Genomic DNA, 70,826 nt, shown 5'->3' on the forward strand with positions numbered 1-70,826 from the left:
TATTGATGTGGCTGCATTTAAATCTGCCATCCTCTGTTTTCTAGTTTTCCAAAGTGTTCCTTGTTCCCTTTTTTCCTTTTCTGCTGTCTTTTGGGGTGAGTTTGTAACATTCTATTTCCTTCTTCTTTTGTGGGATTATTAGCAAAGCTCTTTGTTGTGCCATTTCAGTGGCTGCTTTGCGCTGTAGCATGCACCTGCCTCTGCCACAGTCCTCATTCAGGTGACGTCACACCGCTGCACGCAGACTGTGGGGACTCTACCCCAAAGACTCTCCTGGCCTTTGCACTGTTGTTAAAAATTTTACTTCTACGCCCTACGAACCCAAGAATGATGAGCAACTTTGACTCAGGCATTCAATCTTCTACTAACGTGGTTTAAATAATCAGAAAAAGTGCTTATATTTGCCCATCTGCTTACCATTTCTGGTCCTCCTCGTTCCTGCGTAGATCCAGGTATCAACGCACTATCATTTCCCCACTGCTTTACGGACGTATTTCAACATCCCTTGCAGTCAGGGTCTGCTGGTGATGAATTCTCTCTGCTTTCACATGTCCAATTATGTGTCCAAAATGGCTTCCCTTCTCTGTTTAGAAAGGCATGTTTGCTGAGTAAAGAATTCTAAGTTGGCAATTGTCTTTTTCTTTTCCAGTTTTGTAGATGTGGCTTCACTGTCTTGCAGATGGTTTTATTTCTGAGGAGAAACCTGCTTTCCTGTGTATTTTTGTTCCTCGTATGCAGTGTGTCTTTCTTCCCTGGCTGACTTTCTTCCCTGGCTTAAGCTTTGATGACATGACAATGTGCCTGGTGTGGTTTCCAACACGGACCCTGTGTTTGGAGCTCACTGAGCTCCTTGGATCTGCGGGCTCACAGTGTATATCAAGTTTAAAAAAGCACTTCTCTAAACATGTTTTCTGTTTGCCCCTTTCCTTGGGGAAAGTTCCATGATTCACCGGTGGTCAGTTCAACTTTTTGTCTTCTTTGTGTTGTTCTGGATAGTTGGACTGCCGCGTCTTCTGTGAGGGCAGATCCGCCCCTGCTCTCATGTGCTTTGCGTTTCCAACACTAGTTCTCACGCTAGATTCATAGTATCTCATAAAAGATCTCTCCTGTCTCTACTGAACACAGTCAATCTTGTCTGCCACTGGCTTTCTGAACAAAGTAATACAGTTATATTGTAAAACAAATGAATCTCACTGACTAAATTCTAGTACCTGAGTCATTTCTGGGTCTGTTTTTTGAAAAAGATTTTGTTTATTTAATTTTAGAGTGAAAAGGAAAGGAGAAAGAGAGGGAGAAAAACACCAATGTGTGGATGCCTCTGGTGCACCCCATACTGGGGACCTGGACCACAACCCAGGCATATGCCCTGATTGGGAATCAATCAGTGACCCTTTGGTTTGCAGGCCAGCATTCAATCCACTGAGCCACACCAACCAGGGCTCGGTGTCTGTTTTTTTTAAATCAATTATAGTTCATCTTTCTTGCTCTTTTGCATTGAGGTGATTTCTGACTAGATGTCAGACATTATAATTTCTACTTTGTCGGGTGCTGGATAATTCTGCATTCCTGGGAATATTCTGGAACTTTGTTTGGGGCTGCAGGTAACTTACTTATAAACAGTCTGGCCATTCTTTCAGCTCTGGCTTTTAAGCTTTGTTCAACTGGACCACAGAAGTGTTTTATTTCCTCACTACTGAGAAAAAAACCTGCCTGAGTTTTTCACCAAGAGCGAGTGTGGGGCCAGTCTCTCTTCCTCCATTTTGACCAGAAGCAAAATTTTGGGCTCTTTTAAAAAAATTCCATTTGAAAGAATTTATCAGAACCTCACGGGCTCCTGACAGTGTCATGCGGCAGAGATCAGCCCCGCCAGCAGCACCAACACGTCTGCCATCCTCCCCGGTGGGCGTTAGTGGGAGGGCTGTGCGGCTCAGTCCCACCCCTGGAACAGGGCAGACTCCTTCATTTAGCTTCACTTTCACGAGGGAACATACTCTGCATGATTTAAATATTTTGAAATGTATTGGGATTCACTCTTTAACCAAACACGTAGTCTATTTTGTCAACTGCTTCGTGTGCACTTGAAATGGCAATTAAGTCTGTTTGGTAAATGGCATTGTTCAAATGTTCTACATAATTATGTTTCCCTGGTGGTTCTATCGATTACTGAGAAGACTGTGTTAAAATCTCCAACTAGGTTCGATTTGTTTATTTCTGCTACGCTCTGCTGTTCTGTACAGACACCTGTAGGGTCACTGGGTCTTCCAGCGGAACTGAACCCTTTATTGTCAGGCCACATTTGCCTTCAACTCAGGTGCTTCTCCTGGCCCGAAAGGCCACTTAGTGGGATGTTCTTTTTGCCGCATCAACTCTCTTACATTACGCTTGCACGTTACATATGTTTCCCAATTCTTTCACTTTCACTATGTGTTTGAGCCGGTGTTTTTTGTCCATTTGGTCTAGCAACGGCTATTTTGGAGTTTTTAGTCTAAATTTAATGCCATTATTAGTGTGGTTGAATTTAAGTTTACCACTTGCTATTTGTTTTCTATTTGTGTCATCTGTATCTTGTTCTTTTTTCCTTAAGTTTCCTGATTAGTTTGGATAAAATAATTACTTGAGAATATCCTGTCTTATGTGCACTACTGGCTTGTTAGTTACACCTCTGTGTTTTCTTTGGGGAATTTAGGACACAGGCTTTTAAATGATCTCCGTCCACCTTCAAACAGCCCTGACCCTCTGGGCAGAGCCAATTGCTGCGTGCACGCCACTCTCACCTCAGTTCTGTGGTTTCTTCTTTTCTGGCTGCTTTTAAGATTTTCTTTTTTATCATGGCTTTCAGAATTTTATAGTGTGTCTTCCTGTATTTTTGTAATATTTATTCTGCTTGTGGTTTATTGAGCTCCTTGGATGTTTGAGTTTATAATTCTGGCCATTATTTGTCAAGTCATTTTTGACTGCCCCCCTTTTTCTGGGACTCCAATCACATGTGATAAAACACCTTATTTTCTTTGGTCAGCTTTTTTGGCCTGTGCTTCACTGGGACCCACATGAGTCACTCACTGATAGATTCTTTCTCCGTGGCCCTGCCCAGGGCCAGGCACACATGATGGACAGCCTGCCGCTTTCCAAGTGTGCACTCACTGGACCCCACAATAAGGGCACTGGAGGGACTGAGATGACGCACGATCAACAAGAGATCAGCAAGAACAGCCTCAGCCGATGTGGCTGTCACTGGATTCCCGCCTTGTCAGAAGATGGTCCAGGGCTGACCCCTAGGTGGTACTATTTTCTGGGGGTCCTGTTGATTTCATACTGAACGTTCCCATTGTTGAGAGAACAAGCTTGTCCTCGTTTTAATGCCCTTATCCTGATAAGGATTTGTCTTTGTTGCCCTTGGAATTTCTTCCGCACCACCTGTGGGCTGAGTGGCTCACTCACCATCGCCCGTCTTGTATTAAATTGCTAAGGAATTCATTTTACTGCAAAGGAAACATGGCCGCAGGCACACACTTGAACTTCCAGCTCCTCCCAAGTTCCCCCTACCCAGAACAGCTGGCCCGACAGAATGGAAGGTGATCTGTGTTACATTTTGTGTTCGTATTTTCCTTCCCTGCCTTGCAGCGCCCACCTGTACAGGAGCGCATTTCCTGCGCATGGAGTTATACTGCAGCCACATGATTCACTTGGGACATAGAAGACTCAGCACCCAGCATGTGGTTTGCCACTTCTGTCCCCTGTGCTGTTCCCCTGGCACAGTCTGAGGAAAGGGGTGGTGCTGCCAGACTGGGACCCAGTGAAGACGCTGGTCAGAGCTGCAAGTGGCCTGAGAAAAGGTGAGAGTGATGTACCTGCTGACCCTTCAATCCCAAGCCCTTGTTATCACAGCAGACAAGTCACGCTGACTGGCCAGCCTGTTCACCTTTCTCTTCTTTTCTCTGCACATTTGGGCTCTCCTGCCTGAAAGGGACTTATTTCCAAGGATGGATGTTCCCACTTGGGGACACAATGAAGCCATCACACTTATTCAGATGCTCATCAGCTATGTGCGGCTATTCTGGTGACTGAACCGATAGGATGGCAGAGTGGCCCCAACACTAACCACAGACAGGAAGTGGGGTGTGGTTACTGCCCAGCTGGGCTTCATGACTCCCACGGCGACAAATAAATGCAACACAGGCACTTCGGGATAAAAATTTGAATCCCTTCACCAGGTAAAGAATCCTAACCTTAGATACTTAGGCACTGGTGGGACACAGGCAAACACGGACCACGGACTGGAGGGTGGGGTGGGGTAGGAGACTTAAGTACAACTGCTGCAACCTCTTCTCTGGCTGCAGAAACAGTGACAATGCAGACTGTCTTCCTGGCCCGGTGTGTGTGCCCGTGTGCCTGTGTGAGACGGCACGCACACCAGTTTAACTACTACTCACTTCCCCCACTTCTTGGTGTCTACTACTATTTTATAGAGGGAAGATGAATGGTGGTGAATGAACCTGTTTTTTTCAGGGTTGAACTTTGTAACTAAGGTTTCATGTTAGAGTGTACCCAGGCAGGCATGTGACTATGCTGGAATTGACGTCTCCTAGAGGACTCGAGGAGTCGTATTTTGGGGAGAAGGCCAAAGCATCTGTTTGGAGGCATGGTCGTCGTATCACGTCAGGGGGAAACACAGTGGCTGTGCCACACATAGTGGGTGTACCTCATAGTTGGTGTACCACACATAGTGGGTGTACCTCACATAGTGGGGCATGCCACACACAGTGGGTGCGCCACATAGTGGGTGTACTTCACACATGAGAAGGGTGAGAATGAAGGCTGGGTAGCTGTGGGACGAACAGTGCTGGTCATTCGTCAAGAGCTCCTGGTTGGGTCAGCAGATATTGGGGAGGGACTGGGACATTGGTAGTGAAAACTGGCAGGGTGGCAGAGGAGAGGGCAGAGACTTTCTTCTTTTCTGGATTCTGACGGAGCCTCCAGCAGCAGCCGTTCCCATCAGAATGTAGGAGAGCTGAACACACACAGGAGGAGGCAGGTCCCAGGCAAGTCCACGGCAGGCGCACACCCATCGCCACGGGCAGCATACTGCCCTGTCTCTGTTCCACGGCTGCTGTGACTTCTTCGACCAGAAACCTGGGTCCATCTTTGGATGTAAAATATCCAGATTCTGTCTTTGCTTTATCCTTTCCCTTTACTTAAAGAAGTTAAATAAATTTAACCCAAAAGGCAAAACACATTTATGTTGAAGTGGGCCCACAAGCACAAAGTAGCAAATAAAAAGGGCTGCCGCACGAACAATGGCACTGTGGTGTGTCCTCCTGTCACGCCTGCCAGTGGCTCCCGACTTGTTTCTGTGAACAAACCACGTCTCTGAGGGTCACCTGAGCCCTGAAGCCAGGGGCTCCACAACCTCGATGCTTTCGTACACAGCATTCGGGACTGTAATACAACAGTTCTATTTGGTTCACTTCTATTTCTACATCCTTTACGGATTTAATAGGAGGACTGGAAAGTTTATTTAAGGTGTGTGTGCTTAATATAGAGAAATGACTCAAATCAATTCAGCAGGGCGGCAGCCACGTGAGCCTGACTTCTGTGAAATGTCAGCCTTTGTCCACGAGACACTGAAACACGCCAGACCCTCGCTTCGCTGCTTCTGCAGAATTTCAGTTGTTTCCCAAACATGCTAGAAATCTCATCTTGACTGGCTCTCCCATCACGGCCTAAGCAATGTTTGTGTTGTCTATCTAATAAAAAAACAACACACGTAACAAAGAGCATCTTCAAGTACATAGGACTTTGTTTTATTCATTCCACTGAAAATCCAAAGTTCTTTACATGACACCCTTTCCAGCAGGGCCCCACAGGCGGCAGGGCCAGGGCTGCACTCGCTGCTCTGTCCTCGCCTCACACTGAAGGGATTACGTTCTGACTCTATGTACACTCACAGTTCTGAAGGCCATTCCGTCACTACGGCACAGAAAGTGGATCAGGAGGCACAAACATCCATTCAAAGTCTGCTTCTCAGAGATTTTTTTCCTGAAAATGCCCAGCGGCATTTCATTCCAAAAGCCCTTCATCCACAGACACGAAGGACGGAGGCCGCAGGCTCGGGCCCCTTCCCTCAGAATATCTTAGTTTATTCGCCTCCTTCATTGGTCGTGGGTAGGTTTTCCTCTTTTAAAAATGAACCTTTATGCATTTTATGATTATAGAATTAATTACCGTCAGCTACCATGGCTGCATCTGAGATGTCTGACAAGCCGAGCGCCCGGAACGGGCCTCAGCCCACCCCGGCCCTATGTGCGTCCTGGCTGGCAGTGAGCAGCTGGAACAAGGTGGAGGCGACGCTGACTGGAGGCCAGGGGTGTCCTGACGTCTAGCGGCAGACACGCATGTCGTGCCGCAGGAAGTTAGTAAACATTTTCCCTGTGCTTCTGGCCCTGGTGGTCACTTTCAAGCCCCTAATGTAACATTCATTTTAGAAATTAAAACAAAAAATGATTTCCCCAAAGGAACCCGGAGGCTTTGCTTCAGGGCACAGACTGGAGTCTGTGGTCATGACTGTGCTTTAAGGACAGGTCCCAGCCGTGGCCTAGGGAGAGGAATCACAGCTATTTCGGGAAGAGCAGAGGCAACACTGTTGCGTCCCCCTTCCTGTGCCAGGAAGCACCTCTCCTCCCCTCACCCAAGTTCTGAGGGGCCTGAGTTCTTCTCCGTCAGAGCCAATGCCACCCTTGTCACCGTGACAGGAGGGACATCTGCCGGCTGTCACCTGCTCCCGCTACCCTCCACACTGTTTCTGTCCATACAGTTCATCTGCCTGCAGGGCGGCTCCTTCACCCTACTCACCACGGAGCCAGAGCAAAGGGGAGATGGTCACTCCCAGCAGGGCCCGCGCGTCTGCCCCAGGGCTGCCATCTGCCCCAGGTGCACAGCCCTGCAACAGACGACGGGACCAGTCCTCTGTCCTCACTCGCGCCACCCACATTCAATGCTTCCACTGTGGTTGATGCTACGATGAAGTAGATGACCTCATATTAAAACAGAAATACCAAGCTGGTAACATTTATAAAAAAAAAGAGGGGGATTAAAAAGGATTAAGGATCGGAAATAGCAGTTCTGGGCTGGTGCTTGCTCGTGGTGGCCCAAACAGGAGAGAAACTGACCTGGTCGAGAGAGGCCAGAGAGAAAGCGACGTCAAAGACACAAACAGCCTCAGATTCTATCAAAAAAGGCCTATAAATAAATATCCTCTGACCCTCAAAAGAAAATGAAGTAGAAAAACAATTTTTCTTTAAAAAAATGCTGTGTCTCCTGAAGTATCTAAATGAAGTTTATAAAATACTCATGAACTCCCACAAATATAGAAATGTTTAAAAACCAGATGGCGGGTTGGCCACACTGTGACCCCAGAGGTCGGCAGAGGGTTTGTGCTGGAACCGAAACGTGCCACACGTCCCACCTTCCAAGTGTGTGTGGAGGCCGCCTGCCTGTGTGTGCTGCCTCCAGCTGACCACAGGGGCAGTGTGGAAAGAGGGAGATGGAAACCCCAAACCAGGGCACCGTGGGTGAAAACAAGCCATGCCTGGTTTCCACCCAGCCCCCCGGGGACCTGCCTGATGCACAGGAAGACACCTGGAACCGGGCCACGACGCACAGGGCACGCCCCATGCAGTCTTGCTGTGAGGAGACCAGGCGCTACGGGCATGAGGTTTTCTGTCCAGGTGCCCCACAGGCGCCCCACAGGCTAGTGCCTCACAGAGAAGCAGCGTGAAAACAAACCCAGCCTCTGGAAGGCGGGCCTGCGGACAGTAAACGTGCAGCCTATGTGGAGAGTAGAACCTGGAGGTGGTCACAGCGAATGGGCTTGTGGCCACGTGGAGGCGGGGTAGTGACCGCCAGGGAGCAGCCTCATCTCTTCAGCACCTTCTGTCCTAGTCCAGTTTCTTATGCCCGGGCTTCTTCCCAGCATCCAAGTTCTCAGGGCTGAAGTCAGCACAGAAGCCGTTGGGGGTAGGAGCAGGGGGCGTCTGTGCACAGCTCTCGAATGGTGGCTGGTTGGGGTACAGATACTCCTCTGCAAAGTCTGGATCCATTTCCGCAAACCTGTTGAAGTCGGCTGGAAAGACAAGGATACCATGGTTGCTGGGGCCTTGGGGGTAGACGTCTAGAGTGTGGAGCTCTTTCCTGGGCCTATGACGTGCCTGCTGCTCCTGCTGCAGGGCTGGGGTCTATGCTGACGGTCTTGGACATGAGGACAGGACAGGAACCGCACTCAGGTTTTCTCTGCTGTGAACACAACCACAGCAGAAGCGAAGAGGCAGCCACTTGCCCTCTCAGCTACTCCTGCTCTGGGGAGGCCCCAGACAACTGCACGCCCCTGAATTCAGTGGGTCCTCAGGACACTGAGCACGTGTGAAGAAGGCACTGCTCACCACAGGGGCTGGGTCAGGGATGGGACAGATTCCTGCACTCAGGCACCCCGAGAGCAAGTGAAGCTCAGAGGCCTGCAGGTAGGACCCTGCAGGCTCCAAGGACACACACGTTATCCCCTTGAGTGAGAAGCCCAGAATGGCTTTTACTGGAAACGTCTGCAGCAGGTCAGGCTCACTACGAACCTCATCGGCAGCCCCCAGTCACCAGAAGCACGGCCTACCTTAATGCAGATGCACGACTGTGTGTGCACGCACGGCCAACAACCCCCACCCGTGTCTGACATTTGGATGCAATTTTAAAACATGTCCAAACAAGACGTGCACGCTGACCTTTCCTGAGCAAATGTCTGCCTGTTTTCTAGCAAGAACACATGCTCATTTCTAAATGTGCACGCTGGCCGGTGTGCAGAGCAGGCTACCTTCCAAGATCCTGTTGCCTGGCTGCCCTCCCCACCCCACAGGAGGGTTTCAGATTCTGGTGCCTTAAAGATTCTGACCATCCTGCTTTGTGCAGCCACAGATAATGAAGCCAAACCTTCCCAGAGAGGAGCTGCCCAACAGTCGGTCCTTGCAGGCAGGTGGACTCGCTCCTGCACTGGGACCCTGACTGTGGATGCCCTGCCCTGGCACACACACCCACAGCCCCCAGGACAGCATCTGTCCTAGGTCCGAGCTCTCTACATCCGAGCTTTTGGAATCTGATTCTATTCATCACCTGAAGAAATCAGATTCGAAAGCTCCCACCACCCATCATGGCCAGGTTTCAGGGAAGGGCCTTCCTCTTGAGAATTTCCAAGTTATAGGAGACACAGGGTGCCTGGTGATCACAGGTGGGCAGGGGCTCCAGGTGTGTCCCCCACTTTCTGTACAAGTGGGCCATCCTCCCTGCCCCCAGTGCCTCTCACCAAATGTGATCCTCCCCTTCTCCTCCTGGTCGATTGCCCGGAAGAGGTCGGTCACAGTGAGCTCCGCCACCCCTAAGGCCGTCTTGAGGATGCTGGACAGGGCGTCCTCGTCTATGCTACCGTCCTCCTGAGACCCGTACATCTGTAAGGCAAGCCTGGCGTTACCCCGAGGTCCCCCTCCTTTGTCCTCGGCCCTGCCAGCCCCAACCTCCTGTCCAGAGTGGCCCGGTTTTCTCCCTCGATGTTGCACCTCTCCGGTAGGCTCCCACCCCACAAGGCAGCATGGCCAGAGCCGGTCTGTCAGTGTAGGGACTACGAAGATGCATCACAGGTCTGACATGCTCCATGTCTCACTGTCCCCACAAATTAAACTTGCATGCTGCACTTGCCTTGAACGCCAGCTGCATGGTGTCCAGGGTTTGGGCCGGCCGGCAGACAACGGACAAGGCGACCACGTACTCCCTGGGGTCCATCTCGCCGCCCCCGCTCTGTGAAAGGGAGATGCCCTCAGGGGCCGCTCAGCCACCTCCCTTGGGAGAGCTGGGTTCAACAGCGGCCGCTGCGTGTTAACTAAAGGTTAGCTCCACGAAAACTTGAGAGTGTTTGTCTACATGAAAAGAGCACTTGGAAGGACGTTCATAACCACTGACTTTTCCAAGGTAACCCTACCTTTTTAGGCCATTACAACTGATTGTCAGTATGTGAGGCATGATGCCTGTTGCCTGCAAAACCTTTCCTTTTAGAAAAAGACCTGCCAACAACAGGGGCCACATTCGGGCCCTGAGAACCTCGCCTGCGGGAACCACACAGTGCGCATGCAGAATAAAGGTGAGTCCCCACTGGGTGCGGACACACGGCACCAGGCCAGCCACAGGTACCAAGCAGGCCGAGTTCACGCCAGGTCGCAAGCCCATGCGTGCCCGGCTCTGGGAAGGTGTTTAGCCTCCAGTCTGAGGCTCTCTGAGGCTTCTACCTGTGAGACCACTGTGCCCTCGAAACACTCAACAATGAAAATGAACAACCCACCTGCTGTGGTGAGATGTCTGGTGTTTGACGGAGGCTCACTGCTGACACATCATCAGTGTCACCAGCTGGGACCGCGCTCACTCTCCTATTTCAAACCTGACACTGTTGTCAAAGAGCCAAGTGAAATTCAGCCACAGCTGGGGCTCTGACAGGAACAGAAACCCACAGCCTCAACTCAGGGAAAGCCGTCTAGTCGGGGGGACCCCCGGGGTGGGCCCACCCGCTCAGCGCCGCATGGTGGTGCTTCACGACGACCTGCAGACGCACGAGGTCTCCTGCGACCACATCGGCCACCCCACTCTCCTCGCTCTGCCATGCCAGGCCATGCTGGGCCTTGTGGCCATGAAGAACACGCACCACTGTCACACGGAACATGGTACATTATACACACATGAAACTGTGTTCACACGGAAGACGCTCTGTTGTTCACATGCAGCGTTCATGACTGAAGGAGCCCCTTGGCACACATCGCATGACTGGAGGTCTGGCTGAGCTGGGTCAGCGGGGCCTCTGGGACAGGAGGGCAGGGGCCGCCGGCCTGCATCGCCGTGTGACCTGATTTAAGGAAACCTAAACTATGGACATGTTCATCAGCAACATGGATTTAAATGTTGAATTTTTTGTGCATTTAAAAACACGGGAGAAAATACCCTATGAGACAGGTGGGCTGTTAGGATGGGGCCCTTTAGGGGTGGTTTTCCCTTTTCTACTTCCCTTTCTACCAAAATTGACTAAAGAATGTTCTTATTACAAGAAAAACAATTTATATTTTGAGAAGTTGAAGGTTTGGCAGCCCCTCCCCACCCCCCGCCCCTCACCAGGTGACAGGGCTACCTCATCAAACAGGGAAAACATATCGGCCAGCGTGTCCGAGACAGGGACCTCCAGGTATGCCGCAAACTCGGAGACGTCGATCTTCCCTCCCCTCTTCATTCGGGCACTTTCTGCGTATCTGCCCAGATCTTTTTCAAGTTTTTCTGGTTTCAGGCTAAACAAAAAAGAGAAAAAGGATTGTTTCACTAAGATCACAGAATGCCCAAAACAGGAAGTTTACTGTTTTAAGACCTACCACAATATCAAAATTATGTATCGGTTGAGCAGCTAGTTTTCAAGAAGAGGCTTCTAATAACTCGAAGGCATGCAGCGAGTTTGGTCTAAGTGTCTGCAGAAGCGCTTGCACCCCGGGCCGGGCGCACACCAGGACGCCCCGGGGGCGGCTCCAGGGGGAGCGGGCATCGACCAGGAGGGGGTTTGAGGTGCTCGCTGCTGTGTGGACTGAAGTAAAAAACAGTAACAAACCACCAGAATAAGCACTCCGACTCTCTCCTCGATTCCCTGTCCCGACAGGGAGACGTCAGGCTGTGCTCGGGTGCCACTGGGACCTTCAGCTCGGGCACCGACACCTGCAGGGTGGAGGCCCCTGTGAGGTTCTGCCAGAAGCTTCCGGTCCCGTACAAAGCTTTTCTCTCACTGTTGCCGAATACAACACACCTGCCTTGTCACACGCTGCAGCCCCGGTGCTTGTCACAGATTTCAAGTGAGCATCCTAACTGTTCAAGAGTAAACAAAACAAAACAAAACAAGGCACTCACCCCAGTCCCCTCACCAGCCTGGCAAATTCTAGAAGACAGGTGTCTGCAGGGAGTCGGAGCTGTCCTTCCGCCAGGGCCAGCTGGCAGTCCTCGAAGGTGTAGTCAGTTACGGAGACGCCCAGGGCCCTACGGCAGAGAGGAGGGGCCCTATCATGAGCAAGGCAGCCGCTTCCCTGGGGTCTATCCTGAGTCGGCTCTCCTGGCAGAAACCCTGGCAGTGGCAATGCCGGCCCGCACACCCTACATCCTGCTCTGAGCCCCCATGGTACCCTCACCACGCGGTGATTTTTACTGAGGGGAAGACTCAGAATATCAAGAGGCACAGACGGGAGACGAGGAAAAGTCCATGTTTAGCACTAAACATAAGTGCCTGATAGCTGACTGTGACTTTCAATTACTTGGAACCTGGGGCCACCCCAAGCTTTGCTGTTAGCTCAGAATTATCCCGGTTTGCGCCCCATTAGACGACAAGTGTGCATTGGGCCTTAATGATAACACTGTTCAGGGGAGTGTTTGATGGGAAGCTCAACTCTTCACAGGTCACCAGGGGTCGCTTTTATCAGAGCTGGCACTGCTCTGAATTTGGGGAGGGAGTCAGAACTCAGCCCCTCTCAGAATGTGTCAGAGTCCATATGAAAACCTCTCCTGACTATTAAACATTCAGGGGAGGAAATTTACCCAGTATAGAAGACCAAACGGCCCCCCACCCTAATAACGGAATGAGTTCCAATCACTAGAATAAAAGTTCCTGCTGCCATGACGACAGTGTGCAACGATGTGAGAAAGAAACAGCGGCTCCGACGCTCTCCTCGTCCAGCTCAGGCGTAACCCTTCGGGGACGGGAGTCAGAATCCTATCAGCAGTGTCTCGGGCTATTCCACAGGAAGGCAGGGTAAGGCCAGCCCAGGGGCTGCCCACAGAGCCCTCGGGGATCCTGCCCTGCCCAGGTGCATTCAAAGGTGAGACTAAGACGAGAGAGGGGACAGCCCACTGAAATTCTGCGGTGACAAGAGGGTGCCCATGGGTTCCTTGTCCTTTCCCATGGAATCTATCGACATTCCCCACTATCAATGTGGACAGTTTCTTTAGGATACACATCTTTAAAATCGTTAATAGTTAATTTCAATGTATACTAAGAATATTTACATCTAACCTGTTGAGCCTGCCATTTCATGGGTGGATGTTATTTTTTATCAAGAGGTTGAACAAGGATGTCACTGAGCCCTGGCTTCCCCAAAGTTGAGGGTTAAGTGCATCCTGGTGTCTGGTGTGTGCTTGAGAGAGAGGGAGGAGGAGTTTCAGGGATGGTGGGAGGGGCAGTGCACTCTGTCCCTAGCACCCAGCTTTCTGAGGAGCCCACGGACAAAGACCGAACATGCTGCTGAGTTCTAATTCATGCATGTGGAGATGACATGCACGATTTTGCCCAATACAGCCTCACAGAATGCAGTAAAGTGAGGATGCAATGTGTGCACTGAGATATTTACTTTAGACGGTTAAGTCACACAGGTCAGCAAGAGCAACTGTTAAAACCTCCTATGCAGCTGTGTGGACCGCATGCACGTGACACTCACTGTCAGAGCCACTGAACTGCTGAGCAGCCCCCAGGCACCGAGGCAGGCAAAGTCAGGGGCAGCCCCTGCTGCCCTGGAATAGGAATGAGGAGATGGGGAGAGGATGGGACAGGAGGGACGAGGACAATTGGAGTGGGAGGGATGTGAGCTGACACCACCACTGCCTGGAACAAGCTGGGAACAGTGGGCAAGAGGAGGTGGGCAAGGTCCTGACTGTGGCATGGGTGCGGTACCAGTGGGACGAGTCACTGCACAAGCCTAGGTGTGCAGCGACCACACTGAACTTGGTGCGGTGGAGCAGGAGCATTAACAAACTGTATGCGTAGGCGGGCAGCGAGGCTTCAAGGATGCTGCTGCCCAGACCCCGAAGTCTACACAGATCAGCGCCCTCACCGGGGGCTCTGCTGCTGGTCACTACGGGGGCGCCCACACACACAGCACCTGGGGGCACTGATGGATGTGGGCACATTCGATGTTCGTGAAATTGAGTGATGATTAAGCTTCTTCCGAAATGCTGAGCAACAGAATGCCACTGGACAAAAGCCAGAGGTGCACAGTGTGTGCCCCCAAGGCACAGTCTGTGCTTGTTCACTCGGTTGTCAGGAGCCTGTTTTCCACGTGCTATTGGCTTCCTTATTTTTAGCAGTGCTAAGGAGGAAAACAGCAGGTGAACGAGAGTCCTGAGTGTCTCTGACCCCAGGACTTCCCTGGGGGTCAGAGAGTCTGGGGGAGGAGGAAGGCACACTCACTCGGCCATGACGCGGCGCACATTGCTGGCATACAGGGCGGGGTCCTTCTTCTCCTCCTCCGAAGGGCTGTACACTGGGAGGAACTGAGCACACGGAGAAGGCCACGTCACTTCCACAGTGTCACGAGACACCCACCTTACCTATGCCGACCTTAAGTGACAATCGTGAGACTGACAAAATTGAGATCTGCCAAAGCACTTCCCATTAGAATCATGTCCGAAGTGGTCGTGTGTGCACATACACACACGCACACGTGTGTGGAAAGCTCCCAGCTTGCCACTGCTCCCTAGGAGTGCACGCTCTCCTGACACCAAAGCTTTGGCCCGTGTACCGTATTTATAACTTCATACAGGGGCTTGGTCTTTAGACACAAAAGAGTTATGTACATGTGTATTTTCATTTCTGAAGTTCTCAGTTTTGTGCTGAGGATAACAAAACAAACTATTTCTATCTAGGAGACAGTGATTAGCTCTTTGACATTGACTGTATTTGGAGACTACAGTAAGTTGTCCCACGAATGTGTCTTTGAGTGAGCAACACTCACAAGGCCCTTTAAGTAAGTCCTACCATGCAGAAGAGGCAAACAAGCACGAACCCTTTTTGTTTAATACGAGTACTTAAGAATTCAGGAACATCCTGAAATCCTATTAATTCTCATCATAGAACTCTGTTCGCTGACGACTACATGGAAAAGAACCACGTAAACTGCAGCAGCGCCTCCCACTAGCATCAGCGTCCTGGAGGGGCGACACCAGGAGGAAATACATTTAGAGGGATTTCATGAGCCATGCAGCTTCTTTCTGATGCTTACGATTAGAAGCCAGGTCTGAAATAGAGCTGTTTCCACCGGCAGGTGAGCCACATAAAATATCTTAAGCAGAGGCCCTGCCACACTTGGACTTGGGCCGAGGCCCTTCCGGCTCAGTCCTGAGTGTTAAGTGGCATACATTCTACTGAAGGGGAAAACCTGGCGGAAAGCCGGCTCATCTACAGTCAGTATTACTCTGCAAAATTTACCGGAAGGTAGTAAACTGTTTCATTAAATATTTAAGTTGCCTATAACTCATCTTTAATTTTCAGGTATAAGAGTAGCCTGTTAATTCCCTTTTTAAGAAAATGAACTCTATTCCTCATTCACTCAGATAACATTTACAAGCCAAACAAATATAATTTATTTCAGCTGACAGGATGGGCATTGCAACTTTGTCTGAGACATTCCACGGGATGCAAACTGAAAGGCAGGCTACATGACCTGACCAAGTGTCAGAGAGAGGATGACAGACAGCATGACACATTTAGCGGTAGGAATTTAGCAGTATTAGTATCAGATAAAAACTAGAACATTATTCACCGCATATGTGTCAATTTTATATGTCCCTAAGCTGTACTAAGCATAATAAAAGAATGATGGATTTGTAGACTTAAAAAATCTTATCTGAATGTATTCAAAATCATCAAAGAGACACAAACTAACTGATGCAGAATTACTGGGAAGCACCTCTGAGGAGCCAGTGAGAAATGAGAGGAGTCCAGAGACAGATGATGTAACACTGTGTCTATACAGACCCCACACAACACAATGCAACGCTGTATCTATGTAGATGCCTACGTAGCATTGTATCCACACAGACAACATAACACTGTATAGCATTATGTTTGTACAGACACTGATATAATACTAAATCTACAAAAGACCTCGATAGAATGTGTCTACAACCCCGATATAACATTGTGTAACGCTCTATCTATACAAACCTCAATTTCAATTCGATTGTGAAGCTGACACAGGGTGAGCCACAGGATTTCCAACCTTAAAAACAAGTAGATTTATAGCACTGGTTAAAAAAATTCCATTGAGTTAAACTACTTCCAAATCTGGAGCAAAACTCCAGATCCCTTGCCCTGCAGAGGGCAGCACTGGACAGCTAATTCTCCTTCAGGAGATGGGTGCTGAGCCTTCCTCAGCCTAAATCCGAACCTTGAAACACAGCGTGAGAGACAAGGCTACTTTTATTACATAGCAGTCTTCCCTATTCTTCTTAAACACACCTGTACCTGCAACTTTAGTTTGCACTGCAAGCCACTATTTCCCAAGCTTGTCTTCCAGCTCAGGAATCTCGTTCACCTGTCCTGGCCCTGGAGATGTCTTGGCAGCCCAGGCTGAACAGGCCCTAGGCCATGCCATCCCCAAGCCTGGCTCCCAGAGTTCCTGACCTCAGAATGAGTGTCTCCACACTTTTATTTGCATGAGTGGAGATGTGGAGCCATCTAGAATCCTGTCCCTGAGCCTTTGCTCACTACCCCCTTGATACACAGTCCCCCTCTCAACTCTTACACACCCCACTTCTGCCTTATCACTGACAGCTCCAAGCCCAGTCCACCAAACCCCAAAGGAGCCCCTTACCAACCCTCCTCCCAGCTTACACCTCGCTTCTCACCACCCACTGTCCACATTCCAGACTCAGAAATGCAAAGGCCACCACTCAAGGTGACATGCCGCACCTCATGGCACCTCCCCAGAGTCCCAATCCAAACACCTTGGCGAGGCCTGGGGGCCCTGGGAGGGTTCTGGCCTAGCCTCAGCACCCACCCCTCCTTTTCCAAATACCAGCTCAAACAGCAGCACCCTGGAGGCCCGATGTGCCTGGAACCCCTGTGCCTTTCCCCCCATAGCTGAGCAAGAGGGGGGCAGCCACCTGGAGGTCTGCTGCCTCTTCCAGGGATAGGATGGTAATTGCTGAGCTGACAGACACAGGGCAGGAAAAGAAGACTTACAATTATTTTCTCAATGGGGCTGAGGGAGGGCACTTAATTTAAGCCCTGGAACCCAAGGTGTGAAGACGGCCTGATTTTTACATTTAGTTTTCGCAACAGGCTGAGTCTCACTGCTATCAAACAGCAGCGGGTCCCGTATTCAGGTCTCACTTTTGCTAAAAGTAACTGGGGCACTTCTTGGCGGAACAGGACAAACAAGACAGCACAATGTCTGACTTACGCTCCGGGTCCTTGCCATGTCCACGTGATGGTGTCCTGGGGGCAAGAAATGAGTGGATGAAGCAGGGCTAGGAGTCAGGCCCCAGGAATTCCTGTGGAGGCCACATGGGCTCCTCCCTCCGCAGACATGCCCATCCCCGTCTCTGCCCTCATCCTAGCCTTCCACTGACCCCAGCAATGCTGGTCTCCCCATCTTTCTAAGTCCACTCTGTGGCAAAGGAGAAGCTGGGTGCTCACCACCTCTAGGTCCCTGGACCTCCTCCCAGATACACTCATCTCTCTTCCCACAAATCCAAGGTCACCATTGCCAACCTCCACCTAAGACCCGGCCCCAGATCCCCTGTCTGCCCTCCCCCTTTCGAGGTGTCCCTGGCAACTCCAGTCTGCAATGAGCAGTCCACCTTGTCCATCTGCTCTCTCGGGCATGCTCACGCAGGCCTGGTAAGCAGGGCCTACGGCACCCGCCTGCCTGTCACCATCCCAGCCACATTCCACCCCAACACCCACCTGCACCCCCACTCCTGTGGGTCAGCCCCAGGCTTGGGAAGCGGTAGAACAGGCCACTGTGGGGCTGTGTCTCCTGCACCCCCATGCCAGCCTAGGGCCCCACGGGGGCATTTCATACCCTCTCCATCCTCAGCCTCGGCAGCCACACCCGGCACCGAGGTGAGGACACTGGATAACAGGTGCCTGTTTCTACCCTGATGCCGGTCACCCACGTGAGCTTTTGCCTTCTACAGTCCTGACACCCGCTGCACGCCATCTCAGAGGGCCGTGCGAACCCATGGCACAGAGTTCCCCGTCCCCCACGTTGCCCCCTTGGCATGGGTCTGTGCTCAAACCCGCCAGCAGTGGGGCTGCTCCTTTGGGGATGCAGCTGAGCATGGGACCCCGGCCCTCGGCACAGGGCAAAGCACATGCTACGCTTCTCTGACTCCTGAGCCGAATGCTGCCAGAACCCAGTGAGGAACCCTGCTTAAAATACACTCACGATAGAACAAACATAAAGAACGGGAAATCCAGCATTCTACACACCGATGTCAGATTCTCCAGAGAAGAGTGAATAAATACACCTCTTCAGTTTCAGGTGTGCTGTGAGAATAATGTTACCTGTCCATCTGAGTGGCGACCGGTTCTGACTGACATTTACTGGCCGCTCAGAGAGCCTTGACCGTGCCTGCCCACACCTGCAGGCATAGGGTCTGGTGTGCAGAAGCTGCTTGTGTCCACAGACGCCGCGTGTAATTCTGCCACCATCTAACACCAGGGACTCCAGAGCCCACTGTGCCTGGACCCGAGTCCCTTCCTTTGCTGTCATAAAGACACACTGTGGCGGAGAGAAAGCCCTGTGTTACGAGCAGATGCACCTCACGGCCCGCCCTGGGGACCACGCCGGTGCCTCTGGTGCCCAGAGAGCCCGAGACATGAGTGTGTGTGGACCACTCTCTACTTCAAGAGGCTTTTAGCTCATGGAGGCCAGAGGATGTCCACCGAATGGGGCTACAGCCCAGGTGAGACACAGCTGGCAGGGAAAGCAAGCCACAGGGCGCCGAGAGGAGGGGATGGTGTGGCGGCTTCCCAGAGGTGGACACAGAGGCCAGTGAGGCCTCGGCCAGAACCTGCTCTGAGGACACGGGCAGGCTCTGCCCCTGAGCTGGGGGTCCCTCAAGATTGTTCAGGAGCTCTGAAGCCAAAATATCCCTTTTGTCCTCTTAAACAAACCAAACCTCGACACCCAACCAAGGCAAGATAAAGGCACACAAACCACAAAGTCCCCTGAATCCTGTCTCCCTGCTGCCCCAGCCTTTCAGAACTGAAGTATTCCTTGACATTTCCTGGGGCGTGAACTGGGCAGTGAGAGCTGCTGACAACATGGGGGGTGGTGTTTGATGTGCAATGTCAGGACTGACCCCGTGAGAGAAAGACCACCTCCTCCTGACCTGTGGAGGCAGGACTCCGTGCGGAATTTTGGGGAACGTTCTGGAATACCGGGGCGAATCGGATATCGGTGCATCCGAACACCTCCCAGCTCTCATGCCCAGGCCATTCACTTCGACGCGGATCCTCAGGAGAGCAGACTCACCAGTTGGTTTGGGTACCGCAGAACCACGGGCTGGACAGGGACTCCCGGGATAAAGGCACCTGCGGGAAAAGGGACGAAGGAACACCATCTCACTGCTGTGGCAGCAGGGCCGGCGCCTGCACATCTCGTGCTGGCCGCGGGATAAAACGGGCTTCCCGCCAGGCCTTCCTGGTCACCCGAGATCCAGAGCCTACAAGGTTCCCTCCATATCTGTGCTGGTGGGAAATACTCGGTGAACTCTGGGGTTGAGGCCCTGCCGGCAGGAAGCAGACGGGAGCGCCTGCAGGCTGACCTGCCCTTTGGTGGGACAGCTGAGAGGCTTGGTGGGAGCGAGGGTCTTCCCTACTTTCTCGAAAAGAAAACAACATAATTAAGAAAGCTACATACCAGGTTTGAAGGTAATTAGGCAGGTCCTGTTGGTACAAGTTCCCTCTGGAAAAATCATGATCTTGAAATTAAAAAAAAAAAAGAGTTCAGCAATAAAGAGACATAATTCCGAGTTCACAGGTGCCAATTTTCACAATCTAATTCCCGACTGCTAACATAATTTAGATACCTTAATCGTTTTCAGTTGAACAAGTTGAAATGCATTATGGAAGCTCACACTGATTTCCTCTCTAACTATATGGGATTTAGGTGTCTCTAGATGCAGTGCAAACAGTCAACAGCAGCCTTCTCAGACCAGGGGCTGCAGATGGGTAACCATGGTCCCACCCCCCAGCTGCAGCAAGGACCAGGCACAACTGCACAGAGTGAATGTTCGTGAGGAGCAGGCGTCCCACAGGCAGAGCAGGACATGGGCGCACAGATGACAGACAGCCCTCGCCTAAAGGACTTGGGAGTCAGGACAGCCCTGAAGGAAGTGGGGGTGCCGGCCCAGTAAGTGGAAACATGAACAGAATCTGCTCTGAAGCAACACCTGCCCCACTGGACTTCCAGTCGCTGACTTGTGCTGACTTCTGGCAGAGGAACGTGAACTTTCCCCACTGCAGAAAAACAGAGCCCAGGTGGGTGCTTTCAATTCGGGCTCTTGAAGAGAAGACCATCTCCAGGTGGCACTGAGCCAGCAGGAGTCCAACCCAGCCGTGCCCAAGGGTCCGGCAAGCAAGCTGAAGGAGGAAGGGGAATGACTTGTACTTGTAGGGGTGGCAACCCAGGGGACCACTCCGAGTGGCTGCCCATGGGCACAGGTGCTGAGACCCGGGCCCCCCAACCTCAGTGTTTCCAGAGAAGCCAGGACCCAGACTCCTGTGGGGTTCCCAGCTTCTCAATGTTGGCTCAGTTGGGGAAAAAAACACAGCATGGGCCAAACACACCCACGACTACCACCATACGAGGCCAACGCCTCACAGCCTGGGTTGGGAGGCAGACCCATGACAGGCAGTGTGACCCAGGCTGCCCAGGAGCAGTGCTTGCTCCTACTTAGTGGGCGAATGCACCTCTCGGACACGCGGCCACACTGACTACGGGCAGGTTAGCAGCTCTTTCCAACTTAGAGCTTATAAAAAGGTTTATTGCTAATAATGATGATGGAGGGTAGGGGACTTGAGATACAGATCTGAATGGGTTCTCCTTATTTCTTTAAATTTAAAAATTCCAGAACCAAAAGTACCTATTTAGCAGATTCTTAGATTTGCACACTCATCAAGACTAAAGGAACTAAATACTTCTGGCCCCCAGGGAAGGCAACTTCTGGCCTTTTGGTTTCTCCCCACCCCCCTAACCCATCTTTAAGGAACCTTTTGGAATAAGCCTGCTCTCATGTGAGCAGGGCTGCGTCACCTGCGGCCACTTGCCCTTCGACTGCGCCCGTCTCCTGATCTCCTCCACGGTCCTTCTGCGGGAGTCCTGGTCAGACCGGGACACAAAGACTGGCCGTATGTACTTTATCAGAGCTGAAAGAGAGGGCGAGGCGTCGTGTCGAGGTGCACTGCCTCCGCCCCAGCAGGCTGGACGAGAGGCGGGACCCTCAGGTGTCCCAAGGGCTACACTCCAGGGTGGGCAAGAATGCACCTGACCACAAGGCACGGACTCCTGACTGCTGAAAACCAGTGAGAAAGGGAGGGGTGGCAACACTGCTCCCTGCAACCCACAGGAGGGTCCTCTCCAGTCCAGACCAGACCCTGGGCTTGAACATGCAGCCTGCAGAACGGTGAGAAATGAATGCCTGTTGTTTAAGAGCCGCCCTGTTGTGACCCTTTGTGACCATGGCCTGGAGAGATGCCCCCTGGCCCACATCTAATCAAGTCAATATTGAAAGCTCCCATTTTGCCAACAGCAGCCAGTGATATACCGGACCTTCCCTCAAAATGTCCATCTTATCAAAATAAAATCCACACAACAGTCTTCAGTATAACTGTCAAAGGAACACTAATGTGTTAGGTGCCATGTGGGAACTCAGCAGGTGGATGAAGCAGGGATGTGGGGCCAGTGGATGCCCCTGTTCCCACAGCCCTTGCCCCAGCATGGCCTGCCTCTGCCTGGACCAGCCCTGCTCCGGAACCCAAGTGAACTGTAAAGGCAGAGAGGCTGGTAGGCGAGGACGAGAGCAGAGGCAGGGGTAGGGCAGCTGGAGGAAGACCCAGGCATTTGAGACGGGGCACAGGCTGGCCGGCCCTCCGGGGCACCACGGACAGCGCTCCAGCTGGACTGGGCTGGGCCAGGCCGGGCATGTTTTCACCTGTGAAGTGAGTTACCGTCATTGTGGGAACTGTAAGTAACTTGCCCCAGGTTACTTACAGTTCCCACAATGACGGTGACTGCTCAGTGGTGACCCCAAAAAGACATGTCCACGTCCTAACCCCCAGAACATTTTAAAGAAAAGGTCTTTGCAGATGTCATTAGGTGAGGATCTTGAAGTGAGATCGCCCTGGATTACCCAGTGACAAGTGTCTTTATAAGACACACAGACACACAGACACAGGGAGGGGCCATGGGACAACAGAGACAGATGCTGGAGTGACTCAGCCACAAGCCTGGGGACGCCTGGAGCCCGAGGAGCTGGGAGAGGCAGGAAGGACTCTCCCCATCCTGGCGTCCCCCAGGGAGCTCAGCCCTGAGACACCTCGATGAGGAAGTTTCTGGCTCCAGAGAGAGCGCCCATATTTCTGTTGTTTTAAGCCACCAGTTTCCATAATCTGTCACGCAGCGTAAGGATGCTCACATGCCTGGGTTTAGGGCACAGCGACTAGGGCACCGGGCTGGAGCTACTGAGCTGTTCCCACACTTCTAGATGGAATCCTCTGTGATAGAACTTGAAGATGTACTTCAATGAGTTATAGCTGAGGGCAATAGTGTGCTAACAAAAAATAAAAACCACAACAATTACTATTACAGAGGAGATCACAAAGAAGGAAAAAAGGGGGAACGCAAGACCCAGTGCCTATTCCCTGTGGGAGTGACCAGCACCAACCAGCAGGTGGGGGGCTCCTCCCTCCAGTGGGTGGGGAGGGGTCTTACTCACTTCCCCATATGGGAATGTCTCTGCTCTCAGCCTTCATCACAATGGAGGACATGGTCATGGTGACAGGAATGGCGTCGAAGTAGGAGGAGTGTGGTGCCAGGGTGAGGATGGCCGCCTCGGTGGGCAGGGCCTGCTGCCCCTTCACGGCCACCCAGTGGAAGCCGCCAATGAACCACATGGTACGCATGATGGCCTTGAGCAGGAAGTCCACGACCCTGTGAGAGAATGCGCAAGTCAAATGAGGCCAAGCGGTGGGCCCCAGCCCCACCCACCTCGTTAGGCACACGCCAGTCACAAGGGGCCAGTCACACGGTGACCAGCCCTGGGGGCTCAGTGCTGACCTGGCTCAGCCATCCAGGGCCAATTCATACTTGCAACAACTGTTACTGAAATGTCCTCTACAGGGGAAAGGTACTGTTCCCTTTGTTCAAATGTGCAGTGGGGGTCTTCTTCATTCATTTATTCAGGAAAATCAAGGGCCAGCTCTCTTGCATCCCTCAGCAACTTTAAGATAACACAGGACCCAGGAATATATAACAGGGGCCGAATTATACATACTGATACCTTAAAGGTTAGAAAAATATTTACTAGCATTCTAAGTATGTAAATACATTTTAAGTGATAAAGCATGAATACACCTAGTGCACATACCAGGGCATGACCCGGAGCTGAGATCAGCAGCAGAGAGAGGCCTGCGTGTAAACTCCCCAATCTCACCTCCCACAGGTTGTCCGAGGGTCCCAGAATCAGATGTCATGTCATTACAATGAGCCTTTTCTGGGTATAATTAGATAAGCAGTAAGTGTGGAAGATAAAATAAAAACAAGCCTAGATCAACTGAATTTACTTCCTATTTATTTTTTTAAGCATATGAGGATTTTGGCATTTAAGTCTGTACATTCCCTTTCATGGTAACCTCTGGCAATGACAAACAAGATCACTATGCGACATGTCACTGAAGCCGCACATTGACGAGTGTCCTGGCAAGTGCGTCACCGGGGCTGCACGCATGCCAGCCCACAGGGAGAAGGCGTCAGCTTCACAAGGAGCCACATCGCACTTGGCCGCTGGTTGACCTCCGTGGTCAACCTGGGCAAAGTCACTGCAGAAGCACCAGAGCCTCAAGCCCCACTGGACTGACCTCCCGAGAGGCTTGAAAACTCTCAAGAAAATTCCAGAAGATGAGGCCTGACTGCTCTGAGCCGTCGCCGGTTGCCAGAAGAGTGCAGGACCCTGAGAAGCCACTGGAAACATCTGCTTGAGGATGAGGATCCTCAGCGACTGAGGCTGCACACGGGGATGCCAGGGACCGAGCGCGAAGCTTTACCGCTAGAGCCAGTGGGACTGTGCAGGCACACACTTGCAACTACGTGTCCCACTGCACATGTCTGATGCACGTTATTGTTCACAGTAACAACGTGCACAGACATGAAAGCGGACAGACGCCCTGTGACACATGAGGAGGAGGAAGTGAAGCTTCGAGGAAGAAGAAACGGGGCTGTGGAGGAAGCTGCCATGGGAACAGGAACAACCCTGGGAAGGCAGGTTCGGAGGCAGGAGGAAGAGGAGAGCTGTTTTTAAAAAGTGGGGATCAAATCTCAATCTTTCTCTTAAGGATACACCCACCACCTCAGGTCAAAGCTCAAGTGGCCCACAGCAAAACGCGAGGGAGGGGGTGACCTGACCGTTCCCCAAAGGTCTTAGAGGAATCCCATTCCCGCCAAAGTGCAGAAGGCTGCATGGATGCTGGCCTCAGAGCACAGCCCTCTGGCTGCTCGATGCCGGGGCCCAGCGCCACTCACGCTAAGGCTCAGCCTGCGGTGACAGGCCCAAGGCGCCCCAGCTTTTCCAGAAGAACACATCGGGACACAGATCTATCTACATGAGGGCAGGGACCTCCACCTTCTCCTCCATCCTCCACCTAGCACACATGTGGACAGCTTCACGTCTGGGATCTGGGCAGACCTAGCCATGTGACAGGGGATAGACTGTGAGCCACANGGGGCCCAGCGCCACTCACGCTAAGGCTCAGCCTGCGGTGACAGGCCCAAGGCGCCCGAGCTTTTCCAGAAGAACACATCGGGACACAGATCTATCTACATGAGGGCAGGGACCGCCACCTTCTCCTCCATCCTCCACCTAGCACACATGTGGACAGCTTCACGTCTGGGATCTGGGCAGACCTAGCCATGTGACAGGGGATAGACTGTGAGCCACAGAGATGCCCAGAGCTGGCTCAGAAGGGGGAGGGGCTTAAAAACTCACACTGTCATCAGTATTGTTGCACAAGGTCAAGAACGAGGCCCTCTGGGAAGTGCAGAGAACACGAAAGCACTCTTGGAAATCAATGGTCTCGCTGCAGAAATGACCAATTCAAGAGAAAGTCTGGAAAACGAGGAGCAGGGAATCTCCAGGAACAAGCAGAAAAAAGGCGGGAAGCAGCACAGACTATAAGGGCAGAGGAGAAGAGTCTCTCTGAGCTGAATGAAGACATAAATCTTCACACCGTCGAGGTGCTGAGCACAATGGATTTTTTAAAAAGTCGCACACTTCAAAATTTCCTGCAAGAATTGTTGAAGTTACAAAGGACAAAAAAGACTCTAACCCCCCCGCCCCCTCCTCGTGAGGAGCCAACAGGTGTTCTAGCAACAACATGGAGGTGGGACAGGCAGTAGGCCCACATATTCAGAGCTCTGAGGACATAAGATTTGGAACCTTTAAAAAGTTTTTAAAATATTTTATTTATTTTTAGAGGGGAAGGGGGAATAAAGAGAGGGAGAGAAACGTCAATGTGTGGTTGCCTCTTGCACATCCACAACTGAGGTCCTGGCCCGCAACCCAGGCAATGTGCCCTGACTGGGAATTGGACCGGCAATCCTTTGGTTTGTGGGCTGGAGCTCAATCCACCGAGCCGCACCAGCCAGGGAAGGTTTGGAACCTTTAATTCTATTCCCAAACTATCCATCAATTGTGCAGGGAGAGGGAGATCACAGATATTAGCAGACATGAAACACATCTGAGTTCTTCTCGTATGTCCTCCTTCTAAGAAAAGAACCCGACACACCATAAAGTCTTGGACAAAAAAACAAGAAAAAGCAAGCCCAGGAAATAGCAGATGGTGCCCAAGAGAGCAGCAGACAGGAGCTGAGTGACACACGCTGGGAGGAGAACAGGGTCCCAGCAGTAGCGGTGACCACGAGGTCTGTGCTCAGGGCTCACTATGCTTTTGTTAAGAGGCAAAACAAAAGGTTGACATTCTGCAAAATAAAAAAAAAAGCTCAAGGAAGGGAAGTTCAAACACAAAGCCAGCTAATGGGCACACAACTTGGAGAATCACAGGCGTGAGAAAGGAACGTCCACCACCATGACCACGACAGGAGCGTGTACTAAGTCACCACAAGGTGGCACTGCAATGTGAGACCGCGTACAAATGCACCTCACTGCCTCCCACCATGTAGTTAGGGGTCTGTCCTCAAGAGACCAAGCAACAGGTCTTTCCTCGGGGTCACGGTGCCTACAGGAGACAAACTACAAGCAGGGAGTGGAGACTGCAGAGTGGGACCTGTAAGGGTGGGCTGCAGACTTGCCTTCTACCACCCGCCCTCCTTCACGACTCTACTCCCTCCATTCATGCAATGTCTACTGAGCACCCACTCTCTGCCAGGCATGAGGGCACATCAGGGTACCCAGGCAGAAACCTCTGCCTGCCTGCAGTTCACTCTCTAGGGTGGGAAATGAGTTTTTTAAAAAAAATTAGTGAATCATGGAGTAAATCAAAATGAACTATTATCCATGAAACAAGACAAATAAAAGGAAAGCAAAGCCAGGAGGGTCCGGAACAGCAGAGGGAAAACCACTGAGCACAGACATACAGTAATGAGCTAACCCTGTGCATATCTGAGTGAAGCACATCAAAGGGGGAGAACAGCCTGTGCAAAGGTCCTGGGGCGGGAGTGCATTAGAGAGCTGAAAAGATAGGAGTGTGGGAGGAGATGAAGGGAGGAGAAGGAAGACAGCGGGGGATGGGGGGGGCGCTGACAGGTGCTGATGGGAAGGAGAGTTTTACTCTGCGGTTCCTGTACACAGAGCACCTGCAGGGCTGAGGCAGCAGAGACCCACGCTCTGACTCCATGTATAGAGGAACCTTGACTGCTGTGTTGACACGGAGAAGCAGGAGAGCAGCTGACAGGCCACACTGGCACTTGGGCCAGAGGCAGTGGGACCACATGGAGGGTCAAGTTCATACTGGAGGTGGAGCCACTACATTTCCTGATGGGGGGAAAGATATGTGTGAAAGAGGGAAGGTCCCAGGAACTCCTGGGCCTGGCCTGGCCACAGACAATATGAAGTCCCATCGATGGAGGTGGGGCTATGGCTGGAACAGGTGGGGAGATGGAAGCCTGGAAGCTCTGTTTGGGGGCATCGAATTAGAGACCACCCACATATAGGTAAGCTCTAAGGGGGGCGGAGGAGAAGTCTGGGATGGAGGAAGGAGCCTGTGAACCACTGGCCTGTGGAAGCTGCCGACATCCTGAACTAGAGGAGCTCACCAGGAGAGTACAGGGACTCACTGTAGCCAAAGTCGGCAAGGGGGGGATGCAGCCAGGAGGACATGACAGGCCCACAGCAGAGAAAGGGCCACGGAGGTGAGGGGATGACTGGACACTGAGGAGAGAGACAGTGTGTCCAGATGGAGGGAGTGTCCTGACTGCCCTGGGGTTGACTGCCGGGGTGTTGGTCCCTGAATATGCAGGCATGTGAGGAGTGGAGCAAGAGCCCAGTCCATCTGGATCTTTAAGATCCACGTGGTCTTGGAGACTACTGACGTGCATATTTCAAATGGTTGTGCTATAAAAGGGAGCACCCGGACCACGGGAGAGGGGACAGCTGGCCTGTGCATCAATGGGACCACCCCAGGGAGTGAAGCATTGGCAGCTGAGGAGGAAGAGCATGTCTTGGGCCACATCCTGGAGCTGTAGATGTGAGGGGCATGTGGGGGCTGCTGGGCTTCTCTGGGGCAATCCTAAACTGAGACCATGGGGTGGGGGAGGCTTCCAGGAGAGCAGAGGAAAGCTAAAAGTAAGTTCAAGTCCAGCCTCCAGTGGACACATAGCACCAGAAGTTGTCATGAAGATGGACTCAGATCTGAGAGCAGAGTTCCCACATGAAGCATGCCACCCAAACTCCTAAATCGAAGCTTTAATCCCCAATATGACTGTTTGGAAATAAGATTAAATGTGGTCATAGGGAGGGGCTCTAATCTGATAGGACCAGTGTCCTTATAAGAAGAGAAAGAGAGACCCCTGTCCTGTGAGGACTCAGTGAGAAGGTGGCACCTGCAGCCAGAAAGAGGCCATCACTAGGGACCCAACCAGGCTGGCCCCCTGACCTCTGACTTCTAGAATCCAGCCATGAGAGTCTGCTGTTTAGTCTCCCAGCTGGTGGTTCTAGGTTAAGGTGGCCTGAGAGGACTAAGACACACTCCTTCCCCCACATGAGTCCAAAGGGTCGACACGGAGACCGACCATTGCTGTGGGTCCGCCTGGCCTGGCCTGGCCTGGCTCTGGCGTCAGTCTGCTGGTCAGGTTTTGCAAGATGATACAACAGTTTTCACAACACTGTGTGTTTGGAAAGTAACTTAGAGTGGGTGCCTTTTACAAAAGTGTGTCCTTCCTTCTCTCATTAAAAAGCCTAAGATTTTTATTTAGGAACTTCTGGATGACACTAACTTTCACTCAGAAAAATGCTCCCTAATCTAACATCGGTCTGCTCAGAAGCAATCAGCTGCTCGCAGTAGGAAGGGACCCCCTCCCCCGCCAACTGCACAATGGTGCTCCACGTTGTGTCCAGAAGTGCATGTGCTCTGAACCCCATTGCTGTGAAGTCTGTTTCCTCTTGACTCCCCCGGTGCCACACTTGGCCCCTGTCACTGCGTCTCCCTCTGAGGAGTTCTGTGTGCAGAGAGCACCACCCCCAGCCCAGGGCCCAGCATTAGTGAGTTTCCCGTAATACTGCTGCATGGAGACCCTGAGGGCTGTGTCCCGGGAATTCAACCCAGGGCAATGTGTGCAGCCTAAGTATGCACACACACGTGCATGCATGCACTCACAAAACACACATGCAGACACACCTACACAAGTAAGCACACACAGGTGCACATGCCCTCCACACACCTATGTGCACACAACGCATGTGCCTGGCCCCCCCCACACATATACACATGTATATACATGTACACACACACACAGAATGATACACAGTCTCTGTGGACTTATATGCCCAGAGTGCACGTGAAACTGAAGACACCCTGTGTCTCCTTGTGTGGGGCTCTCCACTCACATGGGACGTACATGAGGCATCTGTGAGGCAGGGCTACAGGCACTGTTTGCTGTGGCCCATTTATCACTCGATGAGGCCAAGTGAATTATTCACAGACAAGAAAGGCTTCCTGGAGTTGGTCTAAGGAATGGAAACCAGCCCAGAGGCATCTATCTGGAAAAGACAGAGTCTGCAGCTGGGAGAGGAGGACGGGGGCAGGAGAGCTCTGCCTAAGAACAGAGCAGAAGAAACAAGAACTCACACAAAAAGTGCTGGGAAGTGTCATTTTCCTGTCACTACTAAAATCCCAAACTTTTAATCAAATCATTTGTAATTTGTCAAAACTACAAAATCTCTGCTTTCTAGCTATGGTTCTCAACCTTCCAAAATGGAAATCTTGATTTCTATTTGGTCTAGATTTATTTTGCTCCATTCTGTATTTTATACCAAATTTATATTTTACAGTAATAACATTAAAAAAAAAACACCACTCACCAAAAATGTGATCATCAAAAGGAAATTAAAATCCCCGGAAGGAGAAACGCAGAGGCTCACGTGCCGGCCCAGTGCCGCAGGGACCACGGGGACACGGGGCCCAGCAGCCCGTGCTCATTCGCTCACTCCCCCAGGCTCTGGCTCCATCATTCACTTACTCACCCACTCCTCGCACTCACTCATTCATTTGGGAACTACCGTCCAGCACACACAGGCCATGCACTATGCTTCGGACAGAGTGGGGAGACGGCCACAGCCTGCCTTCAGACCTCCTAGGGAGGGAGATTGCGGTCCATCTGAAACCGAGAATGGTCTGAGAAATGAAATACCATGAGCACGAGTGCATGAAGACCCCATGTGAAGGGTCCCCTGGACACCCGAACCACCCCTAGGCCAGGCCACAGCATGTTGTTCATCAACAGCTCAGCATACCCTCGAACCTCTGCCCTGCGTGTAACTCCTGTCCGACCAGGGTGCGTGGGTGTCAGGAGAGCCCACACTAAGGACAGGGGCCAGTTCCCACACCCTCCCCTGGGTATCAGCGTGCCTGCAGCTCCGACTCTTTCCAGAGAACAGAGGATGAGCTCACCCACTCAACCTGTACTGGCTGGGCAGCAAGTACGGTAGGCTTTGTGGGCCGCGTGGTCTCTGTCACCACTACTCGGGTCTGCATGACTGAAGCCTGGGCAGCACCTAAACGAGTGGGCGTGGCTGTGTCCCAACAAACCTTTATTTACGAAAAATGAGTGGCAGCCAGACTCAGCCTATGGGCACTTTGGTGGACTCCGTCCACTGAACCAACAACACTTCTACTTTGGAACAAACCATCCAAGGGTCCTTGGACTGAGGCTGCCAAGACACGGAAGGGTTGTCAGCACTTGAGTTCTCAGTAGGAATGATCTCTTTTAAGACGCTACAGATACCAAAATCCTTATGCTGTTCTGACACTGCAGCTTTAGGCACTTAAACCAACAGGAAAACAGTGACTGTTTAACTTTGTGAGGTCCACGTTGGGTCTTCAGCTGAGATGTGTTCACATGTCTGCCTACAGAACACCAGGTTGCTAATATTCACCACATACAAGCAAGGAGGTCTCCAAAGCAGGGAGGAACACGCAACCCTGCAGAGACCAGACCTGGGGCGGCAGGTGGAGCATATGCCAGCTGGCACCTGGGGGGCTGGGAAACATGGGAAATGAGGGGCTCTGTGCTTGGGACCTGGAAGTAGCAGTCATGTGGCTCGTCAGGCCCCGTTAGAAGCTGGAGACCTTGGCAGGGGTGTGGCTGGGAGGGGGCTGCGGCCTCAAAGGAGGCAGCCAGGGTAGCAGTGTCCCCACTGGGAGAGTGCAGCCCTAGCGCACACTGCCTCGAGGAGGGGAGGATGGACTGGACCACACTGGGGGGTTGGGAGCTGTGACAACGAAGAAACGGCCCTGTGACTCCCCAGATCAGAGCATCACGGGCGAGAACTTACTTCCGCCACAGGGCCAGGGGCTGCTCCGGGTCCCTCTCTGCGGGTCCCAGGGAAGCGACGAGCGCGAAGGGCCAGGCGAGCAGCATCATGAAGGCGGCAAGCAGCAGCCGGATGGGGAAGAGCGTCAGCGTCATGACTGCAATCTGGGGAGACAGACTGAGGTCATTCCAGGAGCACAGTCACCAGGGAATCTCCCCTCTGACTCCTGCAGAAGCTGCACAGGAGCTGGGTCAGTAACGCCCCAGCCAGGGTGCTGCTCTCTTGCAAAGGGCTGGGCGGGGCAAGCAGCACCCTGGCCGTCCTACCCAGGGCGACCTGCTGCCCCACCTCCCCACGCCATCCTCAAGTCATCCCCGAGAGTGGGCTGAGGCATGGGATGGTGAGCTCTCGCCTGGAGTCGAAGCCCTCTGTCCCGATGCCCACACCCTCAGGCAGCCCCGAAGCTGTGCCTTATGTGATATGAGGGTGCTTTTGTGGCACTAAGCTGGAATCTGTGAAGTGGCAAAGTGGCAGGTATGGAGCTGACAAGATTGGACTACAAGGAGGACCAGGGAATTTGGGTGGCTTTCCAGCCCAAGGGAGCCCAGCAAAGAATGTGCCACCATGGGTCTAGCTGGGGGACAGTGGGAAGGTAGGTGGGGGGTCCATGGAGAAGGGCAGGCCCCACAGGTGAGGGGACAGTGCCAACACAGGGTGGGAGCAATGGACACATGGGTTCGGCAGAGTGGTTAAGTCGGAGAGAGTCCCGGGGGGACCAGTGGCTGTCACTGAAGCACAAGTACGTCCACGCGCAAAGTGACGCTCCAGCGCTGCACCAGCCAGCACTCAGGTGGTCAGTCAGAGATGGGCCAGGGGAGGATGAGAGACTTAAACACTCACAAAGGCTTTATGATGCCCAGACGCAGTGCTTATGTCCAATAATTTCAAATATGTAGGTTTGATGCAGAGAAGACAGAAGAGACAGGTGGGTTCTCAACCCAACAAGCCTAAGAAGCCCCTCTCCACGGCATTGCTGGGTCTCTGTCACCCGCAGTTGAGTGCACGCTGGTTGTTTCTTCAGGCTCTGCTGAGTCCCTTGGGCTCCCTACCAAGACCAGCACTGCTCCACATGATACAATGCCAGCCACGTGCATAATTTTTAATTTTCTAGCAGCCACATTTTTAAAAACTAGAGATGGTGAAATTAATATATAGTTTATTTAACCCAATATACCTGAACTATCGCTTCAATACAAAAATTATGAGAGCACCCACACATTTCTCAGGTCTTGGAAATCCAGTGTGAGTGTGATGCTTACAGGGAGTCCCAACTTTTACTCGCTGTGTTTCAAGTGCTCAAAAGCCACTTGTGGCTGAGGCTGCCTGTTGGACGGTGCGGATCTGATAACCAGGTTCTGCTAATGATGGCAAAGTGTGCGGGCCCTTCTCGTCTCCCGTTTCAGGGGCGGGTGGCTCAAGTTTCAGTGTGAGGCGGAGCAGAAGCAGCTACGGCAGGCCTGCTGCCCTGCTGGGGTTGGTGGCGATGCTTCTTCCTATTAAGTGGGCGCTGGTTCCAGGCTGTCAGTACAAGTCCCTCACTGGTGAGAACATGCACCTCCCATTCCTGGCTCTCCGAGAACTGTGTTCTGCTTTAAATCGTGACTGGGCGCTGGACTTCATCACAGGTCTCCTTGCATCCAGCGGGAAATCCTGTGCCTGTCCTCACTCACCATTAGTGATGTGTTCACAGCTTGTGTCATTGAAACTTTGGCTACAGTGCTGAGAAGCGACACGTAATGGTGTCTTTTTTAACAGGAATCCCTGGGTCTGCCTGTGACTGTGCCTCTGAGACTGAGTCATCCCTGGATCCTAGGTGATCTGACTCTAGGTCCCCTCCCGAGCTGCCTCCTCTGGGTGGATCCCATGAGAAGGACGTTAGGATTCTAGCCAGCTGCTGGATAAAAGATAAAAATAAAGATAAAGATAAAAGAAATTTATCTCTAGATAGATTTCTATAGAGATTTCTGACTGCTGTCTCAATGTTTCTAAGGCTAGTGTTTATCAAGATGTCTTTTTTCTTGATTTCATTTCAGTGCTTTTGTCAATGGGGAAATCTCTAGAAGTCCTCAGAGTTTTCCTGATCCTGACTTCTGGATAACGGGGTAACATTCACTGTGACATTCACGTCAGTCCTGATCTACGGTCTCACTGTTAACACATCTGTGCCTTCCACAACTTTTCAGCCCATGTTGACAGATATTCTAGTTTTATGGATCTGCTTACAGAACCAGTCTGATGTGTCCCTGGTCTCTGTTGGGTCCTATTCAGTTGCACGGATTCTGGCTCTTGCACGAGTCTCTCCTACTCTGAGTCTATGCTAACAGTCTATTTCACATCTTGCACTAAAAGCCCGGAGCACGGATTTCAGAAATACTTTGTTTCCCAATAGTCACAGTGAGAACACGTAACTTTCTCTAAGTACCTCTTTAATTTAATTTTACAAATTTGTAGCCTTTCCTTTATTTTTAGCACTTAGTTTAAAGTATGTCCTCTTCCATCCTTTGTGATTATAATTCTGTTGCAGAGGGAAAAGAGGATACAAGTCTGTAGGCAACGCTTCCCTCCTGTTCCCGAGATGCAACCCCCTTTCCCACACCCTCTTCCCTGCCCCCACAGGCTGCCCTCGCTGCTGGGGTGCCGGCTGGGAGCTCAGCATATCTGCTTTGCTGTTTAAATTGACAGCTGGCCCTCCCTTCTCAATTTGCAGAGACATCAAGTTAGTGGAGAGTTACTATTTGTTCCCATAAAGCACTATTTGGTGCCCGCACTGCAGACGGAGTGACCAGGCACAGAAACTGAAAATCGGAGAAAGTCTGCACACCTGGAGGCATGATGTCCACACCATGCCTGGCCCTGCAGGCATGTTCTGTTTCCAGGACGGTTTCTACTACAAATCACGGACTACGACAAACGGATCTCATGGTGTAACCAAACTGCAGGTCCGCTGCCTGCAGCTGCAAAAGCCAGCACTCGAGAGGCAGGTGTTGAAGTCAAGGAGAGAGGTTTATTTTCAGGTGCCACCACCTGGAAGATGGGGGACTCACATCTCAAAGCCCATCTCCCATTTCGGCGGGAGCAGAGGTTTTTGCAAGGAAGGAAAGGGGAACAGAACAAAAAGATCAAGGTGCGGGTTGAAAAGTTCTCTACATGCAGACGAGCAGAGTCCATTCCAATAAGGCGAGTGCTGGTCCCGTGTGCGTCAGCCTGGTTTAGTCATCCTGGATCCACTCAGAGCTGGGACGCCTGAAGGCCCGAGTCTTTATTTCTTAAAGTTACCTTTCCCAGGATTCTTACACAAACATGCTGTTCATCTACGAGCTACATATTAGTCAGAGTCCCCACTTGCAGAAACAATGTCTAAAGAACAGTGGGGTGTGCTACAATTTCCCTCCATTACAATGGGGTTCTGGGAAGAGCACGTGGCTTCCAGCACCACATCCCATGCATCTGCGGACCGGGACGGAGGCAGTGCTACACTCCTTCCGGACAAACAGGTGGAAGCTGGCCAACGTCCCGGGGGCCCTGAGCCTGCCCGGCACCCTGATTCGGGGCTGGAGCACTGCTTTCCAGGTTGTTTAGTTAATTAGCAACGCGGGTTCCTGTAGGCTGGTCAGTGGCCACGGGTTCACTGGGCCATTCCATGCAGGACACAGTGTGTGGACCTCAGACAATGCGCTGTGCTCCCACTCCCATACACATCACAAAGGGCACAGTCCTGGTTTCCAAGTAGAAACAGGCCGACTTCAGCAAACAGCAAGCCTCCAGTGAGATGAGGAGTGGGCGGTGGGGACACAGTGCAGACTCTGGGTGAATGGCCTTGCCTGGGGGGACGAGGAAGGAAGTGGTTCTATTGGTGTGTGTGTGTATGTGTGTGTGTGTGTATTATGATGTGTGTGTGTGTGTGTGTGTGTGTATATATATATATATATATACACACACACATACATACAGTGCTGGATAAACTGCACTCCACAGGGTGCAGGGGCTCTGCCCTCACCTCGCCCAGGCACATGGCCTGTGTGCTCTCTGCCACACTCAGGTTGACACCAGGAGGCAGAAACCATCCCCAGGAAGGGCAAGACTTGAAAGGTAGCTCCTTCCAGAATCTTCTGTGGGCTTTGGTCACTTGTTCTGAGAGTAGGCTGCCCCCCCAAGTTGTGCCCTCCTGTCCCCTCACCCTTTCTGGCCCACCTCACAGGCTCTGTCATCTGCGTCCATCCCAGACCCAGCCACCTGCCTCCCTGCGCCCTCACTCTTCCCCAGCCCTGATGCAAACTGGCCAAAGGCCTTAGCCTCCCCAGGCTGACCATGTGCCAGAGCAGCCACCAGAGCCACGTGGACACACACAGCTCTGGTGGTGCTGAGAAAGGAGAGGGTAGCCCTAGAAAGGAATCCCCAGGAAATCTTGGCTGGACTGAAAACACACAGAACAAGTATTGTCTGACGAAAACGGAGCCACTGTGCTGTTTCCAGGCAGCTCTAGCTGAACACCCAGCGCACACGGGAATCAGTGACCGGGCTGGACCTGGTGACTGTCCCCTGAGGCGGCTGTGCTCTTTTCCTTGGCTGGCCCAGAGGGCAAGCCCATGGCTTGACTGAGTCTTAGTATTTGTTCTCCATCAGAAGGATGCAGGGTGAAGGGATACCCCCAGGGAGAGAGGTCAGGTGATGTCCCACACTCCAAATAAGCTCTGTGCTGGATATGGACACAGACACCTTCACCCACGGAAGGTCCTCCTGGGCCTGCTCCCACCAGAGCCTCTCTCACAGGGGCCCTTCTCCCCAGGGAGGTGGGGTGGCATCTGGCAGATGGCACTAGCCTGGGATGACTGGGCATCGGTCCTAGAGTGGGAGGACTTGCTCCCTGGTGACAAGTGGCTGGTGTTCCAGGCACTGGGGGCCAGTCTCAAAGGAGGCAGAAGCAGCGGTATGTTGGGAAGAAGGCTGTGGATGGGGAAGGAAAAGGGTGCAGGGGTCCGCATCCCTCTCAAGATGCTGGTGACAGCTGCAGCCCTCCCGTTACTAACAGGAGTCCCGGCCACTGTTCCAAGTGCCAGGTAGTTACCCTTCTCGTGAGCTCGAGGAGGGTTTGTAACACAGTTCCACAGGGATCCACCCTTACGAGTCCCTGGCAGAGTTACTTAACTACTGAAAACTGGCTGTGATAAACCGTCCCATTGAAAAGGGGTATGACATGAATAACACTGGCATACATATCCACAGCACAGTTGTGTTACCGAGTGGCCGAATGAAACTAGATCTGAAGGCGAATCACCCATCCCAACCCACATATTTCATCCAGGGCTCCCAGCAGAGAACTCTGGGCAGGGAAAGGCCCAGGTGCAGGGAGAAGTGTGCGGGCTGCCCTCGGCCTCTGAAGACCTACAGCACCCAAGGCTCCTAGGCTCCGCTGATGCTAGGTTCGGGTAGAAAGCGTAGAAAATGAACCTGGACACTGTAGTGCAGCCATGATCAGGAAAGCTGGCAAGGGGCCCGGGCATGGGAGCCCATACCACAGAAGGAGGAGTTTGAGTGTCGCTCATAATCCATGCTACGAATGGGCTTCATATGTTTACCATGTGGCCCATCATCACAGGCACATGTGCACATCACACACACATGTGCCAAGGTCCTCTGCATGCCAAGGACCTCACACACCCAACTGCCAGGACTGGGAAAAGTAAATTCTTAAATTCATTTAAGCTGCCATCCGTGGTACTTTGCTAGGACAGCCCAAACTAATACATTCGGAAAACAACGAAGACTTCCCATGACAAGAAGTACGAGAGTGACAGTTCTTGTCCCCCGTTCCCAGTGAGTTCACCTGACCCACCAGTCCGGCTCTCTGAGGCACCTGTGGCTACACCGCTCAGATGCGCCCCGCACGGGCTCCAAGGCCACTGCAGCCACTGGCGTTGTCCACATGCACATCAGGCCGAGTGCCTCGTGTCTCGTTAACCAACAAGGAACCACTGAGATGCTGGTTAGGAGGCAAGGATCTCTACAGCATGTGGGTCCCCTTTGTCTCCTTCCATGCTGTCCCTGTGCCGGGCAGGGTCACTGCAGTGAAACACACCCTGGCTAGGAGTGGGCAGGCTGGCCAGGGCACTGTGATGCTCTGTGCCCTCCAAGCACGCACGCTGGAGTGACCCCACACCCAGGGACCCCAGCCAGCCATGCAAGACTCCAGCAACACCTGCAGCCAGGAAAGCACAAGGCGAGGAGGTGACTGCTCCGAGGGGAGAGGGTGCGGCAGCTCCAAGAACCTGGCGGGCATTGGCCCCCATCACTAGTTAGCATGGCGGCGGGCGGCTTACAGGGAAAACGCTCCTGAAGGTGCGTTTCCACGCCAGTGTGCTCCTTTGTGGGAGGAATAATGAACCGCCGTTCCGGAGGGCGGTGACAACACCCCAAGACACACTGAAGACACACATTCTCCACAGAACACATAGGCACCTCCACGCACAACAGTGCCTGCTGGTCAGAGAAACAAGCACTGCAGACAAGCACATCCCACACCTTAATTCTTTCCTCAAAGTTTCTGAAACTCACGTCAACAGAAGTAGAGAGACTTTGTGCTCACACCCAGTGGGGGTGCAGTCTACCCTCAGTCACTGCGGACGTTCTCCAAAGTCAGGGGTGAGGAGGGAAAACAAATGACCGTCCAAAGCGTCAGCCCCCAGATGTCACGTGGCCAGAGCTCTGCAGCACTGTGGCCCAGGAGGAGGCTGAACACAGCCTCCTGCAGGTTCTGGGGACAACCACTGCTCAGGGTGGGTCTCCCACTGAACTCTGTGACGGCGGCACTGCAGCCTGGGTGCTGCGGGTGAGAACTCGGGCAGGGCCTGTGTGTGTGCACCTGCCAGCTGGCCTCCCCGGGCACTGCTCACAAGGACAGGTGAGCTGAAGACCACCTGTGGGACAGTCAGACACGAGTCAGCCTGAGGGAGGAGCTATGAGTTACAGCAGGCAAGGAGGACAGGTCCCGAGGTGGCAATTAGCTTCTTATGTCATAGTAAGGAATGCAACAGAACTTAGATTAATTTACATCTGAATGAAGCATCTGTCAAGGACAGCAGACCTAGCTGAGCACACAGGAGGTAGACCAACCATTAACAGGAGTGCGGCCCGGAGAACAGGTGGAGCCTGGACTAATGGGGGCGCTACAGCAAACATGAACACGAGACCCTGGGGCACAGAGGTGCTGGGGCTGACCTGCTGTGCCACCAGAGGGCAAATGCCAGAGGCCAGGAGCTCCCGTCCTGCCCCCAGCCCACCAGGTCCCCACATGCAGTCAGGAACTGAGGGAAACGGCTCACCAGCTCACGGGCTGTGTCTCAGAGCACAGGCCCTGTGAGGCCACAGAGAAGCAGTGCCAGGAACGACACAGAAGAGAAATCAACTTCGGGGAACTAAACTCCCCGAAGGACAGCCTGTGCACCAAGGGCAGAGCAAGGCCAAGCGGGATGCGGACAGGCAGGGACAATGCTGCCAGGGAAAGCAGGGTGTGGTCCCTGTCCCAGAGAGAGGATACAGGGGGTGCACTTGAATGGGTAGGGAAACTGAGACCCAGTGAGGCAGCTTCCCAAGGTCCACCAGGTGGTCAGAGCAAAAGCCAAGGTTCAGAGAAACGACAAGAAGAGGGTGCCCAGAGCGGGAAGTCGCCCCAGGCCCAGAACCTAGTCCCTCCTCTGTGCGCCTCCCACCCTCGGACACTGACTGGCCTGACTCAGGGATGATGACTCTGATGTGGCACCCCAGCCTGGTCTGCTGCCCAAGGCTCCAGACACGTACTCCACGACAACAGCATAAATGGCAACCCACAGCCATGCACGACCACCACCCAAACTGAGCCGGCCGGGCTGTTCAGGCCTGGCCTTTCCTGCTGAGAAGGCGACTCTGTCTCTCCCTCAGGTCTGGTTTGGACAGTAGACGCACATGTTGGAGTCATATTTGCCACCTCTCTTTCTTACCACTTCCTACTGGCTCCACCTCCAAAACAAGTCCAGAACCCAAGACCCCCTCCTCCTCCGAGGTGCAACATGGCAGCTCCCACCTGGCCCTCCGCACACTGCCAGACCCCACCCCTCGTGCTTGGAGCTCTGCATGGCTGCAGGGTCACCCTCTGACCCCAGGTCCCCTGCCCAACCTCTGCTGGGAACACTGGCCTCTCTCTGTTCTCTTACCACACCAGGCACCCCAGCATCTCTGCAGGGCTGGCTCCAGAACCTCACTCACACACGCACCCCCTGGCCATGCAGGAGGGCCCATGCTGGACTCCTAGAGAGGTAAGGAGGAACCGAAAGCTAGACAGGTGCACTAACCCTTCACCAAAACCGGGAGGGGCACTCCAGCCAGGCCAGTTGGAGTCTGGTCGTGGGAGGACAAGGGCTTATCTCTGGAACAAAGAAATGTGCTTCAGGGTTCAGAAGTCGTTAGAGCAGCGGTTGCTGGGTCTGGGTCTTGTGTGCTCCTCCCACACGCCCTGGGAGGCTGGCCTTCATCACCTCAAGCTCATGCCACGAGGGACAGATTGGAGATGCAGTACCTACACTCCGCAGAAAGGTCTCTGGGGCCGTGTGAGACAAACAGAAAAACCTTGCCTAGGGAATTAACCTTATTTTTCATTGTTACTTATCTAAAAAAAAAAAGCCTGTTATTTTTGAGAATCCTAATTTAGCACAGACAGAATACTCTAAAATTGGGAAGCCAACATCTGATGCCGTGAGCTGTCTGGGCCCCCGCACCGCAGCCTGCCCGGCAGGAAGCAGTCTGCAGAGCCATGGAGTCACGTTCAAGTCCACTGGGGCCACTTTCTCTGGATGCAGTGAGAGAAAAGAGATGTCTAATTTTATTTTTCCTTTTAAAGAAAAAACAACTTAGAAAAAGCAGAGCAATCCTCACAGGAGTCCCATCAGCTGGCACGATCAAGCACTTTCCTTAGAAAACGCCACCACCAGCCACAGGAGCCTGGAGCTGAGCCTGGAAAGAGCGTCAGAGGTTCAGCCCTGGTCCCGACGTGGCACACACACAAACCCAGCAACCCGCCCGAGAGTAGTTTTCCTCGGTGCTCGTCCCCAGTCGCCACACACCTTTGCCAGGCACGGGATACTGCTGGTCCTCACCTGATGCTGCATTCAGCACGGAATAAACAGTAATCTTCACACTGGCTCTAATAGAGTACTTCAAAGCAAAAGTGAAACAAAGAGCCCATGCTCTGAATGGTCGTGGTCAGTTTCATCTTGTCTTAGGCACCACTGCCCTGAAGAAAGAGCTTCCTCTTTACAAAAAGACAAACACGAAGGTGACTAGAGGGCCAAGGTGCCAACCTGGGGGCTGAGGTGGGAGCAACTGGTGGGGGGCCAAGGAGTGCAGGTCACGGCTGAGGGGCAGCTTCAGTGGGGACAACACGGCATGTGTATTGGGCATCTGGGCTTCTTTGGTGACTTGCCTGAACTCACATGGACTCATTTGCCTTTTTCTTACTAACATGTGAATGTTGACTGTCTTCCTGGCCCTAAAGGTCAACTGCATTCCCCTCTGAGGCTTGGGTACACCTGTGCGACTTCAGCCTGTGCTGCTTCCACTTGGGAAAACTCCTTCCTGAGCCCAGGCTTACTGTCCCATGTGTGCTATTTCTTCTTAGCTACCCCGCTTGCATCTAAAATTAAATGCAGCTATTTTTGTCTTTCAAACCCTCAGCCAGCCCCAACATCCCCATCATTACTATTCAACAGCTCTCGACTCAAATCTTAGCACTCACTGCCCAATCTGGAGGCTTCTGCACAATGAGTGCATTTCAGTAATTCCGCCTGAGTTTACAAGTCTGTCCCGCACTCCAGTGGCAAAGCGATCTTCCTGGACAGCTGTACTGACCATTCTCAATGCCCTGAGGATGGTGGTGGGTCTTGTGAGGCAGCAAGAGGTCCACACAGTTCTTCATGGGTCAGCACCTCTGGGTCTAAGGAGCCCTCAAGATGACACCCTAAACCCAGGAACTCCTCCATGGAAACCCACCACTGGCAGACAGTCCTTGCCTGCCTGCCCTTTAGCCAGCACCCGTGGGTTCCAGCCAGAAGGCCAGAGCCTTCATGTTGGCTGAACTTGCCTGGCTCAAGCCCCTGCCTGGCTCCAACATCAGCACTGGTGGCTTCACGGGCCCAGCACATGCATGCCCCTAGTGCCAGGCCCCAAGAGACAGTTCGAGGCCATGGGGCCCACCATCTAGCTGGTGAACGAAGCATGAAATAAACCCCTCAGTGAGCGGTCAACGCAGTGGGCAGCACGGGGTGCCTCCAGGTGAAGGGAGCAGAGATCATGGCACTGGGGACCCTGAGGCGGCCGGGCAGAGCCTGCAGTCCACGTTCAAGAGCCTTTGGCCCCAAGGACATGCATCAGCAGATGAGCACAAAAGCCTCCACCTGAGGGCCAGGGAAGTAGACCTTTGGGAACATCAGTAGCCACCTGCCACATGGACTCAGGTCTCCAAGGAAAACTATGACCCAGATGCCAACCACGGTGCTCACTGGCCAGAGGCTGGGCCCCAAGACAGAGGAGGGTGGGGGGAATGCCACAAATGAGCAGACAACAGGTGTCTGGGTAAGGTGGGCACACCTGCGCTGAGCATCTTTTCTCCAGGGGAGTTGAGAAAGGTCTCTATAATGACCAGTGGGATTCAAGCAAAGGCTGAGGAAGTGCAGGGGGAGAACGCGAAGGGTCCCACAGGGGGAAGGCCAGTGCAAAGGCTCTGGGGCTAGGCCTGTGGAAGGGGTGGGGGGGAGGGGCCAGGCAGGGATAAAGGGCACAGGCAGAACAGCCATGTGGGACACTGATGTCCCACCCCTGCTTCAGGACGATGACATCCTGGTGTCCCCCTCTCCCCTGAATGCTCTTCTTGTCTTCTCACTTCTCTTCCCACTCCTCACTTTCTGTAAAATCTCATCTCCCAGGGGGCTCAGGGGAGAGTAAATGGGCTAAGATGTGACACCCTCACCCCAAGAGTGGGCATTCAGTGCCTGACACACACTGGGCCCTCAGCCCACTGGCATTCCTGGCTGTCTTGGGCACCAAGGTCACTTCTGAGCAGCTCAGCCTCCCGGGCAGGCCATGGAGCAGCAGGCCCCACCGGGAGTCCAATGCTGGTCCTTGCCCTCCAAATCTTTGGGGCCCTGTGTGAGACATGGCATGGAGAGGCTCAGCTCCATGTTGGTATCCTAGGAGGTTTGAAACAGTAAAATTGTGAAATGTTTTTTAAAAATGTGCACACGGCAAATAATTTTTTTTAGGAAAAATTGCTCTAAAAATTGATTTTAGAGAGAGACAGAAACCTAGATTTCTTGTCCCACCCATTTATACATTCGTTGGTTGATTTTTGTATGTTCCCTGGGTGGGGATTGAAGCGACCAGCTGCGCAGGCCAGGGCCTTTTCCTTTTCTTCCAGTGGTTTCCGACCTGGTGGAATGCCTGTCAGGCTTCGTCAGATCTCCGCACTCCCGTTGTGTGTGGTGTTTGCATTTCTGTAAGATACCTCACAGTATGGCCTTTCTTTTGACTCCAAAACTACACAGAAGCAGGTGCGGTATCCTCACAGTATTCTAGCTTCCATTCTAGCTTCAAGATGGAAATACGACTCTTAAGTGGAAAACAGCTGCAGCCCCACAGGAACCTGCGGCAGGCCCCAACACAGGGGAGGCTGGCGGCTCTGGCCAGCGCTGTCTGTGGCAGCTTGTGGCCTGCCACCAAAAGCAAGAGCCCGGCAAAGCATGCCCAAAGGAAGATGGGATGTCAACTGCCACATGGCCGTGTAACAGCAGCATTGAAAGGTTTCAGCTCTTAGAACATCTAAGCCCACAGGCTGCAACATGGATAACGTGCTAAGGAACAAGCCACTAGCTTTTTTAAAAAACTGAATTTATTGGGGTAACATTGGTTCATAAAATTATATAGGGCTCAAGTGTACAATTCTATAATACATCATTTATATATTGTATTGTATGTTCACCACCCAAAGTCAAGTCTCCTTCCATCCCGATTTATGCCCCCTCTCCCGGCTTCAACCTTTCTCCTACCTTCCTTTCCCTCTGGTAACCAGCACCGTTGTGTTTATGAAGTTTTTTGTTTGCTTTTGTTTAATCCCTTCACCTTTTCCCCCAGCCCTCCAACTCCCCTCCTCTGCGACAGCTGTCAGTCTATTCTCTGTATCCATGCGTGGATGAAAAAGCTGAGGTACGGTCACACAGTGGAATTCTACGCAGCCGTAAAAAAGGAAACCTCACCTCCTGTGAGAGCACGGATGGACTAGGAGAGCACTAAGCCGAGTGAGATAAGTCAGTCAGAGAAAGACAAATGCTGTATGTTTTCACTTGTAGGTGGAACGTACTGCATGCAGCCCTGGGAGCTGTACAGCAACTTGGTCACATTCAACACATTATTTCCAAACACATGCTTTCCTCTGGGCTCATTTTCAAAACGCTGCACTTCACAGCTAGACTGCAGGCTTATGCAACACCAGTAATGTCAGAAACACAGCTCAGGCCAGGCCGGGCCACCCTAACGTGCCCCACAAACCCAACCACGGGACACAGGGGCTGCCCTAATGCACCCCACAAACCCACCCACAGGGGCTCCAGGGGCTCCATAGAGGCTATTCCCATGCCTGCTCTGGGAATGGTGGCACCTCACCCTGCTGTGTTGGCTGACAGTCCCAGGGGCAGGGAGACAGGGGAGCAGGGCTGTCAGGGGCAGGCGGGAGGGGCAGGCATGGCACTTGGTGGAGCATGGTTTTGTGGGAGCCTTGCTCAGACCCACCCGAGGAGGAGAGCCCAGGGCACCTCTTTGGATGGTCTCCATCACCAGGGACGGGCCCTCCCGGAGCCTTTAGGCCTGTGGGCCTAGCAGGGTGGGCAGGGTGTCCAGCTCCTGCAGCACACTTTTGAGTGACCATTGTTTTAGGGGCAGAATCCTGATTTTTTTTAATGAGAAATAAGGCTGTGCTTTTCTCAGCACTAAGAGATTAAAGAGGTTGTAAAACAAAACTGTGTGCGTGTACTTGTGTATGTATAACGCATGTGAGTATGTACGATTATACTTCTGTGTGTGCCTGTATATGCTTCTGTGTATATGTATGTATTGTGTATGAGTGTGTACGTATACTTCTGTATCATTATGTAATGTGTGTGTATAAATACTCCAGTGTATATATGTATAAAATATGTAAATAAGTGTATACACTTCTGTGTGTACATGATGTGTGTGTGAGTATATGCATATACATACATATATAAAACATACACGAAAGTCGAAAATCCACACATCAGGACAGAAGAGCATAAAAACTGAAAAGACAAGTTTTTTTCAACCTTGAATCTCCCTTCCCAACCTCACTTGACGTGTGTGCCCCTCCGTAAGTCAGAATCGGTGAGTCAGAAGAGCAAGCCGGTTCCCTGACAGGTCAGATGCCTGCACTGAGGTAGCCCTCACTGCCCAGGACTCGGGACAGTATTGCCCTTGGGCCTGTCTCCTCACCTGGGACATGGGGACACTGCACCTGACCCTCCGCTCACCGCCCTCCCACAGCTGCACTGAGTGACCAGCACGAGGACAGTGGGGATTTCTTGGATCCCACGGGGCTACAACTGTGCCAAAAGAGGCATCACCATCAGGCTCCCAGGTGGTTAGAGACCTGTGGCCTGCTATCCACTTGGAGCCTTAGCCTCCAGGTGTCCAGGGAGGGTGAGGCCTTCTCTGTTCTCCCATGGGACACACGCTGTCCTGGAAATCCTCCATCCTGTGTTTCCCTGAGAATGCCAGCTTCAGGCCAGGTCACCCCCCATTCCTCTAGCCTTCCACACCCATGGGGAAGCTGGGGTCACAGGAAGTGCCGGATAAAGATCGGCTCCTAGATTTGGAGTCTCAGGCGTGGAGCAACCAGACACAAGGGGCAGCAAGGGGTGTGGTGGGCACACCTGGCAGGGCCCAGGAGTCTGGCAGGTCAGAGGAGCCAGGCCTGGTCTGTGTGTGTGGGGGTGGAAGCACTGAAGCCAAGACCACAAGTGGCTGGGAGTGTACAAAGTGTGGGATTCCCTGCTCCAGAATGGCCACACCTAACTCAGGATCCAGGTGGAGACCAACCAAGGTGTCTGCTGCTTTTCTTTTTTTTAAAATCGAATCTCAGGCATCTGCTAAGGACTCAAGACCGCTCACTTCTGGGTAAATTCCATGCAGGGCCACCAACTGCAGGTCTGGTGAGAGGGAGTCTCCCAGGACTCAGCCTTCCTGGTAATCCTCTCTGGGGATTAGGCCGGGGGGAGGGTGCACTCCCCAGCCTCTGCCCTCCCAGGACTCAGTTCCAAAGTGTACAGGAAGCCAGTCTGCTTTCCAGGAAGTAAGCGCTCACTGACACTGGTATGTGAGTTCAGAAAAGAGGAACTTCAGAGCTGGAAGTGGGATGCCCTCATATCCACAGGCTCCAGCGGGAAGTACCCCAAAACCCGGGTGATATAAAACCACTTCATGATTTCAGGAGTAACGAATCGCCATGTGACTATCCAGTATTATAATTACTCATGGTTTTCACAACTTACTGCACTGTTTTCTGTCCAAAGAGATGCTTAAGCTCTTTGCAAAATCTGCAGTTAAATGACAGATAGATGGACTGGTCATTAATCCAGACTCAATCCAGCAGCAATGACTTTGGTACAAACACACATGATTATTCTGACAGCGGTCTCTGAAACATTGTGACAAGGTGTACGCAAAGTATCTTACCCACCTGTTCTTTTTCTGAATGTCACCCAGATGCTACCTGACGTCTAAAACCGGGACCTCAAACTCATCTCAGTTAAGAACAGCCTGAAGAGCTCACAGACACTGCTCCAAACTTCCAATGCATGACCCTATGAGCCCTGGTGGGGGGGAGCTGGGGATTTCCTACTCCACTCTGACATCCTCCCCTTTTGCTTCTTTATTCACTCAACCACTAGCTGAGTCTCTGCAGGGGATCTCATCCACTGGAGCAGTGAGCACACAGTTTGGAACAGGACAGACAGGTGAATTACTTTACACATTAAAAAATTCTCAATGTCCTGCCCAAAAGTTTGCCACAGTTGGAAACATACTGCCCACCAACTAGACAACCACTTAAATCCCCAAGCCGCACCTGCTTCTGTGTAGTTGTGGAGTCAAAAGAAAGGCTATACTGTGAGGTATCTTACAGAAATGCAAACACCACACACAACGGGAGTGCGGAGATCTGACGAAGCCTGACGGGCATTCCACCAGGTCGGAAACCACTGGAAGAAAAGGAAAAGGCCCTGGCCTGCGCAGCTGGTCGCTTCAGTCCCCACCCAGGGAACATACAAAAATCAACCAACGAATGTATAAATGGGTGGGACAAGAAATCAAGGTTTCTGTCTCTCTCTAAAATCAACCAGTAAATTAAAAAGAAAGTACGAAAAAAAGAGAAGAATGAGGGAGGGAGAGAGACAGAGGGAAGGGAAGGGGAGGGGAGGGGAGGGGAGGGGGGAGGGGAGGGAAGGGGAAGGGGAAAGGGAAGGAAAGGGCGTGGAAGCCCCACTATTTCCTGCAGCCACCCATTCCTCAGCCAGGACCAGATGATCCCAGGAATAACATCAGATGGAAGCAAATGGCACACTGTTCCCTCCCAGGCTGGAACCGAAGTTGTGTACAATTGATTCTGGTTACAGACTAACTCCCAAGGGAGCGTCTCTGGCACACTCCCCAGAAAACAACTTGCAATCAGGCGCAAACGCTCCTGCTGTTCATCTTCAGGGCGCCCCACACGGCCCGCACACCACTGTCTCTAGCACTGACTCAAGCAACCAACTAGGTCCCCACATAGGAAGCTCATCAAGTGACAAAAATCACACGGGAGGGGGGTCCACTCCAGCACCGCATGGAGCCTGCACCCCGCAGGAGTGGACTACGAGACCAGGGACCGAGTTGCGTGGACCGAACGGGGTCTGCGGGTATCAGGGGAAGTGATGCAGGGATGAGGAAAAGAGATGCAGGGGACAGGGAAAGAGGGTGCAGGGCTGGATTGGGGGTGCGGGGGCCCTGGGAAAGAAGATGAGGAGCCAGGCTCAGAGCACGGGCGGCCGGAATATAGGTGAGGGGACCAAGGATGGAGAGAGGGCGGCGGGGATTCCGGATGCAGGATGCGGGCCGCATAGCAGTGTAGCGGCGAAGGGCCGCAGACGCCCGAGGGGCGGCAGCCGGGCTGGGCCCGGCCGGAGGACCCCTCCGCGCACCCCTCCCGGCCGCGCATCCCCGCCCCTCCGCGCGGCCCAGCCAGCGGGCTCTCCGGGCTGCGGCGGGAACCCACCTGGGCCTTCCGCAGGGCGCCGAGGCGCAGCTCGTGCACGAAGGGGTTCCGCCCCGGGGGCGCCAGCCGCCGCGCGTCGACGGCCCCCGCGCTGGAGGCGGGGGCATCTCGGGGACCGCGTCTCCGCAGTCTCATGGCCGCGCCGTCCTCCGTAAGGGGAGCCGGGGAGCTGGGCGCGCCCGGCGCGGAGCGGAGCAGGGAGCGGAGCGGAGCAGGGAGCGGAGCGGAGCGCAGAGCCGGGCGCGGGACAAGGATGCGCGGCGGCTGGAGCGGGCCGGTGTGCGGCCGCGCAGGCGCGGGAGGGGCGGCGGCGTGACGTGGGCGGGGGGCGGTAGCGGGGCGGGCCCGGGGCGGGGTTTTATCTCAAACCCCGCCCACCGCGGGCCTGGAGTAGCGGCCCGTCTGGACCTGCTCCCGAAACCCCGGTTAGCTCTTTGGCGGCCGCGGGAAAAGCAGCGCGGGTGTTGAGGAGCGCCTGGGTCCTGGCTGGACCACAGAGAACCACCGGCCGGCCCGGTTCCGGGAGGTCCGGTTGCCAGTTTGGCGAGGCTTGCCACGTCGCCCCCTTACGCCTCTCAGCACACGGCCGGGGACACCGCCCGTGGTTCCAGCACTGACCCACGCGGGGGCAGGGTCAGTGGCTGGCACGCGAGCTACCCCATCTCCACTCCAGGTCTAGATGTGAGGCTGCCTCACCTCCCCAAATCTTGAGGCCCACGAGGAGCAGGGCCTGGCCAGGGGGCACGTGTAAGAAGCCACTGCTTACTCGGTTCCATTAGCACTGCTATCCAGAACCAGCTCCTGCCGCTTTTCTTCCCTCTACCTTGTCCTCATTCAGACTGTTGCTGTAAGACGGTTTTGAGGAAGGAGCTTCTCTCTGCATTCTCCTAGGTCCGTGCCAATTTTGACTATTAGAGTAGGCCTCACCCCAGACATGTGGGGTCCACTCAAACCACGGGGCCCACCCAGACCGTGGGACCAGGCAGGGGGCCCACAGAGGGGAGTCCAGTGGTTTGAATCAAATTCTTATTCCCGAATCACTCTAGTTCATGGAATTACTCTCCGAATGAAGGGGAGATATTAGGGGATCCCTAATTTATAGCACAGTATTAACTAGGGTAAAAGTGAAATAGCTCCATGTTCAAAATTTGTAAATTAAAAAAAATTCACTGCAAACCTTTTGTAGGGAGAGCAGCAACTTTCTTGGCACGCCTCTCATTGTGGCCCTGACAGTCAGGCATCAGCTGATGGGCCAGAGAGGTTGACAGGGACACAGTCCAGCAGCCCCTCTGTTCACACGTGGGTGTCTGACATCATGGGAAGGAGCCCCAGCTCTTCCTGCATTTTCCAGGGCTGCAGGAAGGTTGGACCTCACTGGGGCTTCTGTGATCTGTAAGGCCCTCCAGCCTCATCCCTTCCTGGGCAGTGGGTCAGGGAGTGACTCTGCTCTCTGATAACCCAGCTGAGACCCTTGGCTCTAACACAGTGAAGTATCACCATGCTGAACCCCTTCTCTGTCTTAATGGAAGGAGAGAATTGGGACCAAAGGAGAGGCCATTGGTTCCCTAGGGCATCCCACACAACGAAGCTAACAAGAAAGGGAAGAGCAGGGCTGGGTCCAACACCGATTCCAAGCCTTGTGCTTGACCTGGGCAAGTGAGCTGTCCTGGAACCTCGGTTGGCACATCTGTGAGAAGCAGCCAGCAACGGTGTTGCCTTCCACTATGTGCTGTGATGACATAAAGGCCCTGGGGGCTGTGGTGGACATTATTTGCTGGTGGACACCAGCAGGTACTGTTTCCCTTGCCTCTGTGGCCATCAGCACTCTGCTGACCTCCAGGGATTGGATTGGTGATTGCTCTGATCTCAGATACAAGAGTCCCACTGGGGAGGCTGGTGGGGCAGTGAGAGGCACTGGGCAGAGTGAGGAGGAAGAGGGAGAGGAGAGATCAAAAGGAAGGGTGCTCCACATAGTCACAGTAAACAGAGCCATGGTGGACCCTGGGAGGCCAACAAGGCCAAAGCCAGGAGAGCAGGGTGGAGGTGTGGAAGGCTCAGGACAGTGAGTCCAGGAGTTGTTCCCCTCAGGAGGACTGGCCAGGATAGAACTTAAGTGCTGTCCAGTTGTAGTAGGCGGCAAGGAGAGCACCCTGTGGTGAGCCACGTGGTGGACAGGAAATGGGAATTCCAAGGACTGTCTCTTTTAAAGCTGCCAGATGAAGGAGAAAGGGGGTGAGAGGGGAGGTGTGCAGATGGAGATACAGGGAGTGGGGGGCAGATCCAGGATGGCTGCTTTAGGGAGGGTTACTCTCTGGGCCTCTTCCTGGGTGAGGGCAAACAGTGGGCCTGGAGGCACAGCTGAATTCCCACTAATGACCCTACCTCAGTCCGGAAGATCCGGCGTCAGGGAAAGGAATGGGCTGGGACCCAAGGTTGGGACCCCACCCTGGTGCAGCTGGAAAGGACAAGATAGCTAACAGACGGATTAACCACTTCAGACAAAGACCCTTTGTGTGTGAGGAAGTCAACTATCTCTTGGAGGCAGAGAGTGAGAGATAGAGGCTGATGGTGGGTTGTGGGAAGAATGGTGCAGGCTGGGAGGCTGGTTGGCTGGAATTGGTGGTTCACTCTTAGGCTTCAAGTTTAATGCTGTGACGAAATGTTCTGGAAGTTCTGGAGTGTCCTAGAAGCTTGATTAGGAAAAGTTGGTCTTGGGTGTGGAGCTATAAGCAGTTTCTTTCGAAGAAGGGGATAAACTTCAGTTTATCTCTGGGGCTAAAGTTTCTCAGTGTTGGAAAAACCACCAAGTGGGTCCTTTAGCTACAAAGGCAAGTACCCCCTCGTTCCCCAGGAACCTCTGGGATGGATGCACAACCTGGGCCACAGGAGCTGCTGGCGAAGCCCAGCCCGTGGCTCCCTGCTGTTCTCTTTTAAGCAAGCAGATCAAGAGGGAACTGTCTCCCATCCTCCAAATGAACTGTGGACACAGTGCCTGCTGGTTGCTGTGGGGCTAGAGATTGGTGGTGTGTTTATTTACTTAGTTTTAGAATTATTTACAGGAAAGGAAGTCATGTTCTCCTTCATTTTCTTCTAATATTTATTTTTAGTTCCACCTTATTTCTAAAAATAAGCACCTTATGGTTATTTTTAATCTGCCCACAGATTTTTTGTTCTCTACATAGTGACCCAGTATTCTCATCACCATTTATTAGTTTCCCATGTATGGTTCCACTTCGGACACAGACAGGGGGGTTTATAAAGCTCTGTTATAGGCACTCTATTTTATCCCACTAGTGTGCTGGTTCCTACGCTGGAGGAATGTACCTGAGGAACCAGTAGGGTACATCCTTGTTGGAGCTTCTTTTCAAGACTTGCTTGTGATTCATGCAACTTTTTATCCATCCAAATTATAGAATCAGTTTGTCCAGTTGCTAAAATGTCTTTACTGGGAGTTTTGAGTTGCATTGCATGTGTAGATCGTTTCAGTGAGAATTCGCTGAAAGGTGCCTGGAGTTGGATTTAATCAGGTGTGGTGAGACGCACAGATGGGGATGACTCTCAGTGATCAAAGAAGTTTCACTCACAGCTCCCTAGAAACAGGAGGCACAGAGGGGCGCAGGGGAAGGACCAGGGTCAGACAGGATGGGGAGAGAGCCCAGGGCAAATCCTTTGTTATGGTTTCCACAGGAGGGAACAGGACAGGAAGGGTAAACAGGTTTAGGATTGGCTAGTATCAATAATTTCAGTGGGCTAAGGGGTCGGGGCTGCCCCTGAATGGCTGGTATCTGCCCTGAGGTGATTAGGGCAGAGCACAGTGGCCTTAAGTGTCAGTGTGTGATAGAGGAGAGGGCGGGGTGATGGGTCTCGATTGGTTAGTTTGCACTTGAAAAGCATACTCCCAGGCCCATAGCCGTGGGAGAGGCTGTCAGTTCAGAGGAAGCAAGGCCTCCAGATGTCAAAGTGTTAGAAATATAGAAAATAAAAAAACATGTTTCGTAGTTTGCAGTTTTAAGCATTATTTGTCACCAATATGGGGTTTTTTTTCATTTATTTAGGTCTGCTTTTAAATTCTTTGAGAGCATTTAAAAATTTTTTTTACATAACTATTCTACATTTTCTTTTAGACTAATTTCTGGATACATTATAATTTTGCAGTGGTAAAATAAAGTAATCTTACTGTTTTTATTAATTTTTCTAATTGTGCATGGCTCACATGAAGGGATGTGGATCTTGTTGAGGTCATGTAAAAGCAGGCTGTGGGGGACAAGAGGCCATGGTGGGTGTCCTAGGCCCAGGTGCATGTCCCAGCCCAGGTGCATGTCCCCGCCCAGGCAGCGGTCTCTGCCCCAGATGGATGCAGCCCCAGGTGCATGCGGCTGAATGAGGGACCCCAGCGCCTGCAATGGACCGACCTCCCAGGAAACCCACAGAGTCATGAGGAACCGTGAATCCTGTGCTTTCCGGTAGCTGAGTGTTGGCATGTTTTGTTAAGCATCGATAGCACCTTCCAAAGGGCAGCTATGTTAGGTTTTGATGAAATCCAGTTTATCAATATCTCTTTTTTATGGGCCATGCTTTTGACATCCGTTTTAGAAGGACTTAACCTACGCCAAGGTCATTAATATTTTTTAAATAAATAAAATGTGTTGAGAAAACTTTAAAAAAGATTTTCTTATTTCAGAAGTTTGATAGTTTTAGCTTTAAAATTAAGGCCCGTATTCCATTTTGAGCTAATGTTTGGGTATGGCATGAGTTGGTGGTAGGGGCAGAGATGAACATTTTCTTTTCTCGCTGGATAGCCAACTGCATTTGTTGAAGAAAATATCTTGCACCATAGAATTACCTTGTCAACATGGTCAAAAATCAAGGGACCGTGTCTGTTTCTGGGCTTCAGGCCACATTCCATCCACCTGCACACTGACACCTATGACGATACCGAATCACCTCCATCGCTGAAGGTTTGGGTTAAGTCTGAAATTAGACGATGCAAATCCTCCAACTTTGATCCTCTTTGCCAAAGTTGTTTTGACTCTTCCAGATCCTTTCATTTTCCACATAAATTTTAGAATCAGTTTGTTAACATCCCCAAAACCATCTGCTGGGATTTTTAATGCAAGTGTGTTGATTCTATGGGTCAGTTGGCACAATCAGCAGCTTAGCATTGTTGGGTTACTTGTGCTTGGGCATGGTGTATGTCTGACTTACTTGGGTTTTCTTTGATTTTTCTCAGCTATGTTTTATAATTTTCACTTCTAATTTATAGGTCCTACCCTTGCCTTTCCAATCCTGTCCCTAAGTATTTTATAATTTGATGTTATAAATGGTGGTTTTAAATTTAAGCTTCCGGGAGTTTGTTGCCATCTAGAAGCACAATCATATCCCAGGTGTGTGCTGTGTCTGCTGCAGCCTTGCTGAATTCGCCCGTTGGTTCCCATAGCTTGTCTGTAGATGTCTTAGAATTTTCTCTGTTCACAATCATGCTACCTGTGCATGAAGATGGCTTATTTTTTCCACGCATGTGCCTATTGTTGTCCTTCTTCTCTCTCATTTCACTGAGACACTCTTTGCAGACTTGAGCAGAAGTGGTGAGAGGACACCTTGGGCTTGTGAACAACTTTGGGGGGAAGTGGGAAGTCAGGGTGCTTTTGCTAGGTTTTCCACAGGTACCTCACTAAGGTTCAGGGTGTTTCCTTCCATTCCTCATTTGCTGAGAGTTCTTGTCATTTTGTCAAAAATCTATCTTACAGCTCTGGCTGGTGTGGCTCAGAAGACTGAGTGCTGGCCTGTGAATGAAAGGGTCAGAGGTTTGAGTCCCAGTCAGGGCACATGCTTGGGTTGTGGGCTGGGTCCCCAGTGGGGGGCACATGAGAGGCAACCATACATTGATGTTTCTTTCTCTCTCTCTCCCCCTCCCTTCCCCTATATTTAAAAATAAATAAGTAAAATCTTATTTATCTTACAGCTTTTCTTCTTACAGTTTAAGATATATTTGAAAATCTATCTTACAGTTTTTCTTCTTAGTCCTGTTCATATGTTGAATGAAAATTGGTTGACATTCTAATCTTAAACCAATCCCAATTTTCTGGAATAAGTGCCCACATGCATGATATTTATTTACAGAGCATGACATTTATTTTAGTTCTGTCTTTAATCTATCATATTTAAAATAATTGCATTTTCAGTATTATATCTTAAAAGGCTTTGCTTAAATCAAGGTCACAAATTTGTTCTCCTGTTTTCGTTAGAAGTTTTATAATTTCCCATTTTACATTCAGGTCTATAACCCTTTGTAGCTGGTTTTTACATGATGTCAGACATTGCTATAAGGCTGTTTCATTTTTGCATATGACATTCCATTGTTCCTCCATTTGTTGTAAAGACTATTCTTTTTCCACAGAATTGCCTTTGCACCTTAGTCAAAACTCAACTGACCACACATACGTGTTTCTGCTTCTGGAACCTCTGTCCTGTCTTGTTTTTTTTATCCATTTTGATGTCAATTCCACACCATGTGGATACAACTCTATAATGGGTCTTGAAATCAGGGGGCATTACTTTTCCAAACTAAACTCGGTGTTTCTTTTTGAAAGTTGTTCTAGCAAATCCAGGTCCTTTCCATTTCCACTTGAATCTTAGAATCGGTTTGTGACTTTCCACAGAAAAATTCCTCTGCAATTTCGATTGGGATTATGCTAGCTCCATACATTAATTTTTTAAAAAATATTTTATTTATTTTTTTGGGGTGGGGGGGAAGGGAGGGAGACAGAGGGAGAAGAAAACACCTGTGTGAGAGAGAAACACCCATTGGTTGCCCCTTGCCACGCATTTAGCCTAGAACCAAACCCGCACCCCGCATCATATATATATGATTCATTATATATTGATTTTGTGTCTTGAAACCTTACTAGATTCCCTTGCAAGTTCTACTAGCTTTCTCATAGATTCTGTATTTTCTAGGTAGAAAATTATGCTGTCTGCAAATAAAGAGAGTTTTACTTCTTCCTTTCTAATCTGATGCCTTTTATTTATTTTGCTTGGTGATTTTACTGGTGAGAATCTTGAGGAAGATTTTGAAGTGGAGTGGTGAGTGGACCTCCCCATCTCCTTGCCTAGGTGTGATGTAGTATTGTTTCATTGTATTCACTTTGCAAACATTTTAAAGAATATTTGCATCTGTATTTGGGCAATAGTTCTTTTCTTATGTCTACATCTGGTTTGGATATCAGAGCACTGTTACTCTTAGAGAGTGACTTGGGGGTTATTCTCTTGTCCCGAAATTGCTGGAAGAGTTTTTGTACAATTGGCATTATTTCTTCTTTAGACGTTTGCTATGATTTTCCATGAAGCCTCCTGGGTGTGCCGCGGCAGTCTTCTTTCTGGGAGTGTTTTCAACTTAAATTCAGTGTCTTTAATAGAGTTAGGTGCTGTCTGTGGGTCCCAGTCTCCCCCTCCCTTCTCTTACAAGGACGTCAGCCACAGGATATAAGGCCCACTGTGAATCCATGCTCTCGTAATCAGCCTTGCAGATGAGGTCGCCATGACAGGGAGCAGGGGTCAGGACTTGGACCTGATTCAGCCCAGTGGCAGCGACACCCTTCTGGGAAGCTCAGCTGCTCAGGTCACTCCCTGTTCATCATCTTCAGAGGCCCTGAGGGGGGTGTGTCTGGGCTGCAGTGTTCCCAGTGAGCTGTGGGGACAGGGGCTGCTGTGTCTGTGACTTCTCCGACGTTCCTCTGCACTTCAGGGAACAACTGCCCACACGGGCCACAGGGGGTGGTGTGGGTGATGTGTTTCTAAGGAAAAATGAAACTGAGCAGCCATGAGTAGACCCCACTCTGCCTTCTCATGAACTCCACACCGATGCAAGTTGGAGAAAAGAGAGAAAATATTACCTATTTGGGGGCTTCCACAAGTCAAAACAGATGTGGAAACATGTCCGCCAGGTGAAAAGTATTACACAGAAGCATGACAGCCAGCAGGTTTTATGTAGCTCACAGCAAAGAGTGATTTTCTGTGCGCTCAGCTTAGCTTGAAGGTGAAACTGAAAGGAACATGAAGAATATGCCTTTTTACACACTGAGGAATTTACACTACACGGTTCCTGAAAATAAAGAAAATGTATCCTCGTTTTCTGAGTGTTTATAGGGCGTCCTGGCTGGAGCACAGGGCACCTGTGCACGGGCTCAGGCTGTGCGGGAGCGCAGGTGCCAGTCAGCCTCTCCATCCAGGGGCCCTGGCCTGGGCTGTGGAACACCTGGGGCTGCCCCACAGCAATCAGAGCCTTTGCTCCCTCCCACACCTGGTGGAGGTGAGGGGCGGCCTATTAAAAGTCCCCATTACAGGCGTCTGGTTCTGCGTAGTGTCCTGACACTTCACAACGACGCCCGCTGTCAACAGGCTATAGAGTGCCACACTGCCCGGTCAGATGAGCGCCGTTGTATCGGCTGTCCTCTGGGACCCTGTGGCAGATCCAGAAGCACCTGGAGGCTGCTGTGCTGTGGTCACAGGCACAGAAAAGACATCTTCCCGCGTGTGAATGCAGCGACCACCTCGCATTGGGAACATCTCCTGGTGGCTCTGAACCCCGCCGTGCCAGGCTGTCCTCCCTCATGTGGTCACTCTGCTCGCCCTGCTCGGCTCCAGGGGCCTGGACCATTTCCCCCAGACTCCCAGGTGCCACAGTAACCTTGCTTCCCTCTTGTTCATGCTCCCTGCGTGGAGCCTGGGTGGTTCCTCCACACCTTGTCCACCTCTGAACGTGCCTTCTCCGGGGCTCCACAACATCCAACATCAAATAAGGATCTAAATACTTGGCATTATTTTATATTCTGTTGGTAAATTTCAACTATTATTTAAGACACAGGTCAGCACTTAAAACATGGAGGTAGCGATGTCAACAACACAGGCAGCAATATGAAGCCACCTTCACGAAAACAGGGTGAAAGGGCTCCGAGTGATTTAAAAATGTGTCATCTACACAGGGTCTCCCTCAGTTGTGTTATTTATTTCATTTTCTTTGACATAAAAAAAGATCCTCTTTACCACGAGCCTTTATGCAAACTAAAAGTACTTTTGAAATTCAGAGGCATGGAAGCAATTTTTTTGGTATTTGAGTACAACTTCGTTCACACTTTGGGTTTGCAGAACAAATGTTTGCATGTAATTTTCCTTCCTCAAATGTCAAAAAAGCACAACTATGAAAACAATTATTCTCAAAGGAGTAATTTTTTATGAAAAAATGCTTACAGTAATTCTTTCCCATTGGTTTTGAGAAATACTGTGTCAAATTATATTTGCACAGTTGCAAAAACAGAGATCTTGTTCTCTGGCAGTGGGGGGGGGGCATTCTTGAAGGTGAGATTCACTATGAGGAGGGGGTAGTGGCTTGGCCAGCAGTGAGTTGTGGGCTCTTCCCACACCTGTCTTCACTCCTTAGTGATGGAACCTCACTTTCAGCAGTAAGCATGGCCGCCCAGGGTAAAGACTACATTCCCCAGTCTGCCTGGCAGATAACTGTGGTCACGTGATTATAGTCTGGCAGCAAATAGGACACTGGCACAAGATTTGTGGAGTTAATGGGAAGTGCCCTTAAGGGAAGGGTCCCTATCTGAGGGCTGGAAGGTGAATGAAATGGCTGGATCTACAGCATCTATTTTGGGCCATGAAACAACTTTAATAATGGAAGCCATGCCAATGGAACAACTAGATAGTAGGAGCCTGAGTCTGGGCCCCAAGAAAGATGCTCCCAGCCCTGGACTGGCTACCTCTGGCCTTCATTAATGTGAAGAAGAAGTAAACTTCTACCTTGATTAAATTGTTATTATGTTAGAATTTACTTGCAAGTAAACTAAATCCTAATGAATATACACATGGCTGGTATGCTTGGACTGAAAAAGTAAAGCCCGAGGTGGTCTGATATTGATTTTTGCATATTGAAATTAATTTGGAAAGCCCCTTTAAAGCCTTCTTAATATGCCTGTCTGCCACTTCCTCTTCAACCCTTCACCCCCATTTCTACAAGACATTCAGCCTGGCTCCCTTCTCTTTCCCCCACATGACTTCGCTCCCAAAACTAACCCTGCTCTCCCTTCAGGAGGACATCCCACCACCTAGGTTGTCTGACACCCCCAGAGCCTTCTGATTTATCTCCTCAGTGGTTCTGGAGCCTAGCAAAGCTGTGGAACTTTGTAGAAGGCAAGGATCAAGGTGCTACCTTTGGCTGTAAACTGAGACATTTTGGTTGCATAATAATATTCATTGTCTGAAAAAAAGAAAGAGAATCAACTTTTTGGAGGGCCAAAAATTTATTCTAGAAAGATGTGGTGGCTTAACCCTTAGTATGTCCTAAACTCTGGCTGGGAGGGAGCACTTGGGGTGACCGGTGTGCTCTGCTCCCAGCTGGAGACCAATGCCGACATGACACAGGTGGGCCCCCAGGGATGTGTGGGAAAGGAGGCACTGGGAAAGGCAGAAGAGATTAAGAAGGTAACTCCTACTTGGAAGATCAGGAAGGTCTTGGAGGAGGGGGGTATTTGAGAAGTTTGAGGAAGAAGCCCAGGAGGAAAGTAGTGAGAGAGGAGGTAGAGACATACGTCATCAAAGTCATTTATAAGAGGCTTGTCTTCTGAAGTCCCAGAGTCAGAGTCTCACCACGTGGCGGTGGAATCACATGTCTGATCCCGCTCCATCTCCCTCCTTTCTCTTCTGGGGACGTGACTGCTGTCCACTAGCTCATGGCGAGGCCTTCTGCACAACTGGGTGGTGTCACATTCCTCACTTGTTCCTAGAGGTGAGTGAGTGAGTGAGTGCGACAGGTGTGGATGGGATTGGCAGTTGAGCCATGGGAACCCCTGAGTGTGCTGCTCACAGACTGCACCTGTATGTCCACCTGCCCCTGCACGCACAGCCACACCTGCTTACACACATGTGCCTGCACACGCACCTGCCCCTGCACACACACCTACACACAGCTATACCTGCATGCCCACCTATACCTGTGCACACATCTACCCTCTTCACATAACCCCATATGTGCACTGACGCCCCACTGTGCAGCTGGGGTGGGGTTGCTTTGTACCAGTTCTGGCTTCAGCAAACAGGAATTCATCCCAAGTGGAGGCACTTGCTCTCTGCTAACAGACGCTGAGAACCCCCTGATCTGGTCCCTCCACTTCAGGATGTTTGTCACGAGAGGGTTCTTGTACATATTTTCAGTACTTGAATTGACGAGGCCCGGAACTCTTACTGGATTGGAGGCCTTTTATAAGTCACTTAAGTTTAAAGGCTCAATAAAGTAGGTGTGTCTCTTAAAACAAAGAGCAGGAAACTAGCATTCGTGTTTGAGAAAGGACTTTTTGAGTGTAACTGGGGGTGCGGTTCTGGGCTCCTAGAGTCTGTACAATCAGGACTGAAATGGCTTGTTTTCACTTCTCATCATGTTTTTAGAATGGTCCCCATTTAGGAAATGCACTGGCAACCCAAAATGAACCTACTTTCTTTGGCAGTGGTATTCTTCAAACAGAAATGACACACGAGGTCTGTCCAGAAGGTATCCAGTCACGTAATATGAAAAGTAGAGACATCTATTGAAGAAGATACAAAATACAAGAAACATTGTAGATAAAACAATGACATCTCGATCCCCTTCAAAGTAGGCACCTTGGGACCTCACACGGTTCTTCCAGCTTCCATCAGCTGCCCCATCATATTTTCCTGAATCTCATTGATGGCCTGAAATTTCTTCCCTTCCAAAGGTAATTTTTAGTTTTGGGAAAAGCCAGAGGTCACAAGGTGCCAAATCTGGGTTGTAGGGGAGCTGAGTCACCTGGTGGTTTGACGTTTGACCAAAAACTCTGCAGGAGACCTGCTGCATGAGCTGGCACACTGTCATGATGAAGTTGCCAGTCACCAGATGCCCATAGCTGCGACCTTCTGAATCATCCAAATAGTTTCTGCGGAGGACTGTTCAAGCTTAATGCCAAATTTGATGCAGATTTGTTGCTCTCTTCGCTCAGTCATTTTGAATGTGAGAGCGACACAGTGCACGTGCTCACTCAATAGCATCTAGCACCCCCACTGACTAGTACCATGAAGTCATCATCGTTCACACATGCACACTCCAGTCCACTCTCCTTGGCTGCCAGGTCACATCAATGTTGCAGAAACTGTTCTTGTTACATTAGCAATGGTTGGACTTTTTCCAGACAGACCTCGTACATACTTAAATACCATTCAGTTGTGCCAACCCCTCCCCATATGGCAGACACTCTAGTTTCAGTCTGGCCAGGTCGTTCTTTTAGAGAAAACTTTGTGTAGGCAATGCTGTTTCCCACTGTTCTCTTTTCCTTTGTGCCCAGAATTAAAGGATTATCCTAGAAATCCGTTAGTAACAGACAGTGATCCCACTGCTGGGATGAGTTGACACCAGTGACCGGCCTTTTTAATTTTATTTTTATTTAAAAAATATTTTACTGTTTACGTTGTTACTGTTGTGCCACTTCCCCCTCCCCCCACCCACCCCCCCTTCCATAATCAACCCTTCACCGTTGTGCCTGTTCATGGGTCCTTCGTAGGTTCTTTGACTGATTGCTTTCAGTCACTGGAGTCACACTTCATGACATGGAGAGGTGATGGAGAAGGGTTAGAGCGACGGTCCTGCATGACCTTGGGGTGATTCAACTTGTCTCTCCCTCAAGCTTCTTCCTCCCCTGTGATGTAGGGATAAGAGAGAACCTGCCCTGGGGAGAGTTTTTGTGAAGTTCAGGGCAAGTACAGGGCAGCAGTGGGGCAGAGTGTGGCCCTCAGCCGGTGCTCACAAGCTGGCTGTCTCGTCAGGGGCTTGGCTGTTGTCCTCCAGACACAACAGTCTTTTCACGAGCAGGGGGAGGTTGGGGTAGACAAGAACACGTCCTGAATCCGCGGTGCGGTTGAGTCGATGTGGCCAGGTGAATAGGAAGCACTGACTCTTTTGTGAAGATCAAGGGTGACTAAGGAGTCACCCTTCTCTGAGGGGCAGATCCTGTTTCGTGGAAAGCTGGGTGTAATTTCAGCCACTGACTGGATTACTGAGGAAACAACCACTGCCAATTCAGTTAATCTCAGTAATACTCCACGTTTGCGTGTTTCTAGCTCCTAGAGGAAGAGCTGGCACATTCTGTGTTGGGCAATTCACCACCTTCTCTTTGAACAAGTGGTTTCTTACACATTCAAGACAGTCATGTGGGCTCAGCTATGCCAAGGTGTTCTCCATTCTTCATTACAATGGTGTGAGCTGGTTACTGCTTCAGACTCATCTTTCTCTGGATCTACGTCCCTAGCCCACATGCACAGGGACGTAATTTAAAAGTGTACATATGCACACAAAGGACAGGAGAACCAAGACTGTCCCCATGGTCCCTCCCCCAGGGCTGCCTGAGGTTGGTGGTAGGCATGGGGCAGGCAGGAGGACTCAGCACCATCCTTTGCCACGATGGGAACTTTGTACAAGCTATTTCCACTTCTAAGCTTTGCCTTTTTCATCTATAAAAAGGGGTTCATGAGACAACCCATCTCTAGGGTTTGCAAATAGTGTCTTGCTGTTGAACCTTGGCACAAGCTGGCCCACAGAAAGCCCTCCCTAAACTGCCTGTACCCATCAGTGTTAGCATGAGAGGGGTGAGCCACTTTCTCTCACCTAAATGTTAAATTCTGGTGTTTCTCACTCACTGTGCCAGCTGAATGAGTGGACTTTCTTCTTCCATTAGGTGCAAAATTGTGGGAGTTTTTCTGTTGTTGTTGTTCTGGGATCTGCTGGGTGTCCATGACGGGTGGGTCCACGTCCTTACCTTACTTCTCAGGATCCAAGTCCGCTGATGTCCTGTGAGTTTTTAATATCACTGTTATGATGATGATGATGATGATAAGTCAGAGTATATTTGCACAGTTGGTTTCATGTCTGAAAGGTGATATTTAATTTTATTAGAAAACAGTAACTCACACTTTCCATGGCCCCAGCAGTGTTGTGCTTTGTGGAAAGTTCAAGTTGACTGGGCACCACAGGAAATGCAGTTCCAATTTGGAATTGTCCTTCTGGCCCCTGCTCACCGGCGTCCTGTGGGCGTCCTGTGGGAGAGGCTGCCTCCAGGTGGTGTTTGTGCTTTGATCATTGTCAGAAGGAGTTTTATGGAGAAAATAACTAAGTAAACTGTCCAACCTCCAGGCTTGGCCTGCGCCCCGAGGAAGTCAGCTGGGGTGGGCGGGTGTGGGAGCCTCAGATACACACCAGAGCGATGTGCGGCTCACCCGGAAAGAGCCAGGAACATTAACTCAAACTTCAAGAAGTAATCGATTTAAGCAAACACTATCTTTTCATTGTTAAAAAAGAAACCTGGGAGCCCTGGCTGGGCAGCCTCATTGGTTAGAGCACCATCCAGATACACCGAGGTTGTGGGTTCGATCCCCAGTCAGGGCACTTATCAATCAACAAATGAATGTGTGAATAAGTGGAAAAACAAATCAATGTTTCTCTCTCTCCCTCTCCCTTTCTCTTTCTCTATAAAATCAATAAATTTAAAAAAAGAAAAGAAAAAAAAGGAAGAGCCCTGGTTGGTCTGGCTCAGTTGGAAGATTATCCCATAGCAAAAAGGTTGTGGGTTCGATCATGGTCTGGGTGTGTACCAGAGGCAGCCAATTGACGCTTCTCCATTGAGATGATGTTTCTCTCTCTTCCTCTGTCTCTAAAAGGAATGGACAAGATGACCTCTGGTGAGGAAAAAAATTAAGAAAAAGAGAAAAAGAAAAAAAGAAACCTGGGAAAATGCTGCACATAGGAAACAATAGACTTTGAGGGGAACTCATAAAGTCTTTACAGCACTGCATTTTGTTCTATGAGGTTCCTGTCACTCATGAAGTGTGTTTGATAAACGGATGTGAGGACCGTTTCCTCCTTCCAGGCACCTAGCGCAGTCTTCCCCTGGGAGGCCCAAGGTGGCAGCTCGGCAACTCCGCCTGCATCCAGGACATACCTCTCACACCACTGAGCAGTCCTAAAGAATTCCTGCAGGTCCCAGCAGGTGCAATGGTGACCAGAGACCCAGTTCTCTGAAATAAGTGTGGCTAAATAAGCAGGAACACTGTGTAGCCCCTGTGTGTGCTCCCCCACAGTTATTTCTGCAGCCATGGTTGTACTTAACCGCAAATGGGATTCCTTGTATAGAAACCCACACTGGGAAATGGGTGGATCCCCCCAAAAGTGTTGAGTACACTTAAATTTCATTGATGTAAAGCAGATATTTGCTTGTTTTGCTGTCTGGTCAATTACATTGTCATCAGAGTCAGGGCTCAGAGAGGAGAGGACAAGATGCCTGGGAACCCAGGGGGGCTTTCTGGAGGTGACGTGTCAGGAGGTGGAATCCTTAGTTAGATAACTTTCCACAGGGCCAGGAGGTGTGTTACACAGACTGTCATCGGCTTTCTCCAAAGTCCAAGTGTAAAAACACGCTGTGCCAGGGTGGGAGGCAGGAAAACAGTTGCCGAAGGCTGCGTCCAGAGATGGTTTCTTTCCTGGAATTGTGTTCTACCTTAAGGTATGAAACTTGCAGGAAAATCTGGGCAGAGTAGACTTCAATATTTATCCTTGTAACATTTTTGTGATTACATCTTCTTTTCTTGTCAATTCTTCAAACTGTAACAGGTTTCTTTTGCTCTAACTTAAGTCTTTTTAAGGTGTGGGGGGTGAGGTACCCCATCCCAGTACAGGGGGGGTCAGGGAAGGGGCTCATTCCTCCCACACTCTGTTCCTTGTCCTGCAGCTTTAAAACCCTTGCAATTTGTAGCCATTTCTTTTCACATTCTAAATAAATATTCAATTTCATGCCCAATCTGTTATTTTAATTTTATAGTGCTTTTCTTAAAGAAAGCACCCCCAACTGTATGAAGGTTCCAGGCCTCCTGAGATGCAGAACCTTCTTCCCAGGCTCTCAGCTGCTTTGGCCCAGCATTGGGTCTGCAGAAGGACACCCAGGGTGCATTCTGCAGGGGATCCAGGGGCCTCCAAAAACTTTCTCCCAGGGTGTGAGCTCGCCAAGGTCCCACAGGAACCCTCCTGCCTCAGCCACATGTTCTGGTGGCTTTGTCGTCATAGTCTGAGGTAGCTAGTCATGGGGAGAATGCACATTGAACATGGTGACGGTGCCTGGAGTGACACAAGCCAGGTCAGGGCTGAGTGTGGCCAAGGGGCCCAGAGTGAGAAATGCAGCATGGAGAGGAGGCCGTGAGCCCGTCCCATCTTGGCTGAACCAGGCATGGGCAAGGGCACTTCTGGCCTAGCCATGGGCTCTTCTCTGGCACCATGAGTTAGCCCCGAGGCACTCATGGAGGGCTGTGGGTTGTGGCCCTCACCTTGAGTGCTCTGTTCATCCACCCAGGGGCTAGCTCTGAGCCATTGTTTCTCCACAGACAAACCTCAGGTGAACCAGGGTTGCACCTGGTCTTGTCACTTCTGGCTACACCTGTGACAAGGGGGCCAAGGAGCCTGCCTACTGAAGACCCAGCGGCCCCTCATCTCTCCCGTAAGCCCTAGGATGGGGTTGTTCTCAGGGCCACACCTCCTCCCATGTGACAGGCCAGGGCACTGCGTCCATACTTTCAAAAGCGTGTCTCTGAAGAGCTCTCAGCCTCCCTTCCAGAACCAGCACCATCACTCTCAGTGGTCACCACAAGTTCCTTGAAGTTCGAGTGATGGCCCAGGATACATCCTTACTCACAGCTTGAGCTGTGTCCTCTTCCCTGCACCTGGGAAGACAGAAACACTCACATCGAACAGTTTACCTCCTGCGTGCACAGACCCCTGATCTACAACAACTGGGACTTTGCTTTGGCTTTCAGGGGCTCTGACCAACCTTTCTCAAGGAGACTCCTTAGAGATGGAGCAGCGTCCTGCTAGAACTGGGTCGACTGATGGGCTGGCGTGAAGGCTCCTCACATTACCTCCAAGGGTGATGATGGTGGGTCGTGACTGGAGAGGACGACTCTTGGTCCCCTTGAGGAGATGTCCTGCTGCTGGGTGGCTAATTTGGTTGGGGCTTCATCCTGTACACCAAAAGGTTGCAGGTTTGATTTCCGGTCAGGCCACGTACCTAGGCTGCAGTCCGATCCCTAGTTGGGGTTCATATGGAAGGCAGCTGATCAGTGTTTCTCTCTCACATTGATGTTTCTTTCTCACTCTTTCCCTTCCTCTCTCTGTCTAAAAATCAACTTAAATTAAAAAAAAAACCCATATCATCTGGTGAGGATTGAAAAAAAAGAAAGAAAAGAGATCCTGGCACTCCTTGCTTGGGTCTGTTTTCTGGTAGTTTATTTGTGGTGCCATTGGGTAGGCCGGCCTCCTCCCCTGATGGCCAGCCCCCGAGGCCACGGAAGTTTATGATTTTGCTCACTGACGTGTTCCTGGACCTCCTTCCTGGAGCTTAGGAGATGCTTGGTGAGGATCTGTTGTACAAGTGCATTAAAAAGTTAACCAGTCTGTCTGGGGTGATGAAAAGGCTTTGGAAATATAGTGGGGAGGCCACACAGCATTGAGAATGTAACTTATGCTACTGGAGTGTGCACTTAAAATGGTTAAAATGGCAAGTTTTATATCACACACATTTTACCACAAGAAAACTGCACAAATGAATGTGTGGTTAAACAGGAGAAGTGTAACCTTAAAGTTAAAAAATACAAGATTATTTAAATGACTTTGAGATAGAGGAGGATTTAATAAGCTCGCCAAAAGCACAAGCCATACAGAGAAATAATGCTGTATTTAAATAAAGTAACCTTTTTTTTGGTCTCACCATACACCAATCAACAATATGAACCCCAAACAGAGCAGAGAGAAAGACACAACGGACATCACTGGAGAAGGACTGGCATCCATACAACGTGAAACACTTCTGCAGAGCTCGAAGAAAGCAAGACAACAAAACATGGGCAAAGCACAGGAACATACAATTCCCGGAAGAGAAAACCCACATGGCAGGAAAGAAAAATAAAACAGGAAAACACGCTCCAGCTCGCTGGTGTCCAGGAAATACAAACATCATCCCCAGGAGACACACCTCATACTCCACAGCCAGCAGCATGAGCGGCTCTGCTGAGGCCGCCGGCCCGAGACCCCCGGTGATGGTGAGGAGGAGGACCAGAGCAGCCCCTGGGGAAGCCGCGTGCAAATATCCACTAAGTGACATGCACACTCCTTGTGATAAAGAAGTTACACTTCTTGGAACTGTCCCAGAGAAACGCCACACGTGAGAAGAATCTCTGTTTTGGAATTGTGAGAGACTAGAAAAGTCCATCCAGGAGGCAAGTGACAGGGGCTGTTTGCATGGTCACGTGTAGAGCCCTGAACAGAGTCCGGGAACCAAGCACTCCATGCGGCCCCCAGCATCAGCAGTGTCCAGGCACAGCCGCGGAGTCGCTGCTGAATGGGGTTTGTAAGGAACACTGAAGTCACGACAACAGGGGACCCAAGTCGAGGGACACAGCGGGCCAGGGGCATTCTGAGGCAGCACCATGGACGGCCACGGACTATCTTTCTATGAGACAGAGTAGGTTTTCCCAAGTGTGATGGCAGGTGCTGAAACATCATTTGGAGAGTTGAAGCAGCGTGGCCGAGAGTGGGGACGAAGTCAGCCGCAGAGGGGACAGTGTGTGGCTGGGGTCCAGTTGTGTCCGTTGGGCTGAGGGTCTGCTTAGGAAAGCAGCCTGGGGGTGGGGCCGGACTGAGGAGTGGGCATGAAGCTAAGAAAATGTACAAGTGTTTGTTTAATTATGGACATAAAGTTGATTTTATTTGATAGTGAAGCTATGGGTTTACATATTTTTAGTTTTAATCTCAGTTTTTCTAGTTTACTTAATGTTTGAAAGAAACACTGTTATCTGAATAGTAAGTTCCCTCACGGCTACCGGCATTCACAAGAATCTGGTTTTATATGCAGCTCAGCAGCCAAGCCCTTTCACTTTCAGAATGAAATTAAAGAGGACTGAGTCTCGCTTGCCCGGCTGTGCGTCTGGTGGCGTCAGCGCCTCTGCTAGACGGGCTTTCATGGGCTTCTCCTGTCAGCAAAACAATTGTTTCTGGCTGACGCTGGGCACAGACGGTTCTCAGCCAAATGCGTTTCTGAAGGGCAGAGTCTGATCTCAGTAATCCCATTCAGCTTAGTTGAGGAGAGTAGGGAAAAAGAATGCACCCCAGCTTCTGGGTCTGTCACATTTTTATTTTAAATCTAAATGCCATACCCGTGGCTGGCAGTGAGCGCTCTGCACGCTGGCATCTTGGCTACTTTGGAGAAGCAAACCTCATTCACACAAGTCAGAGTTTTATGAACAGCTGTCCCACTTCCCCGCCGTGGCTGTGCTGTGCTGTTGACCCAACACGGCACACAGATCCCTCTGTCCCCCGCTGGACTCCAGCCAGGCATCTTCGGTCTGTGGAGCAAGATCACTCAGCCCTGGAAATCTCGGGGCAACAAAAAGCCTCTGTTCATTCAGGACGGACTTTGAACAGAAAGGCCCCTGCCACAGCACCGGGGCCAGAGTCACAGATGGGCGCCAGGGAGACAGCTCTTCAATGAGCTTAGTCCGTCAGGTGGGCGACGCAGCGGGCACCTGATCCTGGTTCAGTGGGTGAGCTCAGAGGAAACGAATTTCTCAGGCAACATCAGAAATTCATGGGACCCTCACAACCACCCTTTTCTTTACCTCCTGAAGTGCACGGAGCCAACTTTTAGTTTTCGGGGAGTGGGCATCGGCCCAAGTCCACACTCACTTGCGTCAGCGAGGGAGTACGCCACAACTCAGAACCAAGGAGAAGACCTCCGTGAGTGCAGACCGTGTGGGACTGCTGTGTTCAGGCTCAACCCATAGGCTTGGAAACTTGAGTTGTTCGGCTGCTGGAAGGAAGGGCAGTCCTCTGACTGCTGGTGCCCGAGGGGAAAACCTGTCCAGGGAGACTCTCTGGTGGGTCAGGGAGCTGGGCTGATGGAGCTGAAAGGGCCACTCTGCTCACCTGCTTTTCACCCCCATGGGGAAAGAATCCCACCCTGAGTGAGGGCACATCTGGGTTAGGGGACTGGTGGTCAGGCCTGGGAGACACTGTGAGCCTCTAAGATGTCAAGGTGGCACTTGGTGTTTCAGGCCTTAAGTACAAGGGTCCTGCCAGCCATAGTGAGGCTTTTTAAAGTTGGCTTGATGTTCAAATAAAGGCACCCCAGTCCCTGTTAAGTGACAGGGCCAACTCTCAATGCCAGGAAGCTCCTGGGCTCCATTCTCAGAAACCAGGGAAGAAGGGCATGGTTTCCTCCTTCCCTTCCCAGCACAACTCTCAAAGTCATGCTTGGCCCAGACCCAGCAGAGCAGAAACCAGGCTGCAGTACCAGCTCAGAGTCAGCTCAGGAGCAAGGGATGGCAAGGGCTCTGTCCTGTCTCAGGTAGCCCTGCTGCAACCCAGAGGTTCCCCAAGGTGCCCTCCACCTCGGCAGACCCCTCCATCCCTCTCCTCTCTCTAGCCAAAGTCTCAGGGTGTTGCTTTACTCGTTCATGCCCAGGATGCTGGTCCCAGGGACGTGGTGTGCAAGATGATCCCCCAGGGACGTGGTTATAATGATCCCCCACACCCCCATGTATTGCCTCCTTTGCTCCCATCCCTGCCTCCTGATGGTCTGCCCTCCAGGACATGCAGAAAAGACACTATTGGGGAAAAAAAGGTGCATGTGGGCAGGTGGGTGATGGGTGCCAAGGTGGGAAGAAGGGGCAATGTCCCAAAGGCCACCTCTCTCCCACAGGGCTGAGGGGCACGCTGTGCTCCAGGAAGTGGCGTGACCTGAACCCAAAAGGCCTAGGTAGGCAAGGTGCCGCTCTGGTTGCTTTTCAGACATGTTTGCATGTGTACACATTTTGCTGGGTGTACAAGAGGAAGATGGGGTTTTGTTCTGAACTTAGCCATACAAGGCAGGGAAAGGGCAGGAGATCTCGGAGGCAGGTGACTGATCAGGGTATGTGTGCCAAGCAGAAATTCTGCAGACTCAGCCATGCATGCTGTGGGTGTGGGGCAGGTGGGGTCAGGAGGCCTGGCCTGGGTCTGGCCACTGCGTGTCCTGGACCAAGACTGGGCACTCAGCCGTCTGCTTTCTCCTCTGTGTCGTGACGAGTTGGGTTCCTCTACCCCAATGCTTCTGTGAATTTTTTTAACCATGTTTTCCAAGACTGCTGTAAAGACAGGTTTGTTCACTGCTCACCTTGAAGGCAGCACCTCAGAGTCTGTTGTAACTTAGCCCTGGGAGTGTCATGGGGAAGCTGTGGTTGCGGTGAAGCCCACCCCTGCCAGTCCGGGCTGAGCACACTGCCGGCTGGAGGCCTGCTGCAGGCACTTCTCACTCCAAGACACCTCACCATGCGAAGGTTTTCAATCGGGAGACGTTAATTTGGAAAATGACTTTTCTGTTACAACAAGGGTTATCCAACCCTGCAGTAATGGTTCTTTATATTAAAGTCTCTCTCTCTTTTTTAAGTGACAGCTGCACATATGTACTTAATGATGCCTTGCTGGCAGGGCGTCCTCCACGGTGCATGGGAATCAGGGCTGCCCAATGTCTGTCTCCCCGAACAACTTCTAATGGTTCCAAAGACTGATGGCAGTTGGGCTGGGGGGGCGGTGCGGCAGTGTCTTGGGTTCTTGGCAGGCCTGCTATCATGCCCCTCAGCTCACCAGAGATGGAACAGGACCCAGAGCCTGCAGGGTGGCCAGTTGGCCTGTCTTCAGCTGGGCAAGGCAGGGAGGGTGTGCAGTGCTGCCAGGAATGGTTCCTACTGCAGGTGCCCTCCCCCTCCACCGGGGCGCGCTGACTTGGGCAGGCCCCGTCTGCATCAACGATCCTTGTGCATCTCCGATCCAGCTCTGCTAATATTTACTTAGCCATTGAATCTCAGCTTCCGTCCTGTGAACCTCTCTGAGGTGCTCACCGCGTGAAAGCAGGTCAGCATCCTTCACCTCCCACATCCCTTGGGCTTTCAACACCACTGAGCTTCCCATAAGGAAGCCCTTTGGTTGTCCACAAAAGAACACCTGTGCTGCCTAATCTGCGGTTCTGTGTGTGGGGAACAGTGGGGCAGCCGGGGCCCCGTAAGAGGTGGGAGGAGGCTAGCCTGGAGTTGCAGGGATGAACCCCGCGGGGTCTACAGAGCACGAACATAGCTGGTACGGAAAAGTGTGGTGTCAGTCAGCCAATAGTTTACAATGAACTAGGCAAGCCAACGGCCTTGGCTGTGTTTTCTTATCGGGATGAAGCAAATTACTTGAGGGTCACGTCACTGCGAAGAGATTGTCAGCGTTTGGGTGATTTAGGACCCTTGAGGGGTTCCCATAGAGGAAGATGTCTGGACAGATCATTGTAGTTCCAAATTCTAACCAAGGTGTGGCCCCAGTTGAGTGAGCTGCCATCTGTAGGGTGGTCCTGGGAACAGGCACCTGACAGTGGCATCCATCACCAGCTTCTGGTTTCAGGAGAAGAGGAGGGGATGTGAGAGCACCACCCTCTTGCTACATTGTTTCCCATGAAACAATGACAGTGCCCACTGTTTCCGTTGCTCAGAAAGAGCATAGCATCTCCAGAAACCCCCCGGAGGCTGTCTCAGGGGTGACCTGTGGTCATCGGAGCATTGATGAAATCCCAGTGCCCCTGCAGCAGCCATGTGGACAACCCTGACCATTACATAGCCAGATTGCAGGCCGCCGGGTGGTCCCCCAGAGTGGCTGTTTTTAGTGATGGTTCAACATGGGACATTTCAGGGAAAACAGAAGGAAAGCGGGGATGCTGCCTGAGGAGGGGGGGCAGTATCTACATTTAAAAATGTCATTCCAAGGGGCTAAACAGAGGCCCACTCCTACCCACCCACAGCAAAGGGGAGCTGTTAGCAGAGAGGACTCTCTTCAACTGCAGTAGACAGAAAACCAGGAAGAACAGGGTCTTCGATTGAAAGCAAAGCCCAGCTGGGTGGTCCTGGCATGGCTGCTGTGGTGGCTCAGTCGGGCAGAAGCTGGCCCCTGCTCTTGGTGGCTCTGCCGTGCTCCACCAGTGGTCCCTTCTGCGTTCAAGCTCCAGCCCTCATTTCCCTGTGGAATCCAGCCAACAGATAGGAAGGAGGTATGTCCCTACCCGTTAAGGTCACTCACCTGGAGGTGCACAGTCTTCCTTCCTTTCAGGAGCCTGGGACTGGGTCGTGTGGCCACAGAGATGCAGAAGGAGACACGTGGCTGGACGGCTGGGGGTCTGCCACGGACTCGCTCCCCTCCTTCCCTGGGAAAAGACCCAGCCCTAGTGAT

The 70,826-nt window shown here is 51.5% G+C and overlaps 1 protein-coding gene across 3 annotated transcripts; it reads right to left on the minus strand.

Moving 5' to 3' along the window:
- Window positions 1-5,779: 5,779 nt before the first annotated feature.
- Window positions 5,780-47,771, minus strand: LPCAT1 (lysophosphatidylcholine acyltransferase 1). Of its 3 annotated transcripts, XM_037062956.1 has the most exons (14): window positions 47,489-47,767; window positions 31,108-31,250; window positions 22,822-23,036; window positions 21,141-21,253; window positions 19,746-19,806; window positions 19,359-19,417; window positions 17,277-17,311; window positions 16,037-16,091; window positions 14,282-14,364; window positions 11,959-12,084; window positions 11,201-11,354; window positions 9,730-9,828; window positions 9,341-9,482; window positions 5,780-8,119 (listed from the first exon to the last, which is right to left on the minus strand). In XM_037062956.1, exons 1-14 carry the CDS (start codon window positions 47,621-47,623, stop codon window positions 7,935-7,937), a joined length of 1,605 nt encoding a protein of 534 aa, XP_036918851.1. In that variant the 5' UTR covers window positions 47,624-47,767; the 3' UTR covers window positions 5,780-7,934. The 3 variants fall into 3 exon arrangements, with proteins under 3 accessions (XP_036918851.1, XP_036918853.1, XP_036918854.1); XM_037062958.1 differs by lacking the exons at window positions 31,108-31,250; window positions 47,489-47,767 and adding an exon at window positions 23,163-23,224 and having other exon boundaries at window positions 6,183-8,119; XM_037062959.1 differs by lacking the exons at window positions 5,780-8,119; window positions 9,341-9,482; window positions 9,730-9,828 and adding an exon at window positions 9,847-10,666 and having other exon boundaries at window positions 47,489-47,771.
- Window positions 47,772-70,826: the final 23,055 nt, after the last annotated feature.

Source organism: Sturnira hondurensis, unplaced genomic scaffold, assembly GCF_014824575.4.
Source record: "Sturnira hondurensis isolate 20B ecotype Veracruz unplaced genomic scaffold, ASM1482457v3 Scaffold0014384, whole genome shotgun sequence".
Classification (NCBI taxonomy): Eukaryota; Metazoa; Chordata; class Mammalia; order Chiroptera; family Phyllostomidae; genus Sturnira; species Sturnira hondurensis.

Bases quoted from the DNA above. Each gene is read 5' to 3' on its own strand.
- LPCAT1 (XM_037062956.1), bottom strand. From the start codon at position 47,623: ATGAGACTGCGGAGACGCGGTCCCCGAGATGCCCCCGCCTCCAGCGCG. The intron at 11,355-11,958 runs GTGAGTGCCTTG...TTTTTTGTTTAG, and splicing joins AGGCTGGTGAGGGGACTGGG to CCTGAAACCAGAAAAACTTG. The intron at 9,483-9,729 runs GCAAGTGCAGCA...CTTGCCTTACAG, and splicing joins CCATGCAGCTGGCGTTCAAG to ATGTACGGGTCTCAGGAGGA.